At 38.3% G+C, this 71,214-nt stretch overlaps 5 protein-coding genes across 7 annotated transcripts; 2 read left to right on the top strand and 3 right to left on the bottom strand.

The window, feature by feature from the left end:
* The first annotated feature begins 20,679 nt into the window (after nt 1-20,679).
* Nucleotides 20,680-30,565, top strand: LOC128864382 (RNA-binding protein cabeza). Its single transcript, XM_054104018.1, has 2 exons — nt 20,680-20,922; nt 29,990-30,565. The coding sequence occupies exons 1-2, from the start codon at nt 20,824-20,826 to the stop codon at nt 30,143-30,145; spliced, it is 255 nt and encodes an 84-aa protein (XP_053959993.1). The 5' UTR covers nt 20,680-20,823; the 3' UTR covers nt 30,146-30,565.
* A 1,481-nt stretch (nt 30,566-32,046) lies between these two features.
* On the bottom strand, nt 32,047-36,021 carry LOC128864364 (conserved oligomeric Golgi complex subunit 1). Of its 3 annotated transcripts, none has more exons than XM_054104008.1 (6): nt 35,805-36,021; nt 35,058-35,740; nt 33,922-34,988; nt 33,212-33,859; nt 33,074-33,133; nt 32,485-32,576 (listed from the first exon to the last, which is right to left on the bottom strand). In XM_054104008.1, the coding sequence occupies exons 1-5, from the start codon at nt 35,939-35,941 to the stop codon at nt 33,113-33,115; spliced, it is 2,556 nt and encodes an 851-aa protein (XP_053959983.1). In that variant the 5' UTR covers nt 35,942-36,021; the 3' UTR covers nt 32,485-32,576; nt 33,074-33,112. The 3 variants fall into 3 exon arrangements, with proteins under 3 accessions (XP_053959965.1, XP_053959983.1, XP_053959973.1); XM_054103998.1 differs by having other exon boundaries at nt 32,498-32,576; nt 33,103-33,133; XM_054103990.1 differs by lacking the exon at nt 33,074-33,133 and having other exon boundaries at nt 32,047-32,576.
* Nucleotides 36,022-40,980: 4,959 nt separating this feature from the next.
* LOC128864353 (pinin) lies at nt 40,981-42,715 on the top strand. The gene is made up of 8 exons (XM_054103979.1): nt 40,981-41,241; nt 41,301-41,611; nt 41,680-41,778; nt 41,840-41,914; nt 41,994-42,101; nt 42,159-42,197; nt 42,259-42,312; nt 42,376-42,715. Exons 1-8 carry the CDS (start codon nt 41,058-41,060, stop codon nt 42,658-42,660), a joined length of 1,155 nt encoding a protein of 384 aa, XP_053959954.1. The 5' UTR covers nt 40,981-41,057; the 3' UTR covers nt 42,661-42,715.
* A 1,380-nt stretch (nt 42,716-44,095) lies between these two features.
* LOC128856669 (chymotrypsin-2-like) lies at nt 44,096-45,288 on the bottom strand. Its single transcript, XM_054091986.1, has 3 exons — nt 45,179-45,288; nt 44,519-45,129; nt 44,096-44,448 (listed from the first exon to the last, which is right to left on the bottom strand). The coding sequence occupies exons 1-3, from the start codon at nt 45,222-45,224 to the stop codon at nt 44,287-44,289; spliced, it is 819 nt and encodes a 272-aa protein (XP_053947961.1). The 5' UTR covers nt 45,225-45,288; the 3' UTR covers nt 44,096-44,286.
* Nucleotides 45,289-47,482: 2,194 nt separating this feature from the next.
* On the bottom strand, nt 47,483-48,584 carry LOC128856659 (chymotrypsin-2). The gene is made up of 3 exons (XM_054091975.1): nt 48,472-48,584; nt 47,810-48,411; nt 47,483-47,754 (listed from the first exon to the last, which is right to left on the bottom strand). The coding sequence occupies exons 1-3, from the start codon at nt 48,563-48,565 to the stop codon at nt 47,599-47,601; spliced, it is 852 nt and encodes a 283-aa protein (XP_053947950.1). The 5' UTR covers nt 48,566-48,584; the 3' UTR covers nt 47,483-47,598.
* Nucleotides 48,585-71,214: the final 22,630 nt, after the last annotated feature.

The raw sequence follows: 71,214 nt of genomic DNA, 5'->3' as shown, positions 1-71,214 counted from the left end.
TCACAACCAGAGCAGTATGCTTGGGGTCATTGTCCTGTTGGAAGACAAATGATCGCTCAAGCCCCAATTTTATGGCACTTTGCTTCAAATTATCCTTGAAAATGTTGAGATAAACAGTTTTGTCCATTATCCCTTCAATCACAACCAGATTTCCTACACCAGAAGCCGCCATACCACCCCACACCATTATTGAACCGCCACCATGTTTAACTGTGCCGGTCATGTTTTGAGGATCGAGCTCTGAATTTACTTTTCTCCATACTTTTTCTCGTCCGTCGGAACCAAAAATATTAAATTTACTCTCGTCAGAGAAAATAACGGTATTCCAAAAGTATTGGGCTTTGGTTTCGTGCAGTTTTACAAATTCAAGTCTTTTCTTTCTGTTAGTACTATTTACAAACGGTTTTTTACGGATGTTCCGACCATGGAAACCAGCAGTATACAAAGCACGACGAATGGTTTGGGGGTCAGAAGTCTTGCCAGTTTCTTTTCCATTTCAGCCTGTATTTTAGGGGCACTCGCTTTGGGGTTTTTCTGTACCTTTCGTACAATTATCCTGCGTTCTTGCTCCGTGAAAATTTTCGGCGACCAGTTCTTGGTTGGTTCTTGGTATTACCTTCTCTTTTAAATTTTTCAATAATTTTTTGTACCGTGGCGTTGCTTTTATTAACATCTTTTGCAATTTGGCGTTGGCTTTTATTATCTTTGTACAATTTTATTATTAAATCCTCCATATCTTGTGAAAGTTCTTTGCCTCGAGGAGCCATGACCAAAATTTTAGCTTGAATTCACTTTATAACTTTAAAAATAATTCGCGCTTACATAACGAAACAAATTTGATGGTTTTTGTCGCAAATAAATCACATAAAGACTAACGAAATACACAAATTTGCGAACTGCATACATACTTTTGTTATATGATTTTTACCGTTTCCTACGTAATGACGCCAGACAAGATAACGGAACAATATGTCGGCATTGTGTCTTTTATATTCTTGTTAGGGATTCTGCATAGCAATTACATACATACATTTGATAAAAATATGTCGAATTATTTTGGGAATAAATTCACATATTAGGCTGTTAATCATGGTGCATACTTACTTTAGTGATACACTGTAAGTTTAACGATCGATGGGAAAAGGCGAGAAGAATAAAAGATGGATTTGAAAAAAGTAACAGTGCTTGCTGGTATGGTGAATTCAAGGTAATATTTTAAGATAATATTTCTACAACTTCAAGTGAACACTTCATGGCATTTAATTTTTAATATGGTATCCGGCATATGTCCGCCGTGGCTACGCGTGAAATGATCTAGCCGATCAGTACAACTAATCGTTTCTTAGCGGGTTATATGACAAGTTGTCCGTTTTTGTTCGAACCAAATATCGGCGTTTGGTTTGTTTATTTAGGCACCAGCATTAATACCGATAACAATGCCAGTCTGGAAATCCAACGTAGAATCTCTCTCTCTCTTTCTCTCTCTCTCTTTCTCTTTCTCTCTCTCTCTCTTTCTCTCTCTCTCCCTCTCTCTCAGTTTCAACAAGTGCTACTTTGGACTAAGTAGGCTATTGAGTAGTAAAGTCCTCTTTGGACGAACAAAAGTAACACAATACAAAGATCTCGTTACGCCCGTCCCAACAACATATGGCGCAGAAGCGTGGGCGATGGCAATATCCGATGATGCGTTGCTTGTAGTGTTTGACAGAAAGATTCTGCGTAAGATTTTTGGAACTTTGCACGTTTGTGATGGCGAGTATAGTAGGCGATTGAACAATGAGCTGTATGACCTTTACGGCGGCATAGACATAGCGCAGCGAATAAAGATCCAGCGGCTACGTTGGCTGGGTCATCTCGTCCGAATGGATATAAACGCTCCGCTCAGCTGGTGGTAGCAGAGGAAGAAGAAGTCCTCCTCTGCATTGGAAAGATCAAGATCTCAATTAAGATGAAGAGAAAAAATATCGCCAATGTTTAGATGATTAATTTTTGGAAACAAAAATTCAGTAAGCACGGCTCGCCATTCAGCGTAACTGCAGGCCCTTCCTCATTTTGAAATAAGTAAAATGCCTGACGACGACCCCTGCAAACAAAATAAGGAAAACGATATGCGGGCATGCACCTGGAATATCCGGTCCGTTAATGGGGAAGGTGCCTTTGCCCGGCTGTTTGATGTCCTCATGAGAGTAAAGGCTGACATCACTGCCATTAAAGAAAAGCGATGGACGGAACAAGGCAAGAAAAACACAGGACCTTGCGACGTCTACTACAGCTGTCATGTAAAGGAGCACAAATTCGGTGTCGAATTTGTTGTGGGAGAGAGACATCGTCGCCAAGTACTGTCGTTCACTCCGGTGGACGAGCGCCTCGCAATAATCCGCTTTAAAGTCCGTTTTTTTAACATCTCGCTCATTTACGCCCACGCCCTGACGGAAGAGAAGACGATGAGACCAAAGATTGAGAATATGAGCGCTGCACCCGCCACGACATAAAAATCGTGCTTGACGACTTCAACGCCAGGGTGGGCAAGGAGGAAATTTTCGGTCCCACAGTCGGAAAATTCAGCCTGGACAACGAAACATCCGGAAACGGACAGAGGCTGATCGATTTCGCCGGGGCCCGAAACATGGTCGTCTGCAGCACCCGATTCCAACATAAGAAGATACATCAAGCCACCTGGCTGTCTCCTAATCGAAAAACGCGAAACCAAATCGATCATGTTGTGATATGTGGAAGACACGCTTCTGGTGTATAAGATGTACGTACGATCCGTGGGCCCAACATCGACTCGGATCATTACCTTGTTGCAGCCAAACTGCGCACACGCCTCTGTGGAGCAAAAAACTTACATCTAACTACGCAAAGTATATTCAACATCGAAAAGCTGCAATCACAACAGACAGCCAGAAGATTCGCCACTCAACTCTCACTCCTGCTCTCAGGTGGAAAAGGACTTGGTTTCACTTTCTGTGTCCAACTGGCGCCGGTTAGCACGAGAAAGAAACGACCGATGCATACCACAAGTCCTTAAGAATGGTTTTAAATTATTTTCTCTTCAGCGGACAACCCTCGTAGGTAAGTGAAATGGTTGAAGTGCCTGTCTAGCACCCCTCAAGTAGCACTAAAGCACCGTTTTGATATAATGGAGAAGGGATGGGATTTTAGTTGTCGCTCTGCTCCAGGCTGTCGAAAAAGGAGCATCCAGTGACCTTAAGCGTCTAGCTGTCAAACCCGGACATTTACAGAAAAAGTTCTCAACAGTTTCCTTCTCTGAAAGGCCCCCACAGCTTCTGCAATTGGGGTTATATGGTAAACCTCACTTCTCTGCGTATGTATCGGTCGTCCCATGACCGGTAATCACAGCTACGAGTCTGGAAATTGAATGGCGATGAATCCAAAGGCCGTTCTGAGTCCTCCGTGTATTGTACTGGGGCCAAAGGGTTTTCGAAATACCACGTGAAAAAATGGAGCTCCATCTTTTCTGCGCTTTCCTGAGAAATAATTTGTGCAGTTCCCCTTTAACAACTGTCAGGGGGATGCCGATGGTCGGGTAGGAGGTCTGGGAGGCAAATTCAGTGCCCTTTGGGGCAAGCTCATCAACAATTTCATTTCCCTCTATGTTCCTATGTCCTGCAACCCAGATCAGAGAAATGTTACTTGTACACCCAAGAGATCTCCACGTTCCCACGACAGTCGGTTCTACGTTGCCGGAACGACCCGGATTTATATTCGGCCAAGGACTGTCACTTCTTCAGCATTCCGCATATATGTATGGAGAGTGTTTATGCTGCTACAACAACAACAACATCTCCTCCTTACAGGAGTTTACTAGTTTCGTTCTGCACCTTGGCGTCGTTAGAGCCTTGATCGCGGATGGACTATCGGAGAAAATGTTAATATCTCCCTCGCTCCCACGTTGCCTAAACATTTTGCACGCCTGCAGGATTGCAAAGACTTCTGCCTGAAGAACATCAGCAGTATTTGGCGGTTTAAAGGGGATAGAAAAATTGGCTGATTTAGGAAAAACCCCTGCTTCGACTCCCGATTCCATCTTGGAACCGTCAGTGAAGACAGAGGTGCAAGCTTCGGTGCAGATTTTCCCCTCAATCCAATCCTGCTATTTGGAACCAACCTTCGCATAATATAGGTATTAAAGAATTTCCTTTCTTCTTACACTTTTGTCATAAACGAACACCTCCAATAAGTGGAAAAAGTCCCTTAGGTGTCTGGCATATAACCTTTGGAAGGTTTCATGCCCCGGTAGCAAAACCAGAAAAAAATTTGCCTGAAAAATTTTATATTTTTCGCATTTTCCACGATTTAAAACTATATTAAAAATACATTACATCCAATTAAGTTGCTGAGGGAGGAGCACAAAAAGAAACGATCAAAAGCGTAAAACGAAATATCAACAACTCATGGCAACACGTGTTCGGAGGCACTTACGAATGGCTTTGTCTCCACCAACGATTTATTCTATTAGCAATTTTTTTATTCACCCCTCTAAACTAAGTATGCGAATAATGCTGTAAAAGCTTGCGGAATGTGAAAATTATTCCCATGAAAAATATCCAAAGCAACAAAAACAAAAATAACCGTTGAGCAGTGTAAACAATGCAGCAAAGCGTGCTGTAGAAGCTGATGGGCTGTTGGGCTGAGTTGTACCAACTGATGCCGCCAACAGGAAGAACGCCATTCTAACAGCCTTTCGCCGGCAATTATTGAGACATTTGTAGCTAATTTGCATTTGAATAAAGCGGAGAATAAAAATGTAAATAAGTAAATAAGTAAAAAGTAAATTAAGAGCATAAAAATTATTTTTTACGCCACTTTTTATTACATTCACATTCAGCAGGAGTTGGTCTTCAGCTGCTTTCACTCTGCTGCAACACTTTTTCATTGCCACCGACTCACTGAATAAGATATTATTTATACACTCCTTTTCAGCCTCCTCATTACCCACTCGCATATTAGCAAGCGGAGCGTAAGGTGGTGACAGCGCAGCAGGCTGCAAACACTTGCCACGTTCATTGCCACCTTCTTGCAGTTTGGATGCTAAAACCGCAGCCGATTGGCCGGTTGACCGGAAAATGGTGCCGGCATTCGCATGAAACAAACGCTTTCACCCTTCCACAGATTTTGCTTTTACTGTCAGCTGCAAAGGTCATTACTTAAAAACGTATGCCGCAGAAGTGTCGTAGACGTGGCACAACGTAGGCGGAAATGTAGCAAAGCAAAACGCTAAGCTGGTGGCGAGCAGTCGGCTGGCACTGATAGCAGCGCTGGTGTCCGTGCCATGCAACACTTTATTGAATGAACGATGAATCATTTTCTTGCAAGCATTTTGCGTTCGCGATATACCAACAGGAGTACCAACCAACAGTAACAGCAACAGCATCGATGGCAACGGCAATTGCCTTCGCCTCATCGCTAAGCTGTCGCATTTTTATCGCTTTAGCAGCGCGAAACTTGCTTCCTGCTTTGTTCAACTTATTTCTTTTCCATACTTCATTTGGTTAGTTACTTTGTACTCGTACCGCTGCCATCAGGGCCGGTCCTGCATGTGGCAACTCCCGCTGCGTCTCGTTCTCTGATGGCGAATACTTTTAATAACTTCTCAGCAAAAGTTTTACGGTTTTAACACTGCAGATGAAAAAGTTCAACTTAAATACTGTATGCTATGAGTGTATCAGTGTATGAGAGTGTGTGCATGGATGTGTGTGTGTTTGTGTGTGTGTGCATGGGCATCTGCATTTGGCACTTGAAACTTGCCGCAAAGCACTCATGCACTCACACACACTCACAAGTGTTTGTTCGTTCGTGCAACGGAAGCAGAGAAAAAACACCGGTGGTAAATGGATGCGATTGCACAGCAGGCAATTGCGGGATGGCAGCAGAAAGTAGTCGTGAGAAAGTATTTAAAGTGACATTAAAAATATTAAAAAGTCGATAAATGATTGCACGCCTTGTGGCAGCTTTTAGTAGTCAGATGAGGTGGATGTGCCGAGGGAAAATGGAGGATTGCAACAACAACGCATGATCAATTCTCAATAAAGGAGCGCAGGAGCGCAGGAAGAAACTCAAAATGAAAGGTGCGTATTGAAAAGCGCGTATTTTGCACTTTATGTATGTGTGCGTGTGTATGGGTTTAACATTTGCCTGCTTAAGTTTAAGTAAAGAAATCCGAAACATTGCTGAACGCGCGACGAGTAAACAGCAAAGTTCTAAAAACAGGAAACTAAATTTTCCACGTCCTCTACGCACAACCCTGCACGAAACTTGAGCAGATTTTGTGGCATTGCTAATGAGTTGTGGTGTTAATGCTGCTTAGACTAGCGCCAAATGAATGGGAACATTTAATGTACGGGCAAAATTCTTTCTCCACTTCGTTTCGGGAGCTGGTAATTGTTAATATTCACCCAATTTTTTGAAGTGAAACTTCTTAGGCGTCGATGAACGAGCGAGAAAGGAGAGTAAAATTGCAAGGCCATGCAACGTTTTGGGCATTTTCGTTCTGCGAGAAAGAAAAAAGATATAACGTAGAGGAAAAGGAGAGAGAGAGCTATACCTTATACAATGTGAAATATACATTTTTCCGAGTCGTAAGTTAACTGATGTGATGATTCGAGCTATGTATACTTTCGAATGATAGTCACACGCCAGCCCATTTGGATACGGCAGCCGCTAAGATAAAGGGATAGGAATTCTGTTCATGCCAGTCCAGCTTTCACATCGCTATCCATTTGGCAACCGCCGCTGTCAAGTGGGATTGTGCGTAACTACCATTCGTTTGGTCTTGGGTTAGATGCTCACTAGGCCGGGTCGATTTGTGGGGAGGGAAAAAAATCGCACATTGCTCTGTGAAAATCATATTCTAGGGATCAAAATAAGAAACTTTGCCGAAGGAACCATACCTCTAAAACGAATTCTGATGTCTCCCAATTTGGGTCGAACTTTTTAGTTTCTTTTCTCATGTAAAGGCCAAAAATGGTGATATTTTGAAATAATTGTATAGGGAACCCCCCAGGGGAGTTCCAGGGGGTTTGCCACTGGCATGGGTGGATCGGCCGTCCAAAGTTAGGTCGGTCATACATTTGGACTCGATTGGAGCACTCTAAATGGGTCAAAGTGGGAGTTTTCGTTCGACCCAAATTGGGGGACATCAGAATTCGTTTTAGAGGTATGGTTCCTTCGGCAAGGTTTCTTATTTTGATCCCTAGAATACGATTTTCACAGAGCAATGAGCGATTTTTAAATCGACCCTCCCTATTAAACATATATATACACTTTAGGCTAATTTTCCTGAGTTTTTCCTTGTGGTTCCGAATTTCTAGTGAGAAATAACACTGCCTACGTTTTGGCGCTTGTTTGTTGGTGCAAACTTGTAGGAAATATATTTTTGGTGCCTACGTTTTGGCGTTATACTTCCTTGGTGCCTACTGTTTGGGGCGTTTTTTGGTCACTATTTGTATGGCGTTTTTTTTTTTGTGCCTACCTTTTGGCGCTTATTTCCGTTTCCTGGCTAGTGCTTTTGCGTACTATAAAGTCCGATCCATTTCGACGTCGGATTTATTGGTATTGCCTTGCGATAATTTGTGCCGTTGCTGCGGTCCTGGAATCGCTGCGTTTGTGGGGGTGATAAAAGCTCGGAGTAGTGCGCGTTGTTGCCAGGGTTTGTGTACGGCGTTTACCTACACCGATCGACCCTTCTCCGTTTTTTGTAAATTTTGTCTATTTGTATTCTCTGCAAATGTTGTGCATTTACTTAGATATATATTCTTTCTCTCTCGGGTCTCTCCCTCTTTCTTTGTCTGCCTTCTGTTATGTGTACTGCGCTACATGCACTCTTTTTTCTCTTATTAACACACTTTTATTAGGTAGGGTTGTATGTATGTATGTATGTAACGGAATCTTTGAGCTTAATTTTCACTGGCTTCTAAAAATCTGATCCACTTGGAATTTTGCACACCTATCAAGGACCGATGACAATGCAATAATTTGATAAAAGTTTCCATTATCCTTATTAGGATTGCCAGGATTAATATTTTTCTTTTTTTACCTGCGGGCAAAAAGTAAGATGAATTTGGTTGTAAAATGAAAAATCTTTATTTATTCTTGTAAATCAATTTCATCCCCTTCAAAACAATCCCCTCTCGATGAAATACACTTATGTCAACGATTTTTCCAATCCCCGAAACATGCCAAATAGTCCATTTCCGGTATAGCCATCAGCACCTTCTTCGATTCAGCTTTTATCTCCTCAATCGACTCAAAACGCGTTCCCCGGAGTGGTCTCTTGAGTTTTGGGAATAGCTAGAAGTCACACGGAGCCAAATCAGGCGAATACGGTGGTTGCGGAACGATATGCGTGGAATTTTTGGCGAAATGGTCACGAAGAACGAGTGCAGTGTGAGACGGTGCATTATCGTGATGCAAAAACCAAGAGTTGTTGGCCCATAATTCTGGTCTTTTTAGATGAATTGCTTCACGTAAACGACGCATAACGCTCAAATAATATTCCTTATTAACAGTTTGGCCAGGTGGAAGGAATTCATAGTGCACCACACCACGAAAATCGAAAAAAAACTGGCCAATGGAGTGGGGTAGCCGTTTCTCAGGCTCCCTCCAGGAAATAAGTTCTTCATCCCGATTACTTCTTTATCACGGCCAATAACTGCATAGCTTTAGACTCACAGTCGATAGGAAAGGAATTAAATATAACACGAATATATCGAATCATTAATTGCAATGATAACAATAATTTCCATTCATAATAAAAAATAGTTTAAAAAAAAAAAACTAAAAAACACGCTTTTTTGCTAATCGAACTAAAAAGTAGAAAATAAAAAATAGTTTAAAAAAACTAAAAAACACGCTTTTATTGCCAATCGAATTAAAAAGTATAAAATAAATTTTAATGACAAAATGACCTATAATGAAGTAATAGCACTTGAACGCTCAGTCATAGTCAGCTACCTCAGAACAGAATTATAACAAAAATAAGATACAAATAGAATATTTCAAATTAGAGTTAAAAGCGTGGGATGCATTTTGCTTCACTTTCATAACCTTCTGTACATAGGTAGTTGCCAATAGAATGATTGTAATATTTACTATATCAATCATCCCACGCTTTTAACTCTAATTTGAATTATTCTATTTGTATCTTAATTTTTGTTATAATTCTGTTCTGAGGTAGCTGACTATGACTGAGCGTTCAAGTGCTATTACTTCATTATAGGTCATTTTGTCATTAAAATTTATTTTATACTTTTTAGTTCGATTGGCAATAAAAGCGTGTTTTTTATTTTTTTTAAACTATTTTTTATTTTCTTCCCGAAAATGTGTATACATATTTGGTTTTTGAGTACCAGAAACTCATTTTTGATGCTGATTTTGTTTAAGACTCTCCGCAAGAGAACTTAGCATCAGTTACCTGTTATACTAAACTACCTTCCGGACCTGCAGGCAAGGTACATTGCATATAGACTATAGCCAATCCTGGATGGCACGTTGGGGCTTCCCGTACAGGTTGATTATACAGTCCCGCCAATACTTGCCATAACAACGTCCACGACCCTCCTACCCTCGAGGGAAGAACTGGACGAGGTAAGACAGGGCGTATCCAGATGGTTCAAAGCTCGAGGGCAGGATGGGCGGACGTGTATATTCCGAGCATCTGGGGATCTCCTTCAGTTTTCGGCTTCCCGTCTACTGTAGTGTCTTTCAGGCTGAACTGATGGTAATAATGAAAGCCGTGACACTGGTACAGTGTGATGCGATATCTGGAGATGATATCTACATTTTCACTGATAGCCAGGCAGTGATAAAATCCCTCATAAAATAATCGACAACCTCCAAGATAGCCATGAAATGCCGCGCATCTCTCAACGAGATGGCCGAGTCATTTCACCTAATGATAACATGGGTTCCTGGCCATTGTCACATTGAGAGGAACTGCAGAGTCGATGAACTAACGAAAATGGGTACCAAATTGACTGATGAGATCATAGACAATGATATAGGTATACCCTTGCAAAGATGCAGACAACGTATCCGTGAGGAAATTGTAAGAGTAGCGAATGAAAGATGGCGTAATGAAGCCACTTGAAAAAACCGCCTGACAGCTGTGGCCGACTCTCAATGCTAAACGCACGGAACTTCTACTAAGAAGAGTTAAGCACAGTCTTAACAACTAATATCAGTTATAACGGGGGGCTGTCTAATCGGTAGGCACACACAGAGAATGGGTGTGCAAACACATGACTTCTGCAGAAGTTGTGTCTAGACGAGGAAGAGGAGGAGACGATCCCGCACCCTCTGTGTCACTTTCCTACTCTATCCAGACGTAGACTCGCCATTTTGGGAAGACAATCCTTAAATGTATTGGAAGAACTCGGCTCTGTTGGAATTAAGGATTTTAAAAAATTTTTGAAAAGTACACACTGGTTTTGGCAGAGATAAGAGCAAGACCCCCCCGGGAATCACAATGAGCCATGAGCCTGAGTGTGTCCTGCAGTGGACAACCGCTTCAACTTAACCTCACCTAACCTACAACCTGACTTCGAGGTTGCAAGATACTTCATTTATCTGGGAACCAGCATTAACACCGATAACAAATTCAGCCTTGAAATCCAACAGAGAATCTCTCTCTCTTTTGCCAATAAGTGTTACTTTGGACTAAGTAGGCAACTGAGTAGTAAAGTCCTATCTCAACGAACAAAGCTAACACTCTTCAAGGCTCTCATCATACCTGTCTTATCGCATAGCACAAATGCTTGGACGATGATAATATCCGATGAGGCGTCACTTGGGGTATTTGGATGGAACGATGAGCTGTATGAGCTTCACGACGACATAGACATAGCGCAGCGAACAAAGATCCAGCGGCTACGTTGGCTGGGTCATGTCGTCCGAATGGATACAAACGCTCCGGCTTTGAAAGTATTCGATGCGGTACCAGCTGATGGTAGCAGAGGAAGAGGAAGGTCTCCTCCAAGAAGGAGAAAGATGAAATGGACACGGGCTTGACTTCACTTGATGTCTCTAACTGGCGCTTGCTAAGGCGATTAAGAAACGACTGGCGCGCTTTGTTAACTCGACCAAAATTGCATAAGCGGTTATCGCGCCAATTAAGAAAAAGAAGGTTATCACGTCAATCAAAAAGAAGAAGAAGAAGATAAAAGGAGTGCTTAGCATCAGTTACAACCTGCAGTTTTTCACATTAATCCATCTGCGGTACCAACGTGGCAGTTAATGCTTGTGGACTACTTGTTTTCGTTTTTTAAAATCACAAAATGTTAACTGCCAACACCCAATGTAAAGGGTTTTCCAATAACAGGTGTTACAGATGAATGGATTGCGCTATCGAGAGATGATTAACGATTTTTTATGGCCGAAATTGGATGGTATTAATCTGGACAACGTTTATTTTCAACAAGACGACGCTACGTGCCACACGAGCCACGAAACCATTGATCTTTTACGGGAAAAGTTTCCGGACCGTGTTATTTCTCGAAGAGGTGATCACAATTGGCCACCGAGATCTTGTGATTTAACACCTTGAGACTTTTTTCTTTGGAGCCACGTGAAAGAGAAGGTTTACGCCAACAACTCAGGGTCGATTCAACACCTCAAAGATGGAATTCGTGAGGCTATCGAGGATATAGGGCAGCACTTTGCAATTCGGTTATGGAAAATTTCATGAAAAGGATATTGTCCTGTAAGCGTGATCGTGGTGGTAATTTACCTGATGTTATTTTCCACTATTAACGGCATACTTTCCTCTAAATAATGAAATAAACATCCGATCATTTATATTAAAAAATAGCATTTTTCTTTGAATATCAACACTTGAATAACACTTTTTATTAAAACACCCTTTTCTTACACTGTACAATACAAAAAAACAAGCTTCCGACAACAGATTCTGGTAAAGGGTACCAAAAAATTCATGTATCGGCGATTTCAAAATTTACTCTATCTTGATAAGCCGGCATGTAAAATTATGTAATTTTTTTTTATTTTTTTTCTATGCTACAAGCAACTAGCAACATTTTATTGCAATATTTTAATATAACTCTCTGATTCCTCCACAGATATCCCCTTTTTATCTAACGACTTTAACACTTAAGGGAACCCGGTGATCTAGAAATTTAAAAAAATCATTTATTTGTTTTTTCGATATTTCCAAAGTATAGTATCTTAAGAATCAACTGTGAAATTTTCATGCGGAAATTCCCATTATTATAGCTTCCATGGCTCATTGACTAGGTAAAGAGCGATCTGCGCGCTCCTGCACCTCAAACTTTAAACTCATTTATCTCGAAACGACTTTTTTCGGCCTGGTGTTGTAAAAAAAAACCATTCAAACGAATCGTCTGAAATTGTAATATGTTGTTCACAATCAATGCCTATGGCCCGTACTAGAATCATATTAATATTTCAATTATTCCGTTTTTTTTTTCTTAAAGAACTGAAAAGAACCCGGTAATCAGAGTGTCAATTTCAAACCCGCGCCATTTTATCAAATTAGTTTTTTTTAAGTCAAACTTCTTTAGCGGCGGTTTGATATTTGAGCGAGAATGGAGAGTGAATTGGAAAAAATGTAACGTTTAGAGATTTCGTTACGCGAGAGAGAAAAAAAGATACAAAGCAGAGAGAAGGAGAAAGAGAGCTATACATTTTCTATACCTAAGACATAGGCTTCGTTGTAAGACAGAGTATACAGATATATAACATAGAGAGAAAGAGAAGGAGAGCTATACATCATAATGATACGCGACAGAGAAAAGATCAGAAAAAAGTTGCTGGTCATGTTGCTGCGCATAATATCAGTAAAACAGCGGTACCAATCGGACGACGCACATCAACAATCTCGCTTAACAACAACAAAACGATTAACGCTAAACGATCACATTTACCATTAGTTTGTGCTTGTGCGACGACAATTCACAAGTCTCAGGGAAGCACGTATTCTGAAGTTGTTTACGGAAGTTTAACGAACGGAAATGATTTTAGATTCTACCATGGTCGACGAGCATCAGTCAGTATGTCTCATTTACAAGATGAATTCCGGAGACCATCGTTAAATAGACTGGAAACTGTGGATAAACAAATAATCGATTTCATGACTCAGAGAAGAGGGCTATCTGTATATGCTTTTAATTGTCAAAGCCTACGAGCACATTCCGCAGATTTAATAGACTCTGTCATCCGCAAATCGAGTATAGTACTTTTGTCCGAAACAAATTTCAATTGCGTCATCAAATATAAGCGACTAAATGTTAGAGCTGGCGGTGTGGCACTCTACCACAATCAAGATGATAGCGTAAATATCGTCACACCAAACATGGAAATGACTGCAAGACAGTCTCAGTCTTATTCATCAACAGTCACACCAGTTGGCGATGTTTGCATTGCAGAATGTCAAACGCTGAATGGAAAAACTATTGTCATAGCCGCCATCTATATCTCACCGAACCAAAATCGTGATGACATAATATATTTCATTCACCGCCACTACTGATTTACAGCCACGCAAGTGCAAATGCACTTGGAAGAGGGCAAGACAAAATTCCAATGATTCTCGGGGGAGATTTCAACGTAAATTTCGGATCCAATGATTCTTTGCCGATGATTCAATTTCTTCGAGAAACATTCGGTTTGCAGATAAACAATAACCCTAAAGAATCAACAACAAAATTCGGAACTACACTAGATGCAATTTTCACACGTTATCTAGAAAATATTGGATCACGTACATTTATTTCATATTTCAGCTTTCAAAAACCAATTATATCAGTATTACCAATTGAACCACCAACAGATGATAGCATAATGCATATATAGTTAATAAAATCGAATTTTGGTTACACAAATTTTATACTGTTGTATTTCTTTTGAAATTATCCCTGTCTCCTTCTCTTCCTCTCTCGCTCTCTCTCTCTCTCTCTTATTCACACTCATTCACACACAGAAGTTTCACTTCTACCACGTGTACGATGCTGCACATGATTTTTTTTTATTCTAGTACGTCTACAGTCATACTGATAAATATTTTTTTTGGTTTTTGTGTTTCAGATAAATAGAAGACCCAAAATGGACAACACCGTCCAGGTCCAATTTTTTGGGAGTGTCATTTTCAGCGCCATTTTTTAAATTATAATATTAAAATTTAAATTTTTTTCTCATTTTTGTAGTAAAAGAAGTTAAATAAAAAAATTTAAATATCGTTTTTCATTTTTTTAATTCTAAAAAAAAAAAATTTTGAAAATACTCTACATTTTCCAGCTTTAGACCACCGGCATCCCCTAATTGCGCTTGGCAACTATTTCTTAAGCGGTTATTGCTTTATCCAAATTTTTAGGCGCAAATGCATACGCACAGCTATCGACACTGCAAAACGTTAATTCGCTTTCAAATCGGAACATGTTTCGAGGGGCTTTCAGATGAGAGCAATACACGTGACAGCTCCTCCTTCAACTTTGTGAGCAATGTGATTAATGTTTTGAAGCATTCGTGTAAAACAGGCGAACTTCCAACGGTGAAAAACTTCAGCTAAAACTCTTTAAAATACGTTAAAATACACTCGTCCAAAGGTCAAGAATCAAATCTAATCAAGTGCGAGTGAAATTCAACGACGACAAGCTCTCAAATCAATCTTTAGTGCACGATTGTGCCGCCTTTTTGCTTGCAGCCCTTGCTGCTGCACTCATAGAGTAGTCGTTCAAATTGAATTATCTATTTATTTTCTCTTTTATTCATTTATTCATTCATTTAGTTATTGAATGCGGTCCTTGGGAATTTATCGACTGTGAATTCAGAAATAAAAATGCCAATATGTAGTAATGCCGGTTCTCATCTCGCAGCAACTTGACAGTGCAATCGACTGCGAAGAATCGCATCACAGAGCGAAATCACACCAAATCGAATGTCGAAAACATTTGCTGGGCATACAAAATTAAAATTGCAACGCAAGCTCTTCAACCAGAGACACACTACGATAGTGAAATAGTTTTCTGGGCAAGAAGGGACCCGCAGCGGCAGGATGCATACACAAATTTGTGAAATCGAACAAATAATCACAACGAGCCGAATCGTTACGAGTTCCATTCAAAGCAATCGAAGTTACAATAACAGGCAAACACACAGACATATGTACGTATGTATGTATGTGCGTATACATTCAGGAGAATTTACTTTTACTAAAAGACTTTTTTAACTTTTATAGGAGCTTTCGAATTGAATAGTCGGAATCAAGTGTGGAGAAGTGAAGTCTAGTCACATAATGGCATTCTTGCATGGTTCTTTGCCAAGCATCAAATGAACAATTACCTCTGATGCGTGCCAATGCTTTTCAATATCCGAAATGCACACACACAGATATATAAAAATATATGTATGTATATATAATCGATGCACGCAAGCTTTCCCTTTTGCGCGCTTTGGCCGAACTTCGCCTCTTCCAATCTGTGGCGTGCGAATTGGTGTTGTTCCAGGAAAGTGGAAAGATCATCAATTTGCGGTCACCGCTGAATGGCAAACGGGTGGTATGAAAAGCTTTTTCACTGACTGCTGAGTGGTGGCTGCTAATTAGAAACAACTTTTTCCATCATTTTGCGTGTGCTTCGAACCCGCATCATGGCCGAACGGTAGCCAGGCGCAAAGACACTCGGTTGCGGCGGCCGCGTACAAAAAAAGAAACCCATTTAAATGCGTGTGCATGGATGTGTGGGTATCTGCGCATGAATGTGAGTACTAAATGCATTTTGGCAATCATGGGAAAAAGTCCGAATGAGTGGCTGATGTGATTTCGATGTGCTTTCAGTCTGTGGATGTACGAGCCACATAATACACTATTGTCTATAAATGTACGCTGTAGTATGATTTTTTGGCATTTTACACTATGTGCGTTTCATAAGAAATCAGTGTAGCCTGCTTGGTGATGCCTGATTTACAAATTGGCAATAATATTTTGCATCGTTCACGATGCGACTCATTTCATTTAACTTTTTACGTTTGTACTCGTATGCATAGGCAATATGTAATATAATTGTGGGTTTACCTGCAAAACAGCGGAACAAGTGAATAAGAACAAATAAGTATTTTTTTGCCATTAGAAATAATTGTAAATTAGCAAACTACGCACTTTCGTTCTACACCGCTTCTAAAAGTACTTCCGAAACCGTCAACTGTGCTTCAGAAACCCTAAAATGTATTTCGAAATAGTCAATTGTAATATAGAAACCGTAAAATGTATATCGGAATAGTCAATTGTAGTTCAGAAACCGTAAAATGTATTTCAGAATAGTCAATTGTAGTTCAGAAACCCTAAAAGGTATTTCAGAATAGTCAATTGTAGTTCAGAAACCGAAAAATGTGTTTCAAAATATTTAATTGTAGCTCAGAAACTCTAAAATGTATTTCAAAAGAGTCAATTGTAGTTCAGAAACCGTAAAATGTATTTCGGAATAGTCACTTGTAGTTCAGAAACCGTGAAATGTATTTCGGAATAGTCACTTGTAGTTCAGAAACCATAAAATGTATTTCGGAACAGTCAATTGTAGTTCAGAAGCCATAACATGTATTTCGAAATATTCAATTGTAGTTCAGAAACCATAAAATGTATTTCGGAATAGTCACTTGTAGTTCAGAAACCCTAAAATGTATTTCGAAATAGTCAATTGTAGTTCAGAAACCGTAAAATGTATTTCGGAATAGTCAATTGTAGTTCAGTCAAGGTAAAATATACTTCAAAATAGTCAATTACACTTTTACCCTTTGCTGCATGAATTTACAAAGGGTTGAAACAAAAATGTTTCACAGTGAAAATAGCTTTATTTAATTTTCAATAGGTTAGGTTAGGTTAGGTTAGTCGGTCTGCAAGACCAACTCACTTAGACCTCACAGGTCCGTTCTGATACCACTGTGCTGCACGGAACCCCATATACCTTCCTTCGTGGAACCATTTTGTGGCTCTTATGGAACGTAGAATTGATCCCAACCCCACGCCAGACAGCTCTGTGAGGGAATTGAAAAAGTATTTACCTAGACAACCCGCTCTAATTTTAGCTAGGGCTGGACAATTGCAAGGGAAGTGCTCAACTGTTTCTTCCTCATCTCTAAAACTACTGCAATATTCGTGGGAGAAGATACATAGATTAGAGGAATGCCTGCCAAATAACCAATGACCGGTTAAACAAGCCACGACCTTCGAGATATTATCTCTTGAGAGACTAAGCAATTCCTTTGCCCTTTTCTTGTTTATTTACGGCCATAGTAGCCTAGCTGTTACACGTGTATCTTCATCTCTCCATGACCTATTGGCCTCTTGGATAATGTTGTTTTTTATTATTAGTTTACTCGTGGCTAAAGGTATTCCAATGAGCAGTATTATCACTGAGCAGTTGAAGAGTAGTAAAATTTCTGGCTGGCTCATCAGCTTTGCATTTTTCCTCAATATCTCTATGCCCCGGAACCCACATAAGGTGGACCTTGAATACGTCACTAATATCATTTAGGGTTGTCCGGCATTCCTGTTCAACCTTCGATCTTAGTATAGCTGCATTCATTGATTTGATGCCCGCCTGGCCATCCGAGAATATATTTATAGTCGTTTTTGTTACGTCATGCGTATTTAGATAGTTGAAAAGCGGAATAATTACTATCCGACGAGAAAGATGAGTATATGGACGCTCCTTAAAAGACGAGCAAGCTTGTTTTAGCCCTCACCGAAGCTGTGATTACCAAACCAACACACTTCGGATTATAGTAGAACAATCAGTTGTGTGGCGCTCCCCGCTCTACATGCTGTTCGTAGACTTTAAGAAGGCGTTCGACACTATCAAACGATACGCAATATGGCTGGCACTGAGTAGAAAGGGAGTTCCCGCCAAGATAATCCGCCTCATCAAAGCTCTCTATGAGAACTCCGAACTGGCAGTGCTTCGCAAAGGCGACATCAGCGATTCATTCACTACCAACGCAGGTATAAGACAAGGTCGTCCCTTGTCGCCCCTTCTCTTCGCCATCGTCCTTGATGACGTCATGAGCCAACTGACCCTGCACAAAAACGGCATCGTATGGAGTTTCACAAAACATCTTGAGGATCTGGACTTCGCCGATGATATATGCCTCCTCTCTCACAAACTCCCTGACATGCAAGCGAAGGCAGACAAACTAGTCGCGCTGGCATGCACTGTCGGACTTGAGGTCAACATCGCTAAGACCAAGGTCATGAGAGTTAACCACAATAACGTAAGGCAGATATTGGTTGACGGATTCCCGGTTGAATTCGTTGCTACATCGACTGCATCATCACGGCAGATGGTGGAGCAGATGAAGAGTTCGCAAATCTTCAAGCGCCCGAACTGCGAATATTCTGCTCATGTGTAAAGACAGTATTACGATTGTTACAGTATTGTACGGAAGCGAAACATGGCTGGTCTCTAACACCATCACACAGAGCCTACAATCCTTCACCAACAAACACCATCAGGAATGACGCACTGTGGAAATTAACGAACGAGAAACCCGTTCTTAGGCAAATTAAACGCAGAAAGTGGCAAAGGATAGGTCACTCATTGAGAAAATCACCGATTGCATCACGAGGATGGCACTTGACTGGAACCCGCAAGGGAGCAGAGGTCGCGGTCGACCAAAAAACACTTGGAGAAGGTCGATGTTGCGCGAATTACCAGATGCCGACATCTCATGGGACGATGTGTAAACAACAGCACAGAACCGTGTACGATGGAAGAGCCTTGTCGGGGCCCTATGCTCCCGAGAGAAGTGAACAAGGGAAAAAAATGGACTCCATGAAAATATTTTTTTTTATTCAAATTCAATTAAAGCCAGATGAAGTAAAACAAAAATATTTTTTTTATGAATCCTCAAGAGAGTGTATCCCTTCCAAAAGAGTAACGACCTAGAAGAATGCCAGTTAAAGAAATGCAAACTAACAATTACGAGTTTGCATTTACATACAAATGTATGAATATGTGAATGTTAGATGGATTCCTTGGAAGTGGCTACAAAAATGCCAGTCTTTCACAATGCCATATCTGATACTAATAAGAATTAAATAGAAGATAGAAAGGCAAACTTATATTATATTAGTAAAAGTGAGTCAAAAGGTTCGGAATTGAATAGAAAAAGGAAACGGAAGTGTAAGGAGTTTAATTAACTTCTATTTCCCTCAGCTAAACTAACATCTGGAACTTTAGTTGAAAGCGATGTGGGTATTATGTTCCCCAAGCAATTGCAGCTAGAGAGGTGTGTGTGTGTGAGTGCATTCAGCGGATGACAGAACTGATAAAAGCAAATGAAACGATGAAAAGCATTGAGAAATGCAAATGATGGCAATAGTAAAACAGATTAAAAAGTAAGCTAAAGCATAAGCGCCAAGCAGCGACTCATGGCCAAAGGATGACAGGGGCAGACGTCATTCGAACGGTGCTTGTGCATTGCAATAAAAAACATGAGACTCAAATATGCGAAAAGCAACTAAATAAAAGTGATGAAGGAAAACTGCAGATGCTTTTACATAAAAGAGAAGTGAGAATAGAAATCTTATCTGGTAAATTAAAATGTAAAAAGCAGGGAGTTAGTAACAAGGTGTCAGGGCTTTTAGTGCTGGCACAGGTGTCTTCTACGCCACAATGCGAACACGACTAAATACAGACATACAAGCATAAAAATATGTATGTAAGTCATTTTGTATGCTCTCAAAAAAATCTTAACTGAGTTTTGCTTTGCCTCTAAAAGCAATCAGAACATAAATACACGCATCAGTGGGTTTGACAGTTAACTCAAACCAAGAGAATATATACACACACATGCTCACATACACAGAGTTCTTCTAGTACTATGTTTAGTTTTTTCTCTGCATTTGCAGCGATATGCACACACATATTTGATTTAATGGAAACTAATTAAAAATGCAAAATTTTCAGTGTTGTTATAGCTTTTCATATTTTTTTCTACACGTTCATACATGTTTATGCTGCAAATGTGAATGTGTGAAGAGAGCGACACATACGAAACTATGCACTCGCAGTTGTACGGTAATTATTTACATATGTAGTTACAGATGAGAGTTGTGAGAATATACGAAAATATTAGCTCACCTGAAATCATAGAAAATTTTACCAAATCTCAAGACTACCAAAAAAGCAGTATCAGCAAAATATTATATCTTTCTCCTGTTGCATGCACGAACATGTATCAGTCCGTATGCTTGAATACATTGGCCCATGCGAGGCACGCGGCCACTCTTCAATGTGTCGCAATGGCACTTGGCGCACTTCTGCAATAATCCGAAAAGTGACGTTCATCAATAGCGAGCAGCAGAGGACAGCGAAGGTGGCGGAAGCAAATGCAATTGCACTTTTGTTTTCTTACACTCATTCAGGGCTATTTAATGTCGTTGGCGCGGCATTCGGCAAATCACGACCACGGCCTTGGCTGTAGCAATGCCATGGGAAACGATTATTGTGCATTTCATCATAGACGGCAGATATTCTTGTTATTTTATTGTTTTTTTCTCATCATTTTTCGGTTTTCGGTTCTCATAGTCTGTTGCGTTGCATTATTCTTAAGTTTTCTATCGCTTAGTTCACTTTTTGCCTTTCTATTTGGTATTTTTCGCTGGGCACTTGCGCTTGAAAATATTTATGAAAATTTTACTAATTCTATTTTTACTTTAGTTACGGTTTCACAGCGGTGGCGGCAACAACATCTATTGAAGGTTTTAACGAAAATCGCGCCCTGCGATTACTGGTGAATTGTTAATAATAAAAAAGAAAACAGGAAACAGTAGTTATGGGCAAAAATAAAGGTGGCGGTGGGGGAGGGGGAGGCGGAGGCGGAGGAAGTGGTGGTGGTGGTGGTGGTAGTGGCGGTGGTGGTACCGGCGGAAATGTAAGCAAAATTTGTGTTATGCAAGCGAAGTAATTATTGTGATCGTAAGTAGATCGGCAGTGCAAAAAATATTTGATTGAATAAATTATTTGCTCTCTAACTTCCGCAATCACAGGCTGCACAGTCGAAGCTACATTTCACGCTCGCCACAAAAATACTAATTATAGCATTTGTGCAAATTAAAATATTTTTTAAACTACCTATTTTTTAATCTAATCCGGATGGTGGGCTATATGAACACTCAATTGAAACCCTGCTTCAGAGTCATACAGTTAGTAACATAAATAAGTATGCAGGAGTCTGATTTATGGAATTGTTTGACGCTAACACCTTCCTTAATATGTACTCAAAATATTTTACACATGGTAATTATGTACAGGGATAAGCTTTCATATGCGCCTTAATTTAGCTGTAAATTTTAGGTACCGTTGTCCACGCTTTGCTTTGTCTTTGGTGCCAGCGAAATTTATGTCACAAAAGTTAGTATACAGCAAACGATTGTTCAGTTAGCATAACATTTATTTTTACGCGTTGATTAAAAAAGTTAAAGCTATTAAAAGAAATAATTAAAGTGAGTATAAACATTTAGGGAAGTACGTTTTGTATTAATTTTTGCGACATTTTCAGTAATGGCACCAAGAGGAAAAGAGCTTTCTGATGATTTAAAAAAACTGATTATAAAATATCAGAAGGAACATAAATTATTGCGAGAAATCGGTCGTTTGATAGATAGGAGTTCAAAAGATTGTGAATAAATATAAAAGTGCAGGAAGCACCACTAATAAAGACCTTTGTGGACGTCCGCCGCTCTTAAGTCCCAGAGAAAAAACCTTAGTCGTACGGAAAATCAGGATAAACCCCAAAATAAGTGCCCCCAAATTGAAATCTGAAGTTGAAAATGAGCCTGGAAAACAATTTAGCACCCAAACTATTCGCCGGGTTTTGCATAGTGCTGGTTATCATGGGGGCAATGTTAGGAAAAAGCCATTCGTGAGTAGCGGCAATCGGAGGAAACGGATTTCTTTCGCAAAAGTTCATAAAAATATGACCAAACGTTTTGGAACCAAGTCATATTTTCTGATGAGTGTAAGTTTAGTATCTGTGGATCTGATGGCCGTGAAAACGTTTGGAGAAAAGTTAACGCGCAATTGGATCTAAACAATATGACCGGCACTGTGAAGCATGGAGGGGGCTGTGTGATGGTTTGGGGATGTATGGCTGCGAACGGGGTTGGAAACTTGATAAAGTCTAATGGTTATCCTACCAAATACTAGGATGTGATTTTAATTATGTTTTTGATTTTACAAATTAATAATATGAGGAACTGTATACTTACTTTTGAGACATGAATTTTTATAAAGTTTAATATAAAAAGCTATAATTTTGTTCCTTTTTAAAATTTTGTCATTATTTGGATCAAATATGGCTTTTGTATTTCATTCATGTAAATAAAACACAATAACTTAGGTTGTTTGAAGGAATCGATTGGGGGAAAATTGAAAACGTGTCCGGTGTATACTTACTTCTGTTGCTAACTGTAAATACCCTAAAATAAGAAACAAAAAAATCCAAATCATATTTTACGTCTTCCACATTTAAGTCCGAAAACAGCTCAAAATATTTATTCATTTATTTATTTATTAATCAAACATGCAACAACAAAGCAAGCATACAATTAAAACTTGATAAAGGCGAATATTTTTCCCACTTATGGAGATGCGGGATGGGTCTGATATCTGTACTTCATTTTATGGTTTCTTGCGCTGGAACTCGTGAATTTCATATTTTTCCTTCTTTTAGACACTGCGAATTTTCTTTGCTTAGAGCTCAGTCAGCCAAGACTTATACTTTACTTCGTTTTCATAGAAACTTAGTGGCTGTTACTCAGCACGTCAACATAATTTCTCCCTATTTATGTAAAATAACATAACTTAGTAATGTAAAGCCTACTGCTCTCTATGATTTCAAAGTTAAGTGTAGTTGGTTCTACACTTTTAGAAATTGGTATAAGTTCGATATAAAATTTAAAGTCCAAAATAAATAAGACTGAGGTAAAATAGAAACGAAAAGAGCTGTGTTCTGATCATTTCGAGATTATCTATCTAAAATATTCCCCTCTGGCCTCGATGCACTGTTTTGCGCGATCTAAAAGCTTTTCGAGAGAGTGTTTCAGGTCATTGGCCGGAATGTCCTTCAGGATGTCGGTACAAACCTTTTGGATGGTTTCTACGGACGCAACACGTTTTCCTTTCATGGCCAAATGCAATTTTCCGAATAGGTAGAAGTCACAGGGAAGCAGATCAGGCGAATACGGAATCAAAAAATCACTCATAAGTGGATCGAAGAGGTGGGGCGTGATCGTGCAAGCCAGCTTCCTCCTTCGCGGTATTCAGGCGAATTCGACGAATGCGATGCAATAAACGCTTCAAAACACCAAGATAGAAAATTGCATTGACGGTTTGGCTCGTTGGCACGTACTCCTTGTGGACAATTCCCTTGGAATCGTAAAAACAAATGAGCATAGATTTGGATTTTGACTTCTCCAAACGCGATTTTTTGTGTGGTGGTTCGTCTGGGGCCTTCCATTCGGTACTTTTAGTTTCAGGTTCATGTTGGAAACACCACGTTTCATCACCAGTTACAAAGTTGTAGGAGAAGTTCTCGTCTTTTCTCGCCTCATTAATTAGGTCATTCGAATGTTGAATTCTGAGCAAAAGATATCTCTTTGTCAACTTGTGCGGAATGAAACGTGCACAGACCTTATGCAAGCCCAAATGATCAGTTAAAATACGATTAATCGATGTTTTGAAGATATTCAACTCCGATTCCATGAATTTCAACGATGATTTCGGATCATTTTTGATAAATTTACGAACAATTTCGATGGAGTTTTTGGTGATTGCTGATTTTGGGCCGCCCATTATCATTTATGTCCTCGCAACCATCTCTGACACGTGAACTCTGGCACGAGATAGACAATCATCGCTTTAAAGTTGTTTCATCAATTCAAATGTTTCGGTAAACGTTTCACCTATTTTAAAACAAAATTTGATATTAGCTCTTTGTTCGAAACTCATTTTTGTACCGATGACACAAACATACTAACACTTTAGACGCATTAACTTCGCTTCCACTGAACCGAATGTCACCAAACTTTCACTAGAAGTCAGCTAGGGATGTTATTTCCAACGCACTAACTCATTAAAAAGATGGTGCCATCAAAAATATTTTTTGTCGTGTTTATTTTGAGCTTCACCTTGTATATAATTAGCGCGTACACCCTTTTTGGGTGTTTGGCTGAGCTCCTCCTCCTATTTGTGGCGTGCGTCTTGATGTTGTTCCACAAATGGAGGGACCTATAGTTTCAATCCGACTCCGAATGGTAGATATTTTTATGAGCAGCTTTTTCATGACACAAATACACTCGGAGGTTTGCCATTGCCTGCCGAGGGGCGACCGCTATTGGAAAACACTTTTTCTTCATTTGGTGTTTCACCGAGATTCGAACCTACGTTCTCTCTGAGTCCCGGATGGTAATCACACACCAACTCATTCGGCTACGGCGGCCGTTTAATGGCTATGAAGTTTATTAACAACTGTGCAAAATTTCGTTTATTTGTCTAAATTTAATTAGGGTGTGGTGACACCAAAGTTTTATCCTACGGAGATAATACTTTGGTATTATTATTATTATTTAATTTTTCTCAAGGCAGCTCTTCATTACAATGACAATACAAAACAAAACTAAAAAAATTACATACTTTACCGCTCCACCCTAATACATGTACATTAGAGCGTATCACCAAAAAAAAGTCGCCCGTACCTCTCCTCATATGAAGTGTTTTTGAAAAACATTAAAAAAAAATTTTTTTTCTGGCAACCCTAGATGTCGCCCAATTGCATTTTTCTTCATATCTTCGGCATTTATTGTCGGATTTTAAAGTGTGATACACCAATTTTTTTGTCTCAAGGAGTGGGGTTTTCCTAAGAAAGCTCATTGATCACAGGCGCTCCGTTGTGGTACCTACCCACCATATCTCAGTTGCTACCACCCTAATGTACCGATCTAAAAACAGCAAATTAAAGACCGTAAAAAATCGTAAATCTTTTGCGAAAAAGGTATTTCGATTCAATTAGTACAATATCTATAAATACAAACAATGGTTCACCTACATATCTATGTACTTTTTCTTCTTAATTGGTGCGATAAACGCACCACCGAGTCTAACAAAGCGCGCGAAGGTATTTCGTCTTGTCCTCGTTCACTACCAGACCTATTTGCTTCCCTTCTTTTATCCAGGTTAGAAAAGTCAGAACAGCGATGTTAGTTCTTATACAGAGTGGCCAATGGCAGAGTTAGTTTTTAAACTTAAAGTTTCATCCTAACCGCTGAGCGTATGAGCGGCAAAGGGACCGCGTGAGCTTCGAACGTGCGTTGAAGCGCATTTCAAGGATCGTGTGCTACTGCTCGTCATAGATTTTGTTCAGAATATTTAACGTTTACGTGATCCCCCCCAAGTGAAGATTTGATTTGTTCATGGGTGCGAATGTTCGGAGTTCAAAATTCAAGTTGAGCAAACCCTTTAGCCTAACTATTACAATTACGTAAAAATGTCTGCGAGACAGTCTAGGGGTGATTAAAACATCAACAGCCACTTTACATTCCCGAAGTGGCGATTTAGTATGCACAGTCAAGCAGTGAAATAATTGGACCATATTTTTTTTTTGGAAAATCATCGAGGGCAAGCAATTTTGTGGACGGTGTCTCTTATTATTATTTTTTTATTTCTGTCTATTTTCTGTCAATAATGACAGAACATCCTTCCTTGCGTACACAGACAGTGTTTTAGCAAGTTGGCGCCACGCCTCACACCTATTTTTGAAAATCCATATTTTGAGTTTCCAATGCAGGAATAATTTTCTACTTCGTTGTTTAAATCTGTGAATATTTTTGCCATTTTTGTTTTTTTTTGCTTTTGTGACAATTGACTTACTACGGCTTCATAATGATTTCTTCCACTTGCGCTATTTATTTGGTTGGCTTCTGATGATGCTGGCAAGCATTTGTTTGACGCCTGCATTGTGTTCATGCCTTTAGAGACTTACAGCAGTTTGTATGTGAACTTACGATTTGCAACACTGAACTCAGCTGTCAGCTGTTTTTCAGCAACATGAAACAGCTGAAACGTGGAGTGGTTATTTATTTCTAAGTTCACTGCCTCTATCCGTTTTTTTGAGTGATTTTATTTAAGGCAACCCGGTCGTCTAGAAATTTCAAAAAATCGATTTTTTGTTTTTTCGAGATTTCGAAAGTATAATATCTTAAGAATATTCTGTGAAATTTTCATGCGGAAATTTCCAATATTATAGCTTCTACTGCCCATTAACTAGGTAAAGAGCAGTCCGCGCGCTCCTGTAACCCAAACTTTAAACTCATTTATCTTGAAACTGGCTAAACTGTGCCGGTCAGCGTCGAGTCAAACTACTTCTAAGTCCTAACAAAGGAATATCTGACAAGCTTCTCTCACTAAGCAGAGTAGATCTGCGTCTTTTAACAGGATATCTTACAAGTCACTGCAGCCTGAGGTATCATCTAAATAATATTGGTCTATCTGAGACCAATGTCTGCCGCTTTTGCGAAATGGACATAGAAAGCTCAGAACATGTGCTTTGTGAATGTCCTGCGTTGGGCAGACAGAGACTTCATCACCTTGGTGGTAACGTAGTATCTCCATGCAATCTCTGGAACAACAAACCGAAAATTGTGCTAAAATTTTTAAAAAGCTTAAAACTCTAGGGTTACAAAAATAGGCCTTTCACAATAGATCAGATCTGGTCGCAGTGCATAATGGCCTTCTAATAATAAATAAATAAATCTCGAAACGAGCTTTTTCGGCCTGGTGTTGTCAAAGAACAAAAAAAAAACTATTCAACCGAATCGTCGGAAATTTTAATATGTTGTTCACAACATCAATGGCTATCGCCCGTACTAGAATCATAATATTGTTTCAATTATTTCGAATTTTTTTATTAAAAAACTGAAAAAACCCCGATTTTTAGAGTGTCAAATTCAAAAGCGCGCCATTTTGAAACATGTTTTTTTGTTTTTTTTTTTTTATTCTAGTACGGGACTAGACTATAGCTACGGTCATACTGATTAATACTTTTTTTTTGTTTTTGTGTTTCAGATAAATAGAAGAGCCAAAATAGACAACACCGTCCAGATCCAATTTTTCGGGAGTGTCAACTTCAGCAACATTTTTTAAATTATTAAAATTAAAAAAAAAAACAATTTTAAAAAAGCAAAAAAATTTTTTTTAATTTTTGTATGTAAAAGAAGCTAAATACAAAGCCTAAACATTTAAATATCGTTTTTCATTTTTGTTTTTTTTTTTGTAACAAAAAATTCCTGAAAATACCCTAAATTTTCGAGCTCTAGACCACCGGGACCTCTTAATAGCGCGAATCCTTTTTCAGTATTTTTGCCGATTAATTTTGTTTTTTTTTTTGGAAAGTTATTGCGATTGCGATGCAGATAGCCGACATTTCACGACTTGGTAGCGCTTGTGGAAGCTGCGAGGCAGTTTTGGATTTTGCGCGTTTTGTACGCCCGTGAAAGTAAGAGTCACAATCCAGCTATCCAAAGAAATTAAATATCTTGGAGTAATGCTCGATAGAAAATTCCTTTGGAAGTCACACGTTGAAGCAAAGACATCCAAAGCACTGGCAGCCTTCTGGCAGTGCAAGGGTGTTTTTGGGAAAACGTGGGATATTTTCCATAGCAAGGCCTTATGGATCTACACAGCTATGATAAGACCATGCATCAGTAGTCAGGATGAGTACACTCGCTCTCGTGGGAGTCAGCAGGACCTTATCGAGACTACAGCTCACTGTGGTCATCGGTTGCGCCGGAGTTTTTCCAACTACTTCAGGACCGCCATTAGATGCTCTGGTTAGTCTCCCACCACTTGGTGATTCCAACTTCCTTGGCCCGGAGCCCGTTCTGCCACTCTCTTCTGCAGCCATCAAAGCCACGTTTAGCAAACCGGTTACTCTAATCCACAAGCGAACTTGGCAGGCTGAGAGAGGCTGCAGATGGACAAAACTGATGTTACCTGTCATGTCCGACAGACTTTCGCAGTTCCTCCTGCCACTAAGCAGAGGGAGCAGTAGGCGGCTCGTTGGACTGATGGCGGGCCACTTTCTATGGGCAAAGCACATGGAAAAGGTGGGCATCTCAGACAGTGCACTCTGCCCTGCTTGTGGAGAGGAGGATGGGACGGCGGTCTACTTTCTCTGTGTCTGCTCAAATCAGGCTTTAAGTCTTTGGCGCTGATGTGCCAAGAAGCGACCACCTTGGCCACCACAAGATCTACTCAGACTTCTTCGGAGGTTGGGTAGATTTAAAGAAAATTAAAAAAGGAACCCGAGTGCAGAACAATGGATTTCATTGTGTCTGAGTGCTGTACTTGCTAGTCTGTCCTGCAAAAAAAAAAAAAACGCCCGTAAATTGGTTATTTTGCGATCATGATCGGAGTCTCCTCTAACCAGACGATAAGACTTATAAACAACATATTTTGTATGCATCTACAATATATTAGTATGGCATATTCGTACCGAACTTCTAAAACAAACGCAATAAAATCACAGAATTCATACTTCACTCTACCTGTCAATTTTTGTATTTTTTTTATTTATTTCAAATTTAAATATAAAAAGCGATCCTTCCAATTGTTTTATACTTCGTTTATACGCATCTATCTGCATACGTACAAGCTGGTTCACGTGAATAGAGGCAATTTTTATGGGAGAAAATGGTTATTAGTGTAGTAATGGTTGGTTGATCTAGTAATCCAATGGTTTTTGATAATTCCAGTGAAGGCCGTACTTTGAAAATAAACATGCATTAAAATATAATTCCATCTAACGGTATTTCGTGGCAGTAAAACTTCAGCAGCTGTCAGCTGTGAAAAAGGATCGCTTTTTTAAGCATTCATTGCGTTTGGTCGAAAACGTCTTAATTCTAATAAAATGGGAGAGCAGAAAGGTTCAGAACAGATCGCAAAACAGGACAAATCGGTATCTTGACCTCAGTGGGTCTTTTCGAATCACCAAATTTCCAAAAAGATTGGTCGAAGTCCAAATGCTGTAGATCTTTACGTGAAACAAAGGCCTCCTATGGTAAGAACTACAAAGTCAGAACTGCGAAGTCTTTAACACCGAATGAAACCCGCAAAACTCTTAAGATTGCATCGAATTCCGCACTTTCAACTGAAAAATTAAAGAAAGGAGTTCGGTTACAAATAACAATCCCGGTGAATGCAATTAGTATTTAGTGAAGAAAAGAAGTTCAATCTGGATGGGCCGGATAGATATAATTACAATACTATTTCCATGACTTAAGAAAGGAGGAACTGTACGCAAGTCGGCATTACATCCGTGTAGGTGGTGTTATGGTATGTGGAGCAATATCGTATTTTGGCGCGTTCGAATTGAAAATTGTAGACGAGTAATGACGGGTAATAGCTATCTGTTGGAATGTTTTTGTTCCGTGATTCGTGAAACATTTGGGCCTTTTAATTGGATCTTTCGACAAGATAATGCACCTGTACACAGGAAGGGGAGTGGAATTTGAGAGTCTAATTCGAATCATTAAATCAGCCTGGTTTGAAATTTCATTAGGCTATCTGGAGAATTTGTAAAAATACATTCATTAACGTTCTTACGAAGTAATTTATTAAGCTTTATATACCTAATTATTTTTTCTTATTTGTTCAAGTGAACCTATAAATCAAGCACAATATTACAACTGCTGAAGTTGTACTGCCGTGAAATACCGTTAGATGGAATAATATGTTGATGAATGTTTGTTTTCGAACAAAGTAAATTATTTACTGGAATTATTAGACACGCTTGTGTCACGGTTGCTTTAAAAACCATTTTATTCCATAAAAATGATTGCCTCTAATCTAGTGTGTGTCTAAAGTGAACCGGACTGTACATATGTATCTGTGTATGTATGCATATATGTATGAAATTTACGCAATGGTGCATCTTTCTTTTTCAGAAAAAAGGTGGTGGTGGCGGTGGAGCTGACAAAAGTGGAAACAAAAATAAAGGTGGTGGTGCTGGAGGTGATAAGGGCGGTGGGAAAAAGCCGCAAGAGCAGAAAGCAGCAGCAAGTGGCGGTGGAGGAGGTGGCAAAAAAGGTGGCAAGAAGTAGCAGCGAGTGAAATTAACGCATCGAATCCCATTAAACATCTTCAAAAGGTTCATGAAAATATGTATAAAAAATTCATTCATCATCCATCCTATTTTATAAGCGAATAACAAAATGCTTAGTTCGTAAGTGTGTAAACTTAGTGGAATGATGATTTGTGTTAATTTGACATTTCAATAAACTCAAAAATATCGAAGTGACACGAAATGAAAGCATAAAAGTATGGGAAGAAAGCGACTGACATTTTTAATTTCATAACAAAATAACTAAAATCAAGAATTTATATTTTTTTATTTATTTAAAAGAGCAGCAATTATTAATAACTATTACACTTGCGAAAGACATGTACAGCTGTGGACGAATTAATGGTAGTATGCCCAGAGGAAAAATTAATAAAGTAAAAATTACAATATGAGTATAGAATTTTGCTTTATTATTTTCAGCAAGTAATTCAAATTGAGAATCAAAATATGAAATAAATTTTTAAGTTTAATTTTTTTTTTTTTCATATAAAGAAAAATCAATATACCTAAAAGCCAAAAGAATTCATCTTCAAAAAATAGTGATATGGATTACGCACACACTTGGAAGAACACACGCCAAGTTTCAGCCAGCTCGGTTTATTTCTTATATGTATTTTGTATCCGGTTGAATCGAGGAAGCGGAGGGGTTTTCCTTTGCCACCAGGACAACGCACCGCACCAGCTCACATCTCAGCAATTGTGGTTGCAAAATTAATGGAAAAAGGGTTCCAACTCGTTTCACATCGCCCCCATTCTGCAGACTTGGCTTCCTCGGACTACTATTTGTTACCCAATTTGAAGAAATGGCTGGCGGGAAGAATTTTTTTTTTTCAATCGGGAATCGCAGAAACGAATGGCTATTTTTCAGACCTGGACAAATTTTATTATTTGAAAGGATACAACAAACTAGAACAGCGTTGGACTAGGCATATAAGCATAAAAGGAGAATATATATGTAAGCCAAAAAATAAAAAAACTATTAAGTAGTTTTTATTTTTGCCCGAACTTCTCAAACAACTCTCGTATTTAATATAAATTTAAAAAATCCCTGACCATTCGATGCTATCTTCTTAGTTATAAGGCTTTACCAATACACTGTTGAAAGATCTAGAGTAAAAGTATTACTCTATGACCATGTGGGAGCATAATTTCCCTCAGAATTTGAATGTCTCCTTTCCAAATATTATATGTACTCGTATGAACAAGTTAATAGCTGCTGGTCATCTACCTAACGAACGTGCTCTCCACTGTCCAACTAGCGAACATCATACACATATGACTCTGCAGCATCCCATGCAATTACAATGTGAGTGTGAGTCGACTGCTGTGAGAGCGAGTGTAGTTAACAGCGAGCATCATACGCATCGCTTGCAGTTGCTATGCAAATGTGTGTCGACTGCTGTGAGAGCGAGTGCAGTTAACAGCGAGCATCATACGCATCGCCTGCAGTTCCTATGCAAGTGTGAGTCGACTGCGGTGAGAGCGACCAGAGCAGTTAAAAGCAAAGAGGAATTAAGTTTCATCCAATTAGACTTGGTTAATGGGGGTTCTGTTGCAAATGGACCAATTTGGAGATGACTACGGTTGCTAGCTTTACTAAGCATACAATATTTTTGTAAATTCTTATTGTTAATAAATATTTTATAATTTACATGACAAGCCGTGTTTCATAGTTACCTATAGCTGCATATTTTAGGCTGAGTTCCGTGTGTAGAATCCCTTTTTGCGACTAGACCTGACTATCTTACAATAGAACTCAGAAAAAACGAAATAGAAACGCTGGCTTGTAATTGTTGTTGTAATAGCAACATACGCTCTGTTGCTCCGCAGATTATTTATGTACTCTTAGTCGCAGACTAATAATTCAAATTTACCTGTGTGTGTGTGTGTATGTAAGCGCATTTATATTTGTGGTCATTATTTTCAGTTTTAGGCTTTCATTACAATCTTCAGCGGGGTGTGCAACACTTACGAAATATTACATATTAGCTTAATAACATAATTAACGTCAAAATAGGCGACTGGCTTATAAGTAATTAATTATTTATATACAACTGTACGCTGGGGTGATGGGTGAGATGCTGGCGTTTGGCCCTTCACATTTTTATTTACCGACTAACGACGATTCTTCTGCAAATGCGTACTTTTGGACTAAACTTATGTGTGTATGTACACCTCCGTACGCTATAATACATATTTGCGTGTTCAATTATGAATACAAGTGCCAAATGAAAGCAAACGGCGTCTGATGCCGCAGCCGGAGTGGCTGCTTACTATCGAAACCAATCCTGTGACATAGCGCCAAAGAAAGAAGCAGCACCGGACTTCGTTTTGGAATCACTTTTGCCTTTACCTCCTGTGTTCGCCGCTGTTGTTGTTGTGGTTGCAGTAACTTTACGTGTTGGCGTAGGCTGAGAGCGCATTATGCCGAGATTAAGAAGAGAGGAAGTTAGAACTTTTTATTTAGCATAAATGTTTGTGGTTATACAAAAACATTACTGGTAATACAGAAACTAAGCGTCAGTAATTAACTCAAAGTGAATCAAACTGGACAAAATCAATAAAAAACGTATTAGTTGCAGCGCTAAAAAAAAGGTAATTTATGAGTCCAATTCGGCACACAAATAAACGCAAACATTAAAGTTGTAAGTTTTTGGTTGCAAGTTTTTTAGTACACATACATATACATAGGTACACACGCATATGGAGTGGATTATATAATACTACATTCTGTATAGCGAAGCGAGCTTTCGTTACTGTAGTAAATAATCCACTCCACAATACGACATTTTATGTAGGGGTACTCTATGCTAGTTAGCGGTAATTTGGATCGAAATTAACATTTTATGAAACTGTTAGAAAAGTAACCAACAAGACAACTAATATCGCCCTAAGCGAAACGACATACTTATCAATCCCAAAATAGGTTTAGCTTACGCGTGTGTAGCTACAAATCAAAGAAAACATTCTTGAAGAAGAATTGAAAGTTCACTTTTTGGTTTATATTGGAACTGCATTGATGATTAGGCTGTAATTTGAGATTTACCTTTTCATTATCGGGAGCAATAGTGTTTTTCTGCTCTGCACCAGCAGCGGGAACTGGCGTTACAATTGGCAACAATGGGAACCACAGCGACGTTGATCCGCTCGAACTTAAACTCAACACATTCGGATCCTTGTCGTGTCCTAGCAACGCAGAGCCAACAGGAGCCATGTGCGCCGGCAGCCAAGGTGCCAACACACCAAACTGGCAATTGAATCGCGACACAGCCTTTTTGATGTTTGCCGAGATATGCTCGGTGAATAGCTCGAAATCGAAGGGATCAATGAAGTCCTTGCAAGTGTTTTGTAAACTGCTGAATTGCTCGTTCAATGCACGGTCGTCACGCGTAATGCCAAATAAGCTTTGCAGAAATTTTAAATCGAAATACAGTTGCAGAGCGATATTTTGGCTGATCGCCGACTTGTCGTGCGTGATTTTTTCGTAGTGCTGTAGGATTTGTGCCAACAGTTGCTGGTTGTAGTAGTGCAGCACTTTTGTGGGCAGAGTTTGTGGCACGATTGAGTTTAGCGCGCGCACCAATGCAAAAAGATACGACTGCAGTGATATGCGCGGTTGGTTGGGAATGCGAAAAGTGGAGTGTATGGTGGCATCTTGCTCGTCTTTTTGTTCAAGCTTAACAGTTTCCCAATTCTGCAAACAAAAACAAAATTATTTATTTAAGCATAAAAGTTTGAAGCCATCGCTGCACCTACCGCAAATTCTTCCAAAACGTTGTCGTTTGTAATAACACTAGGAAACACATTTTCGCAGTTGTTTTCTTCCAGTACTCCCACTACAATTTGTTGCCAAAATTTGAACGTTTCTTCCTCAAGCAACAGGCATACTCGATTCCAGTGCTCTACACTATTTGCGGCCACATTCCCTACCCACTGGCGCCAACCGCTGCGCTGGCAGAAACAAACCTTCAAGTTGGGGCACAACTCAACCAGTGCCACACAGCAACGTGCCACGAATATGAGTTCACCACGCTGAGTCGGCAGGAGGTGCAGGCTCTTTACACGACTAAGAAAGTGTGTCAACTGCGCCTCGGCGGTCTCACGCAAAAACACTATCAACGCAAGCTTATCTTCTGCACGTGTCGCCTGCTCCTCCAGCAGCACATTCATCTCAGAAACAATGCCTTCCAATTGCCGGTCAAATTCGGCACAAAGCGCGATGGTGGCTGCATCGTAACCCTTTGTTTTCATCAACAATTTCTTAACTTTGAGATCCTCGGATAAGGCGACCTCCAAACTAGGCGGCAAATCACTTACATTTTCAGACCAAATGTCCAAAGTGCTCAAACTAACATCTGGTAGTGCGCGTTCCAATGCTTCGAAGGTAGTTTGCATTGCTTTCGCCCAACTATCGTGGATAATGTCATGGATGCGCTGGTTAATGAGAGGTATGTATTTTAGCTCGAAGAAGTCGAGTGTTTGCGAGAGCTGCAGTTTCGTAACAATTTGATCGAAATTCAGATGTTTTTTGCCGGCATTTGCTTCTGTTTTTAGTTCTTTGATGGTACTCATTGTCGAGACGAAATCAAAAAGTTGCTTGAGTTGCGTGCTGGCAATGCGTCTGGTATCCACCAGCCATTGTTCAAGCGTAGCACGCACCTGTGTCTCGTCCAATGTTTGTGCTTCGATCTTCGGGCGAAAATTCGAAATTATTTCCGGCAGCAAATAGGAAAACTGCGCATCAGTTTGGTGCATTAACGTTATTGTAGGCGATGCATTTAGGTCTCTGAGCTCAGCCAACTTTTGCAGCAGCAAGCCATTTTCTGCAAGTTAACAAATTGAACAAATGAATATATATTTTGTAATGTTTTCCAAAAACATGCAAAAAAAACCTAAGAAGCATTTGGCCATCAGATCAACGGTGCTGTTTAGTATACGCAAGCTTGCTAATATCCGGTCTTTCACACGTCTTCGCTCTTCATTCCCACTTTGCTTGGATTCGCTCAAGCAACTGAGGAACGCCGTGCAGCGCAAATTTAGAAAATAATTAAAAACTCCGTTCAAAGTATTCTTTTCTAGCAGCAACAAGCTGAGTAAACAATCGACGGCCACATCGATGCTCAGATCTTCGCGTTCCAAAGCGGCCAAAACGTGATGTTTTATTGTCACATTGAAAGGTTTTAATATTTCCCACTGCTTTTTGGCTACGGGCAGATGTTGCATCAATGAGTTGTTCGCATCCAGCTGTAAGCCCGTGCTTATATGTCTGCTAAAAATGAACAGTTCACTGGCCGTGTAGAAACGTTTCTCATCAATGTGCGTCCATATTAATTCGGGCAACGCAGTCAACAGCTTAATCTGCACCATAGTATTGAAGTAATTACTCAGCTGCTTATTTGCATTGCGATTTCGCATCAAGTCTTCGGGCGCACTTGTCTTGAAGCCCAACAGTTGCTGCTCGTTAAGTTTGCGACAATTCTTAGTAATGGATTCCACCTGTTCAATAAGTTTCGCACTGGAGTCTTTCATCGCCACAATAGTATCGGCTGCCTGCAGCAAATCGCGATAACGTTCGCTGCCCACAAAAAGCAAAATATATATTAAGAAATGTTATTTTTGCGCATCCGGCGAAATCATACCCAACCATCAAGCGCAGCTCCTCCCGCTTGTTTTCGACAACCGACTGGATTTTCTTGTGAACGATGTCAATCTCCGGCACACTGTGCTGCTCGAACAGCGTGTTCACGTCCAGATTCAATAAATTGGCCGCATCCATTACGACTGTGCAATTACTTCCAAATATTTGTTTCAACAAAACACTAAACGGTGGCTTAAATCTATTGTGAAAAGAAAACAAGTGCTTGACACGTCGCTGACAGCTGACAGCTGATTGCTTGCCCTGCCATCTGGCGGCTACTAGCCAAGCGTGGATTGAGGAATTTCTGCAGCACAGTCGACGCGCGTAAATAAGAATCACTAGCATTGCCCTTTGGAGTCGACTGTTTGTGAATGAAAATTATATTCGCTTTAAATTGTTTACATTTCCATTCGATGGAACTTTAAAAATTGAAACGAGCACAAAATGTGAGGTAAGAAATTATTTTTGAGGCCAACGTCTTTTATTTTTATTGCTAATTCGAAAACGAATCACTGCAGATATTGAAAAACTCACTGATCATGTATTTTATTCACTTATGTAGGTAAGTTAGTCAACACCCCCAATAAACTACCAACACCCATAAATAATTTCGCTCACGCGAAAGCTACAACAAAACCTGAAAAACTGGTTGGGGAAAAACACTTACCAATGAATGTTTGCAAATAAATTAGGAAAAAACATTTAGAAAAATCCAGAAACATTTATTTAGAAAAATTCAGTAAAATTAGTTTACATAAATTAAGAAATAAATTTAAAAAAAATCCAGAAAAATTAAGTTAGAAAAATTCAGAATAATAAATTTACAAAAATTTATAAAAATAAATTTAGAAAACTAAATTTAGATAAATGCAGAAAAATTATTAAAAAAAAAAATTCAGAAAAATTAATTTAGAAAAGTCCTAAAAAATAAATTAAGAAAAATGCGGCAAGAATAATTTCAAAAAAATCAGAAAAATAAATTTAGAAAAATTCAGAAATATTTATTTATAATAGAAAAATTAAGAAAAATAAATTTAGAAAAATTCTAAAAAATAAATTAAGGAAAATTCGGAAAGAATAATTTAAAAAAAAAATTCAGTAATATTTATTTATAATAGAAAAATTCAGAAAAATTAATTTCGAAAAATTCTAAAAAATAAATTTAGAAAAATTGGGGAAAAATAATTAAAAAAAAATCAGAAAAATAAATTTAGAAAAATTCAGAAAAATTAATTTAGATAAATTCAGAAAAATTAATTTAGAAAAATTTAGAAAGAATAATTTAAAAAAAATTTAGAAAAATTCAGAAAATTTAGGAAACTAAATTTAGATAAATGCAGAAAAATAATTTAAAAAAAATCAGAAAAATTAATTTAGAAAAATTCTAAAAAATAAATTAAGAAAAATTCGGAAAGAATAATTAAAAAAAAATCAGAAAAATAAATTTAGAAAAATTCAGAAATATTTATTTATAATAGAAAAATTAAGAAAAATAAATTTAGAAAAATTCTAAAAACTTAATTTAGAAAATTCAGAAAGAATAATTTTAAAAAAATTTAGAAAAATAAAGTTAGAAAAATTCAGAAAAATAAATTAAGAAAATTTCGGAAAGAATAATTTAAAAAAACATCAGAAAAATAAATTTAGATAAATTCAGAAATATTTATTTATAATAGAAAAATTAAGAAAAATAAATTCAGGAAAATTAATTTAGAAAAATTCTAAAAAATAAATTAAGAAAAATTCGGAAATAATAATTAAAAAAAAAATCAGAAAAATAAATTTAGAAAAATTCAGAAATATTTATTTATAATAGAAAAATTGAGAAAAATTAATATAGAAAAATTCTAAAAAAATAAATTAAGAAAAATTCGGAAAGAATAATTTAAAAATCATCAGAAAAATAAATTTAGATAAATTCAGAAACCTTTATTTATAATAATCTAAATAAATTTAGAGAAATAAAATTTAGAAAAATTCAGAAAAATTAATTTAAATAAATTCAGAAAAATTAATTTAGAAAAATTCAGAAAAATAATTTAGAAAAATTCAGAAAAAAAAATTTAGGAAAAATTTATTTGCAAAAAATGCAGAACAATAAATTTAGAAGAGTTCAGACAAATAAATCAGAAAAAATCAGGAAACTTTATTTAGAAAAATTCAGAAAAATTAATTTAGGTAAATTCAGAAAAATAAATTTCGAAATATAATATTAGAACATTCAGAAAAATAAATTAGAAAAATAAATTTAGAAAAACAGAAAATTAAATTAGAAAAATCCAAAAAAATATTTAGGAAAAATTGTGAAAAATTAATTAAGAAGAATTCAGAAAAATAAATTAAGAAAAATTCAGAAAATTTTATTTAGAAAAAGTCAAAAAATAAAGTTTTACTAGTGTAGAAAAAGCTTGAATAAAATGTGAAGTCAAAATTAAAAAAAAGTATTTTAATTGAATAACTTAAAAATCAAGTCACCAGAACAAGTAGATCGAGGATTTGATTTAATATTGGCTTGATAATGACTTGTAAAATAATTTAATAAGCTGGTATATTTTTGTCATTTAATAATTGGAAGGATAAAAAAACAGTTACAAATCAAAGAGCCAAATTAACTAAATATTTAGTTCAAATAATTTTCCAATACGACTTTCGAAATTAAAATTTTGATAGTTCCAAGGCGAATCTATTAAAGTTGGTAACGGTAAATCAGCTGATTTGTTTTTTTTCTTTCGCCGTGTCCATGTGGCTGTCAACCCAGAATTGAGCAAGGCGAATTCATTCTTTGTTTTCTACAATACTTCCCAAATACTTTGCTTTGACAATCAAACGTACAAAACATTGTTGTTGGTCTACTGCCACCACCTTTAATGAATGCGCCTTGTATAGTTCTGTAGATTTCTTATATTTGAAGTAAAAATCTTTCAATGTGTTTTTTGTTTTTACGACTTTGATATTACATAGTTATGTAGATGTTTTCAAACAGTTTTCTGACTAGTCGCAATTCCTGTGCAATTTTCAAATCACGGAGGAGCAGAAAGGAAAGCCTGGAATCATCAATTTGTTGTTGCATTCGATTATATGTATAAGTGGAATCCAAAGGCAGCACAAATTTTTCATTTTTTTTCTACCGCCTTCTTTGTCGTTTCACCTTGGCCGTAGTGGTACTGAAGAATATATCGAAATTTCTGTTATTTTAACCTCTCTTTTAGAACGCTGCAAAAACACAAAACCTTCGAAAGACGTCACTTTCTGTCCTATGTATACTAGGTGTGTTCAAAAGGTAAGGTGGCAAGCTTGACAGCGTCTGTGTGCATACTGTTGTTTGCTCTGTGGGCTGGAAGTTTGTGGAGAATTTCACCGTCTTGCGTTTCCACTCATTTGGTCCAGTTGAATAGCTGGTATGCACCGTGTTACCATCATTGTCTGTGTGCGTGTTGGTGAAGGTGCTTGTTTGTCCCGCAGGTGTTTCAGGTTCGTCAAAGTCAAATTCAAAATTATCATTATAACCGCCCATGGCAGGTAACTCGGCCGAATTGAACGGATCCTCTTTGTTCCACGAGTCGCTACCCATGTACTTGGTACCTTTGGATATTAACTTAACGTTGGCTCATCCTCAAACAAATCATATGTTACAGGTTTGGGACGTTTTGCAAAGATGGCGTCTGCCAAATTGGCCTATCTTGCGGCACCGTTGGTGACAAATTTCTCAAATGAATACTCAATTCAGCTGTAATACATTTGTGGCAACGCCTTTCCAAATATTGAGTGAAATTGAGTTAAAGACACTGTCATTAACCTTTCGTTAGACACCCGGGTCTGACCAGACTTTTTCGATTTCGGACATGAATTCAACAAATTTCTGTTATAGCTAACGACTTGAGCTTCCAGATAGTTTTCTTTGAATTTCTATCTACCTTTTAAAAAGGATCCTCGAACAGGATGAAAAAGGACCAGATCCGGGTGCCGAACCGAAGTTTTTAAAAAAGTTGTCCAACGGCGGGTTAAGCTAAAATTAAAATTGTTGTCAATTATAACGGTTCATTGTTTTTGCCCTCGGAATTTTGCGTTTTAATTATGTTTTCATATTTTACTCGAAGCATTCAAATCCCTTCTTCGTAATCTTACAATTTTTCATGTTGGATTTAGTTTTGTTTCCGTTTCTGTTTCTTCGCAGTCATTTCTGACTTCTAAGTTGGGTATGAAATCTAATGAATTTGTGCGTAATTTTGAAGTTTTGATATTATTTAACTATTAAATATTTCAATACGAATTCTTACGAAGTCATCACGCGAAAAGTAAAATCACCAACACTTGAAGAAATCACTCAGATTCATGCCAACTGGCAGGCTACTGACATGGCCAACAGACAAATTTCTATTCAATTGAATCAGTTAGCCACAGCAATTGATAATCTGGCTAAACTTAAGGAAGCGCATAACACAGAGCTCTTAAAAAAGAATAACCAAAACCTATTTTCGTGACAAGCGTCCGCTATTATTCGGACTGGTCGTATGATTCGTATGGTTTGAGAGTGGATGGTTCTTCGATTTCAAAAAAAAAAAATAGTTTTTATTCAAAAGTTCTCAAAAGAAAACAAGGAACCTTTAACTGCATTTCACTTAGCGTGTACCCTTCTTGGCATGACCTTGGAGTTGCCTAGCGATGCGGCTTTTAACTCAGTAATTATGGCAAATCTGTGACCTTTCATGGGGTTTTTTTTGTTTTGGGAACAGGAAAGAGTCATAGTGGCTCTAGGCCGGTGAATGCGGTGGCTGAGGCATTATTTGGTTTGATTTTTTATTTGCTCAAAATATACCCAGCCTTTGAGTAATTTTTTCGATATCAGCAACAACACACTAATCTTCTTTTGGTAAGATTTGCTATTTTCAACAGAAAGTAAAAATAGTCGAAAATGATTCATATCTTATTGTTGTTGTTGTAACAGCACTAATATTCTCCATAAGTGTTTGCGCAGTGCTGCTGTAGTGGCAGGCTTTGACCGGCTACACATCCGGGTCGTTCCAGTAACGCAGAGTCGACTGCGTCGCGCACGATCTTGCCGCTGTTCTTCAAATGAGGTCAGATACACCTGATTTTTTTTTACAAAACGAAAAGTAGCGCACCCTAATCAAGCACTTTCAAATAAAAAAAAACACATTTTAGAACGATTTCTCGCAGAGACTAATCAAAAACTTTTTCCTAAAAAATTGTTCTATATTTTTATCGGAATTTTTAAGACGTTAGCCGCAGCAACATGAATTTTCTCATACAGCGCGGAAAAGTTCGCAATCAAATGATAAATGTGCCGCCAGGCCTACCGGAATTGCTGTCGGACATTACACGCGAAGTCTTACGCTGTCAGCCAACCACCGAGTGCCTCTGCCAATTCATCATCGACTATCTACATTCGGTGATCGTGACACGTGAGAAAGCCAGAGGTAAGTGATGAATCTTCTTGTCATGGCAAATGTAAAGGGCAAGTCTCTTTGGCATCCAGTGGCTAAAAGCATCATTGATCGCGCTTTATCGGTGGTGGACGAAATCATCGCGGATATGTGCATCTGTGATATCAGCAAGGCTAAGGCCCAGGAGATGGCAATACATATGGAGGAATGCTTCCGGCGCTTCCTTAGTCGAATGCGTTGTGAGCAACGCACAGATATCGAAGTTGTGCGCTTCGAGGAGCAGGATATGCTAAATGCCATGATTGAGCGCTGCAAATTCACCGATGAAGAATTGAAAATTTCCCAACCCATGATCGAGGCTGCGTATCGTCGCTTTGCCGATGCCTATATGAAAGCGCACGAGGTATGCATAATAATATAAATAAATAAACAAAGACATTTTGAGAATAATTTCATATTTGGATCAACGAGGACTTTGAAGGCACCGAAGAGCTCTATCAATATTTCAAACAGCGCGAGCTTAAACGCCAAGAAGAGGACAATAAAAGAATTGCAGCGACTAGAATCCAGGTTTGCACAGGAAAATTGTTTACAACGATTGTCATTACGAGCCTCTGATTGTGTATTTCAGGCTAGCTTCCGTGGCTATATTGTGCGCAGAGCCTTGGGTAGATCTCTGCCGCCTGTCAAAAAGACTGAGGAAGAGGTGAGAAGGCTAGAATTGAAGCGGTTCTTACAAGATTTGAGATTAACATTCCTGCTGTAATTCTCTAATCTACTCTTAGTTCGGTTTGGACTTCACAGAAATAGAAAATCGAGCCGCAGTTACGATTCAGAAAGCTTTTCGCCGCCACTTGTCAATGATGTCTTCAAAAGATCTCGACTTGGACAAGGTTAACAAGACTAGCAATGCACTTAATTTTTTTATTTAATGTTTTCTTTGTGTGTAGATTGATGAGGTTTGCGAGCCTGGTTCTCAAATCATAGTTGTAAGTAAATTTTCTTTGCATTCTCTATTGAAGATATTTGTTTAACGACTCACCATTATAGTCTGCCCCAGGTATAGCCGAGGAGCATCCAACAGAAATGGTTGAACAGACAGCGGTAAGTAAATTTTGAAAACTCAATTTTAATCATTTTACCTCGCATTTTATGATTTATTAACAGGAAGAAGTGCCTCTTGAAGCAACTCAATCATCTCAAGAAGCCGAAGTGGCGTTGGAAGCGCCGATAGAACCTGAACCAAAACTCGAACATGAAGCTGAACACATTACGGAGCCGGAGCCGGAGCCTCAACCTGAACATGAGCCTGCCTTGGAACCGGAGCCTCAAACTGAAACTAAACCTGAACAATCTGAACCGCCACCTGACGTTAGCGGCGAAGTAATTGAAGAACATCCAGGTGAAGAAGCTGCGAGCCCCAATGAAGCCGGAGCTCCGAAAGAAGGCTGAATTGTTGATAGTTTATAAAAGAGAAAATATTCAAATACCATTCAACAAGGGAAAACATGTGTCTTCTACCATTCTGTATTTTCTTCCTCTTCATTCCTGTCTTCCCTGGCAGGACATTTCTTTATATCCTTGTTCACTCCGCATCTTGTTCCTCCGCTCCTTTCTTCGATAGCCTGGGGCAGTGCGCCAACCTAAGTCCCACCAATCTTCTCCATTATATCAACAGCTCTGGCTGGCTATATTTGCCTGTTGGTGGTCTCATAATGGTATCAAAACGGCGCTTCAGTGCTACTTGAGGAGTGTCAGACTGACACTTCAACCATTTCAACCTACCTACTCCGCTCGGGAGCGATAGCATCTCGATAAGACTCTTCCGTCGGTATCTGTTAGTTCGCGCAGCATCGACTTTCGCCAAGTGATTTTTGGCCGACAGCGAACTCTGCTCCATTGCGGGTTTCAGTACTGTATCATTCTCGTGCTGCTATCTGGTGATTAACCCGGACGGGACAGAGCGCTTCAGATTTCAATTGTAGTACCGATTCCATTTCCGTTTGAACATGAATTTTACAACTCTATCCACCCATCATGGCGAATCAAGTGGATTTTCCATAACATGTGGGTACCACTTGGAATCTGGTTTCCATTCGGGTTAACACTCATGTTTTTTTTTCTAAAAATTCAATTAGCTTGAGATAGATGGAGTACTTCGATAAGTTACATGCCTAGGGAAGGTCTAATCTAAAACAAGAGGCCGCCTCTAATCTGAGGAATAGACGTCTTTTGCAGCCGTCCACTCGGAGACAAACACTACAAAACTTCGAGGGGCTTTTAAATTATATAGCCCCGCAGAAGCTCCCTCTCCCGTTACCCTGACCGTACCGTCCATGTGGATTGGTTACCTCATCTTCAGTATGGTTGCGAGGGTGTGAGAGTAGGAATTGAGAAATTAGATTGCTGATAGCAGCTACCTCAGCTTCTCTCAAACCCCCTACACCCCTTACATTTTACGTATTATAAAATATCTACTCGTACGTACATACACATGTATATACATACATACATACTTATGTTCATTTAGCCCTGTATCTTTTTCGTATTAACTTTAAATTTTCCGCCAACTTTTTCCATTCCTTTTGGTTTTTAAAGAAATTTACTGGTTTTCTTCGTCCGTAGCCGGTAGCAAACCATATTCATATGCGATGTCATAAAAATCCGGTCGACTTATTTTATGAACCGTATTATTAAATTGTCCGCAAGCACATTACAACAACCCCAAACCGCTGTCTGGTCACGCTTGTTGGAAAGACGGCAATATGAGCATTTTAAATCGCATGTCCTTGAGAATTGTGTAGATATGTACGAGTGTGTTTGTGGCATGAATGTTCGCAGCGCTTAGTTGGGGGGTGGAAAAATGAATATTTTCAATGGATTCATAATTTAAGTTTATTGCAAGGATAACATCCCAATTGGGGGCCATAGCAATCCATACATGAAACATCATAATTTTTTTTTCATAGCTAAAAAAATCTACCTCCAACCTAAAATATGTAGTAGATTGGGTATGTCGTTGTGTGGATTATGTGCTTTTACTTAATACTTTTGTTAGCAGCAGAGTTAAGTGCGTTTTTACTGCATACGCGCTCGCATCCAGTCATCGAACACAGACACTCGAGTGTACACGTCCGGAATGACGCTGAAGACGCCACAAACGAAGAGTCCGTAAGAGACAATGCCAACTTGACGCAATCCGTTATCCGTTTTCATCACCAGCGGACCGCCAGAGTCGCCCTGCAAAAATAAAATTAAGTTTCATTTGGAGAAAAGTTCAAGCAAAGGTGCCTCTTTACTAAATACTTACTGAGCAGGCGCCCTTGAGTAGGGCGCCACGCGCGCATATCTCCGTCTCTGTGAGGTCTTCCATTCCACTATTTTTGCACTCCTGGTTCGTAATGGTGTGATAGTTCATGGTTTGCAGCGTAGTTGGATAGTTGACATTATCCAACTCTGGTGGCAAAAACGGAAAAGGTACTGGCAAGCGCAAGCCCCAACCAGTCAAAGTGACTGGCACTCCACCACCTACTTGCTCGGTGCCCTGCACGTTAATGGCTGCCATACGCGTTCCATCTAAACTCAAGGGTTCTTCAAGTGTCAGAATAGCTATATCACTGGTCACAAGCTCCTCGTAATTTTCATGTATCTCATAGGAAGCAACCTGCACCCGCACACCTTCTGAGTCATTGAGATCGCGCACACCGGCCAACACTGACATCCGTGTCACATCGAAGTCTTTGCAACAATGGGCCGCAGTCAAAATATGGCTCGGCGCTATTATGGAGCCGCCACAGAAATGCTGGTACTTATTTTTTCTGGTAAAATATTGCAGCGAGACTTGGTAGGGAACAAACTCGCCTGGAGGCACATCGTTGCCACCAACAATGCGCGTTGAGTCAGTGTCGCTCGCTGAAACAGCTGAAGAAGAGCTAACGAATTAATGCACGAGAAAACGAGTTAGACTTACCGTAAATCAAGTGCGCTAAAATTAAAATTGATTTAATATTTGGCATTTCTATTGGAATTAGTGCCAGGCTGAGTGAGTTCCAGTGAATTTAATAGTATGAGGTTTTGTAGTTGTTTGTATAGGTGTAGCATTGACGATTGACTATTTATACCCGTAGTTGCACAACATTTCGCTTCGATATTCAGTGCAATCAGTTATGAGTAATTAGTGCGCCCAGCAGTTCGACCTCACAACCACCGGCGGCTACATTTGCATAGCTATCTGATAGGTCAGGGAATGAGAACTGCACTTGAAATGCATGGAAACCTTCGATGGGTTCTCTTAGCAAATTATGCTGGTTAGAATTTGCTGGAAATTAGTGAAATATTGATAAGCATGCATGTGTGCACCCTGTAGGAAAAACCTAGTTTTGACGTCCATTTCTATTGAATAATAAAAGGCTGATACTATCGAGTGGTTGGTGCGCGACTACTATGGGGTCAAGTATAAGTATAAGTATAAGTATAAGTATAAGTATAAGTATAAGTATAAGTATAAGTATAAGTATAAGTATAAGTATAAGTATAAGTATAAGTATAAGTATAAGTATAAGTATAAGTATAAGTATAAGTATAAGTATAAGTATAAGTATAAGTATAAGGATAAGTATAAGTATAAGTATAAGTGTAAGTATAAGTATAAGTATAAGTATAAGTATAAGTATAAGTATAAGTATAAGTATAAATATAAGTATAAGTATAAGTATAAGTATAAGTATAAGTATAAGTATAAGTATAAGTATAAGTATAAGTATAAGTATAAGTATAAGTATAAGTATAAGTATAAGTATAAGTATAAGTATAAGTATAAGTATAAGTATAAGTATAAGTATAAGTATAAGTATAAGTATAAGTATAAGTATAAGTATAAGTATAAGTATAAGTATAAGTATAAGTATAAGTATAAGTATAAGTATAAGTATAAGTATAAGTATAAGTATAAGTATAAGTATAAGTATAAGTATAAGTATAAGTATAAGTATAAGTATAAGTATAAGTATAAGTATAAGTATAAGTATAAATATAAGTATAAGTATAAGTATAAGTATAAGTATAAGTATAAGTATAAGTATAAGTATAAGTATAAGTATAAGTATAAGTATAAGTATAAGTATAAGTATAAGTATAAGTATAAGTATAAGTATAAGTATAAGTATAAGTATAAGTATAAGTATAAGTATAAGTATAAGTATAAGTATAAGTATAAGTATAAGTATAAGTATAAGTATAAGTATAAGTATAAGTATAAGTATAAGTATAAGTATAAGTATAAGTATAAGTATAAGTATAAGTATAAGTATAAGTATAAGTATAAGTATAAGTATAAGTATAAGTATAAGTATAAGTATAAGTATAAGTATAAGTATAAGTATAAGTATAAGTATAAGTATAAGTATAAGTATAAGTATAAGTATAAGTATAAGTATAAGTATAAGTATAAGTATAAGTATAAGTATAAGTATAAGTATAAGTATAAGTATAAGTATAAGTATAAGTATAAGTATAAGTATAAGTATAAGTATAAGTATAAGTATAAGTATAAGTATAAGTATAAGTATAAGTATAAGTATAAGTATAAGTATAAGTATAAGTATAAGTATAAGTATAAGTGTAAGTATTTAAAATTTGGCACAAATTAAAATAATGTGATTCACTAACGGCCTCTAAGCCCACTAAAAACATCTTAGATACTTGGGAATTGAGAAGACCATTTTCCTGCAGCACGAGTTGAATGGCTTATCTAGGGATTTGAAGCTTAACAGTGTACACTTCTTTATTCTTTCTTCCGGCGTCCTTATTGCTTATCGGAATTCTCTCTTAAAATAAATAAATAATTGGCGCGTACAACCTTTTTTGGTGTTTGGCCGGGCTCCTCCGCCTATTTGTGGTGTACGTCTTTATGTTGTTCCACAAATGGAGGGACCTACAGTTTCAAGCCGTCTCCAAACGGCAAATATTTTTATGAGGAGCTTTTCCATGGCAGAAATACACGCGGAGGCTTGCCATTGCCTGCCGAGGTGCGATCGCTATTAAAAAAAACGAATTCTTTCATTTTGCTGTTTTAATTATGGAGATTTGAACCTACGCACTCTTGAATGGTAGTCACGCACCAAACCATTCGGCAATGACGGCCGGAATTCTCTCTTAAATAGCGGAACTAGGGCATCCTTTAATAAAATACTTTTAAAGCCATGGTTTATAATTTCTTCGCAATGCTCAATAATTCTTGCCGAGATTCTTAATATGTGAAAAAAATTGCCTCATCTTGAAATAATCGATTTAACAAGTTTTATAACTCTTCATTTTTTCAGTTAACTAAGTAAACTTTAGAGTAAAGCTTTCATCAATACATTATTTAAAATTTATATGCTCAATTTCCCTTCAGGCCAAGCGTGCCTTGATCCAGTCATCAAACATGGATACGCGGGTGTAAACATCTGGGCTGTTGGATGCACAAAGCGCCGTTCCATAAGAAACCACGCCAACCTGCTTTAAGCTGTCACCATTCTCCATCACTAGTGGCCCACCTGAGTCGCCCTGAAAAAATTATAACATACAAATAGTTTCCATGTTGCCTATACTTCTTTCATACATTGCACGCCCCTTTACCGAAACGCTCCAGTGCACAAATCTCCGTATCGGTTAAGTGCGTCATCACCTTTTTACACTGGTCATTTGTGATTGTTTTGTAGGACATACGTTGTAGCAAAGTCGGATAGATTGCCAGCGGCCCTTGGCCTACATGCCACATAGCGCCCCAACCCGAAAGAGTGACGGTCTGACCTCCATCCACTTTATCAGTGCCACTTACATCGATTTTATCCACCTTGGTACCGTCCAACTCGAAAGCCGGTTCGATCTTCAAGATGGCAATATCACTGGTCACTAACTCTTCATAGTCCTCGTGAATTTCATAGGACAACACTTGTGATCGAACACCGGCACTGTCGTTAAGATCGCGTATACCCGCCACTACTGAGATGCGCTTCGCATCCTGGCCATTGACGCAATGAGCTGCTGTAAGTATACGATTGGGTGCAATTAAGGAGCCACCACAGAAGTGCCGGTCCTTGCCGCTACGCGTGCGATACTGCATGGAAACCTGGTAGGGTATATATTCGCCGTCAGGCACGGCGGCACCGCCAACTACACGCTCCTGGGAGTCAAAGTCGTGCGACTCGAAGTAGGCATCCACTTGGTGTGGAATGATTATTGTTAAGGAAAATTATCTAATCCATTAATAAATGCACTTACGGTCTATAACGGTGCCCTTGAATCGATTTGGATTGGTGTAGCCTGTTCCAAGCAAGCAGAGTGAAAACAATATTGGCGTAATTCTCGGTCCCATTTTCTTGTGGCGATTAGAATGCGATTTGCTGAGTTGTTCCACTTGCCATAACCGCAAGACGCTTTTATACCAAAAGTCACATGCCACCTATGTGGGGTGGCCTCTTGTGACTTTTTAATCGCGAGCAGTGGGCGGTAACAAATTTGCATACGTTAAACTTAGTAGTAAATGGAAATTAACATTCAACCTGTATAATTTTCTGCTTCTTTATTGTTTTGCGCAGTTTTTTAGAACATTCATTGAAGGAAGCGATTTATTAAGTCGTTTGCCTGAAGGTTCGGTGCATTTTTAGTTCTATTGGAGACAGTCACCGATATGTTTTTTTTAGTTGCACATTTTTTCAACGATATGCAGCTCCGGAATCATTTATATTTTCTTTTATATTTTCAAAAGGCGATTGAAATCCCGCCTTAGCACACTTACGCATAAAAGTGTTGATCTTTTCATCTAAGCAGCGTCGAAAGAAGATCATCTGATAAGCAAGTAAACGTTGGAGACCACACACCGTTCTTTGGCGGCATTTTGTGCGACAACTTGAAATTGTCTGGCAATAAAATGTTTTATGACTTTTGCACAGACACATAAACATATCCTTCTGCCTGTTCACCTGCGCGTGAAGTATGAGTTGTATGTATGTATATTTGTGATATTTTATTATATATTTGTTGGGACTCCTATTTGTGTGAATCGTTAGAGTTTACCAGACTATGACATCCATCCACCAAAAAAACTTACCGTAGAGCCATATGACCCAATTTTTATACATGAAAACATTAATTTTATTAGTGCAATGTACTGAATTTGGGAAATATTAAAGTCATAATTCGTATGCTTTTTTGTTTTCGTAAATCTGCTCTTCAGAACCGCAATAGCCCAAAAAAAAAAATATTATATCGAGCTTGCCACCTTCTCTTTAGTATTCGTGCAACTGAATCTTATTTCTTTAGAAAAATTGCACAACAATTTTTTTAAGATTTTATGATTTTATTTGGACAGGAAAGAAACGCAGTACGGGCTTACAGCCTTGAACCCTTTTGTGTTCGCACAATCGAGGGAAAAGGAATACGAAATGTTGGCTATGTCGATGCGTAGTTTGCTAAATTGCTAACAAACATAGTAGAACGAGTAAAAACATTTATTGAAGTGAAAAGAGTTGCGCATCCATGATTAGGTGAGAGCTGTTGAGGAATGTAGACAAATAACTTAAAAAAATTCTTCACACTGAACGCTCGCTCTAACAAAAATCATTTAAACCTACTCTCTACAGTAATTTATGTTTTTTGTTTCCTGTTTCGGTAACAATTTAGAATTTTAATTAATTTAATACGAGGTGTGTTCAAAAAGTATCGCGAATTTTGAATTTTCGCAGATTACGTATATTCGAGTTTCGATATTTTTGTGGCGATATGTTGATACTCATGTCTCTCACTCATGCCGACGAGTTCGGCCATTTTGAATGTTCAGTTAATTGTTGACAGCTGCCTTGCTTGCACGTGTTTCGGTTCGTCTTCCATTTTTAACTATTCAAAAAGATGGATCAAAGAAACTGTATCAAATTGTGTGTGAAAAACGAAATTAAGTGCGCAGATGCATTCCGAATGTTGACTCAGTGCGGTGTCATACGAAGAAGCTACTTTGGGCCAAAGCAACGTTTATCGGTGCTACAAAATGTTCTCAGAAGGCCGAGAAGATGTATTCCACGAAAAGCGTGCCGGACGCCCGAGCACTTCAACAACAGACGAAAACATTGATGAAGTGAAGCAAATGGTATTGGCCAATCGTGTATTCACCGTTAGAGAAGTTGCTGAAGACCTAGACACATCGATTGGCACGTGTACTTCGATTTTTTTCAATGATTTGGGCATGAGACGGGTCGCCGCGAAATTCGTACGAAAACTGCTCAATTTCGACTAAAAGCAGCATCGCATGAACATTGCTAATGAGATGTTGGACTCTGTCCGCGACGACCCAAATTTGCTCCAGAGGGCCATAACTGGTGAGGAATCGTGAGTTTATGGTTATGACGTGGCAACCAAAGCTCAATCATCTCAATGGAAGCGACCGCATGAACCAAGACCGAAAACAGCGTGCCAAGTTCGGTCGAATGTAAAAGTTTTGCATACCGTTTTCTTCGATTGCAGGGGCGTTGTGCATCATGAGGTCTTGCCACAGGGTAAAACGGTCAATAGGGAATATTACCTGCAAGTTATGCGCAATTTGCGGAAAGCAGTCCGCCAGAAATGCCCGGATTTTTGGAAGAACAAAAATTGGCTCTTGCATCAGGATAACGCCCCTGCATTTTCGTTATATGGATAGTTTCGTACAACGTACCTATATCAAACTGGCACTTGGTTTGTTGGTTGGTTGGTTGGTTTAAGGGTGACCCCGCATCGGAGTGCCACATAGACCGCAAGTTGGGTCCGTTGTGTTGCCCAAGAGCTCATTATGTTATATGATTTCCCCACCTAACCGAGATTTTTATTGTAGATTTTGGTCAAAGATGTTAATTCGTTTCGAGAATTTGATGAGAGATTCGATTTTCAGGTTCGAGAGTACTGAAAGATTGTCAATTGTTGGAGAGCCAAGAAGAGCGAGTCGACTTCTGGCTAGACCGGGACAACTGCACAGCAAGTGTCTGCTCGCTACTTCCTCATCTTCGTCCTCGCAGTATCTGCACAGGTCGTTTTGAGGAACCCCGAGCCGACGTGCGTGAGTGCCCAAAAGGCAGTGACCGGTGATGAGAGATATTATATGCCTTAGTTCGTGTTTCGAAAGACTTATAAGGGTTTTTGTCTGTTTCAGATTGTAGGGTGGCCAGATTTGTCTGGTCGTAACGCAAGTAGTTTCCACTCGCCACCTCCGATCAGCAATGCTGTGAAATTCTCGATCAATGAGCAATTTGCATGTTGAGAGCGGAATGTGGATTGTGGGTAAGTTACTAACATTTGATTGCGCAACTCCAGCTCTTGCGAGCTCATCAGCTTTGCAGTTACCTTCGAATCCACTGTGACCCGGTATCCAGATAACTTGGATTCTGAACACTTATCTCGTTAAGAGATAAGAGACAGGATCGAACCACATCTGAGTGGGTATAAGAGGAGCTGAGTGCTCGAACGGCCGCTTGACTGTCGGTGAAAAAGGCGATATCCTCTAGTGATATTCTATTTTCTAAGAGAGTTTTCGCAGCATACCAGATAGCGCATACTTTCGCTTGGAATACGCTACAGTAGTCGGGTAATCTAAATGATAGATTGATGTAAGGGGAATTGGAAAAGATTCCAAATCCCACTTTGCCGTCTTGTTTTGAACCATCTGTATATATAATCAGAGGGCCATCGATTTCGGTTAGATTTGTCTTCCATTCTTCCCTAGTTGGGAGTGAACAGGAGAATAGCAAGGGTGGTGATGGAAGACTTACATGATAGTCTATGTCGGAAGAGATAACAGTGTTCCTGTTCAGAATGGCCGAATGGCCCAGATACTTATTCCATTTCGATATAGCATTCATGCGTGTCGCTGCTTTCGCTGCAATCGCTTTGCCAGCCATATCGATAGGGAACAAGTGAAGCAACGTATTTAGAGCCTTAGTAGGTGTTGTACTTAAGCATCCTGTTATCAGGAGGCAGGCTGTTCTTTGGACTCGATCAATTGTGGCTACTCTGCACCGTTTTTCGAGTGCTGTCCACCATAGAACCACACCGTAGAAGAGTATCGGTTTGATGATCGAGGTATATATCCAATAAATGATCCGAGGTGAAAAACCCCAGGTTTTGCCTATAGCTTTCTTACAAGTATAAAGAGCTATGAAAGCTTTTCTACATCTGTTTTCGATGTTCAATTTCCAACTCAACTTCCTATCTAGAATAACTCCTAGATATTTAGCTGAATCAGATAGGAGTAATGATTCCCCTTTTAAAGTTATTGTTTGCAGTGGAGGAGATTGTTGTTTCCTATTGAAGAGAACAAGATCTGTCTTTGCTGGATTCGCATTTAGTCCGCATTCGGTGCACCATTTTGACAGAATATTGATTGAGCGTTGCATGAGCTCAGTGAGGGTATTCAGGTGTTTGCCTGACACGCAGAGAGCAATATCATCTGCATAGGCTACAACCTTGCAGCCTGCAAACTGTTTACAGCGAGATTCCAGAGAAGGGGTGAAAGTACTCCGCCTTGAGGAGTGCCTTTGACGGCGTACATTCTCATGCGGCTTAACCCAAGCTCTGAAGTGATTATTCTATTTTGGAGCATTTGTTCGATCATCTTTCGGATGGAGTAATTAATACCCAATTTGGCAATTTCAGACAAAATAGCGTTGGGTTCAATATTATTAAAAGCACCTTCTATGTCCATAAATGCGACAAGAGAGCACTCCTTATTGTGAAGGGAAGTTTCCACTGTTTGCACCAGTGAATGAAGTGCCGTTTCAGTCGATTTCCCTTTAGTGTAGGCATGTTGTGCCTCAGAGATCAACTTAGTATCAAGTTGGGTTTTGATTTGCTCATCTAAGACTTTTTCAAAAGCCTTTAAGCAAAAAGAGGTTAGGCTAATGGGCCTGAAGTCGTTTGGTTTGCAGTGTGAAGGCTTCCCCGTTTTCGGAATGAATACTACCTTCGATTTCTTCCAAATTGTCGGAAGGTAAGAGAGAGATTTAAACACTTGTTAAAGATCCTTGTTAACCAAGGCAGTAGAATTTCCAGTCCTTCTTGAAGTTCTGCTGGAATGATGTTGTCAGGACCTGGTGATTTAAATTTTTTAAAGCTTAGTATTGCTGTAGAGATGCTATTAGAGCTGTTTAGATCTGATCTATTCCCATAATTACTCTGAAGAGTGCTGGGAAGTGCAGGTAAGTTGGCAACACAGCCTGGAAAGTGAGATTCTAGAAGTATTCTAAGAGTGTGGTCAGTTGAAGTAGTCCAAGTTCCATCTTGAGTCATGATAAAACTGGGAGAGACTGGGTTTGATGCAAGAATCTTGCGTAGTCTGCTTACTTCTGAAGTGTTCTCTAATTCTTGAGTGTATGATCGCCAAGATGTGCGTTTTGCACTTCTGACAGCTTTCTTAAAGTCTTTGAGACATTGTCGATATTCTTCCCATTCGTCTGTTATTTTAGATTGGTTAAAGAGTTTCCGAGTTCGATTGCGAAGTTCTGAGATTTCTGGAGTTCACCAAAAAGGTTTATGCTTACCTCCTGTTTTTGTCAGGGGACAAGATTGTCGTGCTGCGCTTTGACACGTCTTCGTTATCATGTTGACAGCGTTTTCGAAACTGACACTTAAATAAATTGAAATTCAATGGGCTATAAAACTGCATTGTATTTGTAGTAGAATTAAATCTTTCTTCTTACTTTCTTTGTCTTTTGTTATAGGCCTCAGGCCTGCACGAGTAAATATAAAATTTATTTTATATCACAGTTCCAGTATCAACAAAATAAAAATAAAATATAATAAAATAATTTTTTGTGCCTTGAAGTGCCGTAGATATCCAGCTGTCCTTCCATCGCTTTAGAGCTCTTCGCGTTGCACGTCTTCCGCTTGGTTTACAATCTCTAGGAATTCTCATTATCCGATTCTATGTGCCCTTCTTATATGGTCATTCCAAGCTCGTCTTCTACTCCTTACAAGTTTAAGAATGTCAGTAACTTTCGTTTCCTTCCTTATTGCTTCATTCCACACGTAATCTAGACGAGATTCTTTTCTGCAATGGATTGTAAAATTTGCATTTCTGTGGTGCGTAGTATTCGTTTTGTTTTAAATTTTCAGCTCACGCCTCTGCACCATACGCCAGAATGGGTCTTATCATAGATTTGTATATTTGGGGTTTACCTTTCGTTCTTAAGTGGTTATTCCTCCATATTATGTCTCTAAGACCTCCTGGTACTTTTCCGCCTTGATCACATCTTTCTCGCACTTCCTTGATAATGTTGGGGTCGCTCTAGATCTCCACACCGAGGTATTTAAACTTCATCACAGTTGCACCTTAATGGATTTTTTTATATGACTAAGCTATTTGGCTTTTCAGCCGACACCTCCACAATAAATATTTTTGCAGTGACTCAAAATTTGTGTAATAGACGTTGTAGGCCATCTGAGTTGGCTATTAAAACAGCGACGTCCGCTTAAGACATTATAGCGATGCTTGAGTGTTGCATTCGGTAATCTTCTATTTGGTTGACCTTATTTATTATCTGTTTATCTTATTACTAACTAACACTCTAGAAGACTCTCATCATGCCCGTCCTAACGTATGGCACAGAAGCGTGGACGATGGCAATATCCAATGAAACGAGTATTTGAGAGAAAGATTCTGCGTAAGATTTTTGGACCTTTACACATTGGCAACGGCGAATATCGCAGGCGATGAACGATGAGCTGTATGAGCTTTACGACGGCGTAGACATAGCGCAGCGAATAAAGATCCAGCGGCTACGTTGGCTGAGTCATGTCGTCCGAATGGATACAAACGACTTTCGATGCGGTACCAGCTGGTGGTAGCAGAGAAAAAGGAAGGCCTCCTTTGCGTTGAAAAGATCAGGAGGAAAAGGACTGGCACACTTGGTGTGCCCAATTAGCGCCGGTTAGCACGAGAAAGAAACGACTGGCGCGCTTTGTTAAGCTCGGACAAAATCGCGTAAATGGTTATAGCGCCAATTAAGAAGAAGAAAAGTTAAAATAGAAGCGGCAGGAACTTTGTTCTAATAACTTCGAGTTTAATTATTCAAAATAGTCCCCTCTGGCTTCAATACACTGTTTTACGCGATCTCAAAGCTTTTCGAAAGAGTGTTTCAGGTCATTGACCGGAATGTCCGTCAGGATGACTTTTGAATGGCCTCTACGGACGAAAAATGTTTTCCTTTCATAGCCAAATGCAATTTTGCCAATAGGTAGAAGTCACAGGGAACCATATCAGGCGCATACGGTGAGTGATTGATGGTTAAAATGCGATTTCTAGTCAAAAAATCAGTCACAAGAGTGGATCGATCCAGGGCGAATTCAACGAATGCGATGCAACAAACGCTTCAAAACGCCAAGATAGAAAAAGCAAATGAGTATCAACTTGATTTTTGACTTCACTGACCCGACTTTTTGGGCGGTGGCTCGTCTGGGGCCTTCCATTCGGCACTTTGACGCTTAGTTTCAGGTTCATGTTGGAATTACCACGTTTCATCACCATTTCGAAAGTTGAGTTCTGAGCAATTTTTGGTACTCAGTTAACTTTGTGTGGAATGAAAGGTGCACAGACCTTTCGTAAGCCCAAATTATCTGTCGAAATGCGATAAATCGATATTTTGGAGATATTCAACTCCGATTACATGAATTTCAGCAATTATTTCGGTTAATTTTTGATAAATATACGAAGAATTTTGATGGAGTTTTCGGTGATTGCTGATTTTGTTCATTGTCATTTATGTCCTCACAACCATCTCTGAAACGTGTAAATCACTCATGAACTCTGGCACGTGATAGACAATTATCGTCATAAACTTTTTTCATCACGATTTTAAAACAAAATTTGATATTAGCTCTTTGTTCGAAACTCATTTTTGTACCGATAACACAACATACTGACACTTTAGACGCAATAACTTCGCTTCCACGGAACCGATTCTCGCCAAGCTTTCACTGGATGTAACTTCCAACGCACTAACTCATTAAAAAGATGGCGCCATCGAAAACAGTTTTATGACGCCAGTCTTGATTATTTTGGACTTCACCTTGTATTCTCTGACTTTTTGAGTTTTTTGATCTGCCACATAAAAAAAATTAAACTCAAAAACTAATTATTATTTATGCAAGGAAAAGTTTTGTTTTCGATAAATACATTATGTAATTTTGATGAAAAATGTAACACAAATGTAATTAATAAAACAATAAACTTGGAGGCATTAATATTATGCATAATTATATTTTTTGAACAACTTAACTTCAAAATTTTAGAATCCCAAAATAAAGATTAAATATACGTTGTTTTGATCAAACTCATACTGATTATGGCCTCTCATTTTAACAGTCTGGTTGGTAATGGAACAAAATATAAAATATAAGTATATATTTATGTACATATGTATGTATATATTTAAGTATGTGCGACGATAAAGGAAACTAGCGGGGCATTAAAGCCCCCTGAGCAACGCCGCTACATTACTTTAGTGTGTGTATGTGTGTATGTGATGCAAATAAATAAACCGAATAAAGTGCAGGTAACCAGGTATGGCAATTTTATGTCGAGAAGCCCGAATGTAGCGAAAAAAATCAATAGTTTTAGCGGGCGTCACTGATTGTGACTTTGTTTGAACTGATAAAAGGCTGCCAAAAGCAAAAGCAAAAACAAAAACCGTTTTGAGATGACACTCCGTCGCGGCAGCTCCAGTGCAGATGGCCATTGCGATTGGGCGTGCGGATTCGTTTGGATTCGTGTTCGCCAACTGCAATTGCCGCAATGCCGGCAGTGTCGGGGCAGAGTTATTGTTAAGTGTTGTAACCTTTAAACTGCAAGTGTGCCACATGCTGAGTGCAGTATCAAGCTGAGTCCTGGCCAACAACAACAGTACTGAATAAAATTTATAAAACAAAACGCAATTCGCAATTCTTAATTCGCTTTTCGGTTGGCTGCCCCTTTTTCGACTCACATACCGACATGTTTATTTGTTTATCTGTATGTATTTTTGTAGTAGCTGCGACATTGGCGTTGACAGTCGTACATTGCCAAAATTATGGAGGCTTTCTTGAAAAGAATTCGCGCGCCACATTTTACGCTGTTAGAACAAAAAAAACCTGTTTCTCTCATATAAATATCTGCCTGTATATAGAAATTATGCTTCTTCTATGATGAGACTACGACTAGCCAATTTCTGAATTAACCAGAAGAGAATTAAGTAATTAAGAAAACACGTCGATTTAATCCGTTGCAGTCGTTGTTCATTCCAGCAATGTCACTCATTCAGAGAGAAGCCAACGAGGCAGCAACAACAAGCATAGGTTACGGTCTACACCGGCAAATTGTTTAATTTCGGGTGGCATTTCAATTGCGATTTCCTGGGAATGACACCTACTCACACTGCCTCCAGCATCCACGAAGGGACCACCTTCAGTGTTCCTACAACTAAAGCTGTGACCAACGCCAACTTCAACGTTTTTCTACAAATCCAGTCACATGGCAGACTATGGAAAGCAGCCGATCAGCCGCCGCAACAGCGAGGGTAATGGTTGATGGTGTGGTGTCGATCGATTCAGCGCTGACCAATTCAACAACACAGCAATTTTAATCAGTGAAATAATTTAAATATTCTGATTTCTGATCTGAAGGGCGCACAGCGACGAGTCAGCAGCTGAGCAAAGGCAAGTCCAGCCAAAGGTGTCGAATCAATAGACCGCCATCGAGTACGTTTCGCATCCGGATTCAGAGCATTTGCGCGGTAGGCCGAATTAATTCATTCATTCATGATTTGCCTCAGTTGAAATACTAAACCTGTGGCAGTGCACCGCAGCAACATTCGCCAGAGCCAGCGAGCTGTCGTTGTGTGCTGTTGTGGCTGGTTGGCGATGCAAATCATCAGCCAATAAGCAACACATAGCTTCTGCTACCAGCACCTTACCGGCGCGTACAACGACACTTGAGCGGAACGAGTGTGTGGGTTGATGTGTGTGCTCGTGTTGCATGCAACATTAGCTGCCCGTTGTTAATGAATCATTTTATTGTGTTGTTGCTGATGGCTTACGACTACTGCCACAGTAGACTGCTCCGATTATTGCTACTGTTTTAGAGTGCGCTTGGGATGACTGGTAGCGATCGAGCAAATAAAACGACGATAGACGTCGACGAGTTAGCGCGTATTTTTGCGAATTAATTATGCACACCTTTGTTTGCTTCTGAAAAAGTTTTTGCACTTCCCTTCCTTGCCTTACTTGGCACATGCGCTGCGTCGCGGGTCTTGATCTCTGCACTAGTGTGTTAATTGTTGGCTCGGCCTGCCCACCCGTCCAGTTGATCGTGCGATTATCATTGGGACGGGTCGGCTGTCGCACTCCCGCTGTCGCCAAATGCCACGCAACCATGGCGCAGATAAGCAACATTTGAATGGCTTTATTTAGTGTGAATTTGTTAACGTTTTGGTGGTTTGTGGTGCCTGGTTTGCGCACTCGTTCATCCACTAGGAATTGACGCAAATGATGCTGTAGTATCAGTGTCAGGATTCTTAATCCTTCCGAACTTAATTGGGCCACACAGCGCTGCGTTTGCTGTAGCGATTTAATGAAATCCGACTAATTTGCATATTCAATAAAAAAAAGTAGCTAAAGTCATTAAGCGCCGCATTAAATTGGGGTACAAGTAATGCGATATGTTCGAAAGGCCCAATCACATAAATACCAATGCGAAGCTGCAATGATAACACAAAAGATATGTTCCTCTAATTAGTTGTGTTTGCGTTTATCAATTTTTCAAAATGAAGCTTCGTAAATTAACTTTAAAACACATATTTCATGCATACACTTGAGATCTGCACTGTCAACAGCAAACACCCGACGCCGCTCTGCCGTCAAGGCAAAATGTATGCGCAAGAGGAGTGAGCAGCACAACAACAAGGCAGAGCGCATGCAGTTCCTTTCGTTTTTATTCAAACATTTATATAAATATGATAATTGTAGTAGAAAATAATTGATAAATTTGATTAATGGAGAGTGATAGTGGATAGCGATAGAACTCCAACCGCTGGAACTACTTCTTATTTGTTGTAGCTTGTAAATTAGTTCTATGATTTTTAATGCATTTTGGTTAGGAGTGTCTTCCTTTTTAACTTATTACAAAAAAAGACCATTGTAGGGAGATTAGCTTCAAAATACAAAAAACCATGAGCATAGTTATTAGCGTACATACATATTTTGGAAATTTATAGGATGTTGCTTAAGTGACTTCCACTTTTTTTCACTCCCGCCTTGCCCATTCATTTATCATTTCATTTACCGGGCAGATCACTGAAACCCTCAAAGTGTTAAATGGTCCGGCACTCGAAGTGTAAACACCTTAAGACCGCTCGCGAGTCTGATGCACGGGCATCGGCTGTCTGTTAGTTGGCTAAATGACAGACCAGATAATTGTTTACAAGCTCGTGGAAGCATTTGGCCGAGAGTAAATGCGGAAAAAGGTAATCAGTAATGGATTTCAAACGTAATAGTGGGATAGATAGATACTGGTAGCATCGCGAAACGTCATGGAGATGGCCATCAAAAGACTGCAACGTCACGTGAAATGGTTGAAAAAGTGAAGAAGCGACTTGAGCGAAATCCCCGACGAAGTGCCTATCAAATGGCGAAAGAACTGAAAATATCTGACCATAGCATCCGCCACGTACTGAAAAATGATCTCAAAGTCTAGCCTTATAAGATCCAAAAGGCGCATGGTCTTACACCAAAGCAGCAACAAGTCAGACTTGAGAGAGCGAAGGAGTTGCTTCGCTTGGTCGAACGCGGTCAATTTCCGAAATTTCGTAAACCCTCAAAACGATAGGGTTTATTTGACCGACCGTTCATATGAGAATTTGAGTCATCGATTGGCTACCAGGATGCAGCACCCGCCGTCAGCACAGGTAATGATTTGGGCCGCTGTAACCGCGGATAGGCGCTCTCCAATCATTTTCATCCAGCCTGGCGGCAAGGTAAATGAGAAATATTATCGGAAAAGTATTCTGGAAGTTGGTTTGAAGCCGTGGGCAGACAAACATTGCGATGGCAGACCATGGACGTTTCAACAGGACTCGGCACCGTCTCACAAAGCTGGAGTGAGTCAAGAATGGCTAAAAAACAACGTTCCGAACTTCATAACGTCCACATAAATGGCTCTCAAATTCACCAGACGTGAGTCCGATGGATTATTTTCTTTGGGCCATTTTCGAAAGCAAGGTCCGAACTAAAGGACTCACTAGTCTCGAGGCTATGAAAAATGCCATAGTCCGCGAGTGGGCCAAAATACCTGCAAGTCATATGCGGGCAGGTTGCGATTCATTGATTCGTTTCTGGACCGTCTCAAGGCCATAGCCAAGAGAAAAGGTAGTCATATCGAGCAAGAGGAAATTGATTGTTAATTTTGTATTATTTTCACCCATTTTTTACTTTGAATTGAATAAAAGTAATTTTCCAAACTAAACTTATGGGCTTTTTAAGGCCGGCGGGCCAATTAGATGTTCTAAATTCAGTAGTTTTCGCGAAGCGTTGTAGGATGAGAAAAAAAAACAATTAGCCAAATGAAGTTTTGGGGATAGTTTAATATATATTTGAGCTAAAAAAAAAAAATTTTTACAATCTCCAACAATATATTGTAAGCCGAGTTATCAATAGATTCCCAGAGCGCCTTGCCACTGAAGTATTCAACTTCTGTACAAGACACAACTTGCAATTTTCATCTGAAAACAAAAAAAAAAGATTATTAATTTTGATGTAATTATCTTCGATGTGAACTAAGAAAATTGGGAGAAACACGTAAAATTCGAATTTTTGGGGAAGGTAGAAAAAAAAGTGGTTTTTCAAGGGGAAAAAAACTCTTCAACTGGGTAAAAAAGTCGCTTAAAAAAAGTTGTTGGATGTTTTTTTTAGTTCACATAGAAGAGAAAACAATACTGAAGATAACGCATTTTGAATGAAATGGATAGCTCGTTTAGTTTTTTTGCAATCGTGTACATAAATTAGGTAAAATCGTGAAAATGAAAAGCCGAGAAAACGCGCTTCAAAGTTACAACAATAAGCGCACGGTTGCTCGATGCCGCACTACGCTCGGCTCTGTAGCTCTGCAAATACTTGGAATTTAACTCTGAAAATTTGTGTCTCATATTCTTCAATATCTAAGCTATTGATTTCAGGAAAAAAAAAATCGATTTTTTTGACCTTTTAATTGGCCCGCCGACCTTAATTGGTTACACTTCGAGTGCCGAACCCTGTATTAAAAGATAAATTTAATGCGAACACTGCGTGCATTTTACAGTCAAGTTGCTTACAAAAAAGAGTACCATCAAAAACCTCTCCTGAGTAAGGGCGACTCTATGAGTCCCTGAGTCACAAAGCTCAATAAATATATTTGAAGGTGTTTAACCGCACTACACTCACTCAATGTTCGGTTCCCCCCGGGCCTAAGCTATAAATAGAGCTACATATACGAATACGAAGAGATATAAGTTTGAAAAATGTGCTAATGAACTACATGCGTGATATCTTTTACACTTTATCTATCAACAAACTAACTAATATCAACGATTCGGATATATTCAGCTTTTCAGAAGGCTCACAAACTATTATATGGGTGTAGTGGAAAAATATTCCAATCTATTTTCGCCTCATCTACCAACCAAAACTAGCAGTAGCCACAGTGATTATTTAAGTAAAATAAAATATCCAGATTCAGGTGAAATCCTTTTGTATTTATACTGCGCAAGCTTCCGCACCATCACTGTTATCCACCATTTAATTCTTAACCAGGTAAAATTCTACTCATTGGAGCTTTCACTTTCTGAGTTTTGAAACATCTTAAGGAAAAATATTGATTTCAGTAATACCAAGTCATTTAGCCGCCTCGCTTAGATATTCCAGGCCATATGATTCAAATAAGCTTCAAGTGCCAGATTTAGAACGACAATGCCATTCTTCAATTGGTCATTTCTGCTTTTGAGTCACAATTTCTCACTGAATGTCTAGTTTGGAAAACGCGTGAGCGGGTGTGTCTTTGGTTACCGCTGCTTAGTTCACCAGTTGCTTAAATCATAGCTTTCAAGTGTAGATGAAAATATTTTATGAAGTTTAACTTAAATGAAAACATACTAATTAGCAAATTTAATCGTTCAATGCACATTTTTATGTTGACTGCATGTTTAGTTTTCATTTCTCACAGCGAGTTTCTTCATAACTTGCTTCTTTTATATTAAAATAATTCAGTGCGGCCAAATAGATAATAGTCAGATACTGCACTCACCCCCTACCTTCTGCTTATTACTCTTTCATTACTTGTCTTAAGGGGACCCGGTGGTCTAGAAATTAAAAAAAAAAATCGATTTTTTGTTTTTTCGATATTTCGAAAGTATGGTATCTTAAGAATCAACTGTGAAATTTTCATGCGGAAATTCTCAATATTATACAATAGCTTCCACATTCCATTGACTGGGTAGAGAGTGCGCTCCTGTACCTTAAACTTTAAACTCATTTATCTCGAAACTACTTTTTTCGGCCTGGTGTTGTCAAAAAAAAAAAAAACTATTCAACAGAATCGTCTGAAATTTTAATATGTTGTTCACAACATCAATGGCTATCGCCCATACTTGAGTCATATTATTTCAATTATTTCGTTTTTTTTATTAAAAAACTGAAAAAACCCCGATTTTACAGTGTCAAATTCAAAACCGCGTCATTTAGTCAAACATTTTTTTTTCTTGTATGGGACATAGCTAATTTTTTGATTTTTGTGTTGCAGATAAATATCTAGAAGAGCCAAAATGGACAACACCGTCCAGGTGCAATCTTTCGTGAGGGTCAACTTCAGCGCCATTTTTAAAATTATTAAAGTAAAAATTTTTTTTTTCATTTTGTACGTAAAAGAAATGAAATAAAATGCCTAAAAAATTTAAATAACATTTTTCATTTTTTTATTGTAAAAAAAATTCCGGAAAGTACTCTAAATTTTCGAGCTCTAGACCACCGGGACCCCATAATCATCTTTATAGTTAACACACACACTTGCTAACATCTGTAACACAACACTTCACGCATTCTCTTAACATCTTTCTGTTATTGTTTAATGTAAGTCTGAACTGTAAGCTTGGATTCTTTTAATGTTAGAAATAAGTTTGAGTTTGTAATAAAGAAAAAATTAATACTTTCGATGATGATAAACTATTTAATTTCGTTAGCATGCATTCAAATTTTTTTTTTGTATAAAATTTCTATAAACTTACGAGTATGTAAGGTACCGTACAAATTTTCTGTTTTGATTTATTTCCCGCATTTGGGATGTATTGGAAGCTTTCATGTATTAAGGGGTTACATGGGTTTCGTCGGGTAAAAAAAGGCCTCTTTTCAATATTTTTTCTTCTATGTAAAAAATTATTTATTTAATTCAACCTTTTTTCTGTCTTATAGATACATATTTAAAGAATAATTTCTGAAATATTGAAAAAAAAAAAATAAAAATCCTCTATTGTCATTTCCGGCGACCTCTCGAAAAAAGGTGCGTCCGCATTGTCAGGATCATCAAAAATGAAAAAACAAAAATAAGTGTTTTAGTTAAGACTATAAACTCGTGCTTGAACGAAGGAAATAAAAAAAGTAAAAATTGAAACTTTGGCAGACATTTTTCCAAATAAATTAAAATTTCGGTCAAATTTGCTTGACATTTTGTTTTTCTTAAAATAGTTGTAATTGAAAATAAAAAATCCTTCGTCCAAGCACGAGTAAATTGTATCTCGAACACCTGTGTAAAATTTCATCAAGATCGGTTTAGTAGTTTTCGAGAACATTTGACAACCGACTTTGAAAACACGGTTCCGAGAAAAACGCGTTTAAAGTTTTGAGTAACAATAAACCTGACTTGGAGCGCACACCTTCCAAAGGCTGTATCTCCGAAATTATAATTCGCATCGACTTGAACATTTAGGATAATATTTTTGAGATGTTGTAGAAATTAATAAGCCAAAAAAAATCGATTTTTTGGACCCACGAAACCTTAAGAGACTTATAATAGAATTGATAATATTATATAATAGAATTATGCCAAATATTCTTGTGATATATTTTAACCCGTTATATGCCTCTATTAGGATTCTTTTCTGTCCTTTCCCACAAAAGAGAAAAAAACCTGTCTATTGGGGAGCTAGAAGTTTGAAATTAATCCACATATAAAATTAAATTCGACTTACCAATTCCAAGGCAGCTCTGAGATTAAGAGAAATCGGTCTACTTATAACAAACCAGAGAGGACACTCTTCAATTTTAGAAAAATTCCCCAGCATTCCTGTTACAACGGGTTTCTGTAAGGCCAACGATATCAACTTAAGGGGGGGGGTAACGTTTTTACATTTTTTTTTTGCATTTTTTTTAATTTGTTTTTTAAATGAAGAACCTTTCAAGAATATTCTGTGAAAATTTTAGATGAATCGGAGCAAAACTTACAAAGATACAGCCATGTAAGTGTTGCTACCTACTCTGATTTTTTTTGTAATATATTTAAAACTTTAAAGCGTTTTTCCCACAACTTACGTTTTCAAAGTCGGTGCCCCTCATAACTTTGAAACTACTACACCGATCCTTTTGAAATTTTGAACACTTTGTTTTACAAGGTAACGCCGAAGAGTTTTTTTCGAATTTGTTGTACTTTTGTTTTTACGGTAACTAATTCACCGATTTTTTTACGAGAAAATCGTGTTTTTGACTTTAACGTGTTCCCAAAAATCGAAAAATTTTTAATTTCAGAAAACCCTCGGATTTGCCCGGAGAAAACAATTATCTAACGAAATAACTTTGGTTTTTTGATTTCAGATGATTTAACACCGAGTTATGAGGGGCACCGCAAAACTATAAAAACAGGTTGAGCAACATGCGGCCGAGCGTTGTCATGTTGCAAAATAACCTTGTCGTGCCTTTTTACCGTTTCCGGCCGTTTTTCTTTCAATGCCCGGCTTAAACGCATCAATTGCAGTCGGTAACGATCCCCCGTGATTGTTTCGCCCGGTTGGAGCAGCTCAAAATATACGACGCCGACCTGATCCCACCAAATTCAGAGCATGATTTTCTTGCCGTGAATATTCTGCTTGGCCGTCGACGTTGATGCGTGGCCGGGCAAACCCCATGATTTTTTGCGTTTTGGGTTATCGTAGTGGATCCATTTTTCGTCGCCAGTCACCACCCGATGCAAAAAACCCTTCCGATTTTGTCGCTCGATCAGCAATTCGCACGTAAAAAGTCGCCGTTCGACGTCGCGCAGCTTCAACTCGTACGGGACCCAATGTCCTTGCTTTTGGATCATTCCCATCGCTTTTAGACGCTTGCAAACGGTTGATTTATCAACGCCCAATGATTCAGCAAGCTCTTCTTGGGTTTGGCACGAGTCCTCGTTTACCAATTCCCCCGATTCCGCGTCCTCGAACTTTTTGGGCTGGCCAAGACGCTCCTTGTCTTCGGTGTGAAAATCACCACTTTTGAATCGTCGAAACCAGTACTCACATATTGAAATCGACGGAGTATGGTCTGGATAGGCCTTCTGCAGCAATTCACGGGCTTGGGCTGTATTTTTTTTTCAAATTGAAGCAGAAAAGCAAAGCTTCCCGCAAATTGCGTTTCGACGGCACGAAAGTTGACATACTCGGAGCACGAAAACACTGCGTTGTTTATACTTCAGCGAAATGACAGATACTGATAAACAAAGCCTAGGGATGAGGCTTTGTCATGAATATATATTCAGTATTGCCAACGCGATAAAGTGATAAATAGCGCCATCTGTGTGTCACCTTTAAAACTAATTCAACCTCCCAATACTTTTTTTTGAGATGCGTCCGAATAATTTCTGCCATTGCCGTATTTTTAAATATTTTTGGAAGAAAATTCACAAAATATACTTCAAATGCTATAGTTTTATGTAGTAAAAGATTTGACGAATAAATTTTAACTGTGTCATCAAAAAAAATCATAAAAATTTGCCTTTTTTTCCATGAATTAACGATACCCCCCCCCTTAAATAAATCGTTTGTCACATTATTTACTTCCAAAGAGGAATGGTGTAATGGCTTATTATTAAGGAAAATGATATAAAAATCTATACAGATGGCTCAAAACTAGACAACAGAGTAGGTGGAGGGGTTTACTCCGATAAACTCGGAGTTAGCCAATCTTTTCGCCTACCTGATCATTGCAGGTGGAGAACGTCTTGTCTTCACTTGGTGAAACGACTGACGCGCTTTGTTAAACTCGGCCAAAATCTGCTAGAACCGGTTCAACGCTCGATCTCCAACCGGATAAGAGGCTGATACCTACGCCTTAGCAACTTGTAAATTACTAACCATCAACAAGGTAAATACAAGTTGGCAAAACCTCACAACATACGAACTAAGCAGACAGACATGGCCGAAATGGAGCAGCGGCCGATAAAAAAGCTTGCTAAGATTTAACAGAGAAGCTATAGGAAAAATCATAGGGGTATTATCTGGTCATTGTCTGATAGGCAGCCAAGCTAGAAGGTTAGGACTCCCGTACTTCGATTTCTGTAGAAGCTGTTTTAATACAGAAGAAGAGGAAACAGTCAGACACCTTTAAGGTGAGTGTGAAAGCTTAGGTATGAGGAGGCTGCACACTATTGACACGACATTTTTAACTGATGTAGCAGACATAGAGCATCTAAAACTAATTAAGCTTTGCTCGTTTATTAAAGCTACAGAATGGTTTGAAAAGGAACTCGTAGGGTAAGGATAAGTTCCAGTGAAAAGTCTAAGTGTGTCATTGCGACAGCCACGCCATCTACCTCCCTACCTACCAATTTCAAATCGCAAACAATCCATGCAGAATATTTCTTCAACAAAATCTTCGTCATTTAAAATTTCTGCCGAAAACTACCAGCTCCAAAGAGTGTTAAATAAACAGGCTTTGAAGCCCTTTGTACAGCCTATCAGCTTTCTTGGATGAAATAAGAGATGCACCTTATTTAGAATTGTTTAGTTCCATGGCACGATACCCTCGAAAAATGTCATCGTAGGCGATTTTGCGTGGGTGAGTAAGAAAAAGAGGCAGAGGGAGGTGAAGGTAATGAAGGTAATCTAACTTTAAAGCAAATAGTGAGTAGCATGCTCATGCAACACTCAGAAATAAATACACAAATGTTTGCGTTTTCAGATAACATTGAGCCATTTTCGCACCTACTTGCACCTCATGCGCATAAAAAAACAGATGTCCGAATGTATGTGGAGTAACCAAAATATTTACATATTGTGTGCCTTCCTCTTATTAAATCTATGTATATGCATTTTACCCTTTAACTCCAAACCTTTAAGCCATTTACCGCTCGTTGCAGTGGTGCTGCCTTTGAGGTATTTAATCATATGTTGACATATCCGCTAATCCCTTGCGCATGCATATGTGCGTATGTCCTAGCTTCCCTTTGTAGTTTCTTTCATATTTACTGGCTTTGTGGTTAACTTTCGCAAACAAATTAATGCAAGATTTGTCCATGTATGTGTGTGGGTGTGCACTTTATAGTCCTGGCGTGAACTGTTGGTCCGCTTTGAGCGACTCGTTTGTTTGCTTGCCTCTTTATGTTGACAACTAGCAGCTTATGTTGCCAACATGTTGCTCGACGTTGCATGGCGCTTTGTGGTGATGCGGCGCTTAATAATACAAAGTAGCAAAAGTTAATGAATGTCAAGGCTGATTTGTTAATCCTCAATATTAGCATTTTTTTTTTCAAAGACGTAGGTTCAATGCTTGCAAGCAGTTACCTTGGATATGCCATAGGGTTATTAGAGAATTACTTAAGGATTGTGATTGGCATTAAAAGAAGAGGGATACAGAGATGTGTGTGGAGGAACTCGATGCATTTGCGTACTCTGTGTTTGTTTAGTGGTATGGAACTTTTTATCAAATAGAAATAAAAAGTAAAAAAATTATGAGTTAGTAAGTATTTTGTATTTACGAGGGTTGCTGCGTTACTGGCCTAACAAGGGAAAAATGAACATTGGTGGTTGAACGTTTTACGGTTTTCTTGTTTTTTTAAATATTCTCCATGACGATCAATGCATTTTTAAATTCATTTAAACAAACTTGCGTTTTTTTAGTTGTGTGGGATTCAAAGCAAATACAGGGCCGTCGAGGTAAATCCGGAATGTTGAACTTAAAAACAAAACTATCGGATATTTACTCAAAAATAATTTTATTTGCACTTAACTTTGTATAATGTGAGTACACATATCATAGTTGAAAATTATTCAATGTAACCTCCAACTCGTGCAATTACCTGCTCCAGCTATTTGTGGTCATCACTTCCTCGATGGTTGTCTTCAGAGCGTCCTTAGTGTTATGAGGCTTCGCGTTAACTTTTGCTTCAACTGTGCCCCACTCGTAATAATCAAGAGGATTGCAGTCTGGGCTTGAAGGTGGCCAAAAATCTGGTGACCAGTGGTAGGGTAGGTTATTCTGGAGCCAAGCCTGAGTCTTCTTTGCCTTGTGAGCATCAGAAAAGACATCATCCTTGCAGTCGGCTTCATGAAAAACTTTTGCAATTTCGTAAACTTGCGTTTTTTTTGTGGCCAAACCACTGAATTATCACTTTAGGGCTTTTTCCGGCGCGAAGTGACTCTAGTATCGCAGCTCTTCTGCCCTGCTCTCGACGGGTCGCCACGCTATACTAAGGTATAATAAATAAATAAATAATTGGCGCGTACACTTCTGTTAGGTGTTTGGCCGAGCTCCTCCTCCTATTTGTGGTGTGCGTCTTGATGTTGTTCCACAAATGGAGGGTCCTACAGCTTCAAGCCGACTCCGAACGGCAGATATTTTTATGAGGAGCTTTTTCATGGCAGAAATATACTTGGAGGTTTGCCATTGCCTGCCGAGGGGCGACCGCTATTAATATAGAAAAATGTTTTTATTAATTTTGCTTTCACCGAGATTCGAACCAACGACCTCTCAGTGAATTCCGAATGGTAATCACGCACCAACCCATTCGGCTACGGCGGCCGCCGTACATATATATATTTTATGTTTAGTAGTATGAGAAGTGCTAAGCCAATTTCAAAGGAACAACTCACAAATCATGTGGATTAAAGTGTGTTAGTATGTGTGCCATGTTAGAGAGACAAATGTAGAGTTACCAAAGAGCGGCAAGTTTGATGCTCGTGAGTGCTTAGTAAAAGTTGGTGCGTTATGTGTTTTTGAATGTGTTCGGTAATTTGCTGTGTAGATAATAGGAATTCGATTACAGAGAATTCATGGGAAACTGGAAGGCTGGCTAGAGTGGGCACCTTTGAGGCGCGCTCTCTGTGCGAAGAAATGACGAAGGTCAGTGTTTGAGTTGAAAAATATCAAAAGGTCACAGAAAGCAAAGCCACAGCAGAAAGAAGTTTCATTACTCAATTATTTAAACCAAGTGGAACTATTTTGCAATGCCAAATTTATTGCTTTATTAATTCGAAATGAAAAGTGCAAACTTATTTAATAGCAAATTCGAGATATGCCAGCTCGTAATGAGCAAAAGTTGAAATTGAATAAAAAGTTTAAGCCTATGGAGGAAGGCATATTTTAAAGACAAATTTTGATTATCATACAAAGAGACACAAAATTAATCATGCTATCGGATTATTTATATTTTTTTATATTTTTTACAGTGCAGTACGTCTATCATAATTTAAATTTGTGAAGTGTAGAGCTGCTGTATAAAAACAGACAAGCAATGGCGGGCGTAAAGGTCAAAAGTCATCACTCAATATAATTTCTTTATTTACTATTTTTTTAATTTTATTTAATAATTTTCAAATACAAATCTGGCTGATTAATTTTGCGCCACCTGAAAATTCAAAAATTCCATCACTCAAAAACTTTTTTTATTTACAATAATATTTTTTTAATTTTATTTAATAATTTTCAAATACAAAACTGGATAATTAATTCTGCGCCACCAGAAACGTCAAAAAATTTCATCACTCAAAGTTATTTTTTTATTAAATTTTTTTTAAATTTTATTTAATAATTTTCAAATACAAAACTGGATAATTAATTTTGCGCCACCAGAAACGTCAAAAAATTTCATCACTCAAAGACATTTTTTTATTAAATTTTTTTTTAATTTTATTTTATAATTTTCCCAATACAAAACTGGATGATTAATTTTGCGCCACCTGAAAATTCAAAAAATTTCATCACTCAAAGTCATTTTTTATTTAATTTTTTCTTAATTTTATTTAATAATTTTCAAATACAAAACTGGATGATTAATTTTGCACCACCTGAAAATTCAAAAAATTTCAGCACTCAAAGTCATTTTTTTATTAAATTTTTTTTTAAATTTTATTTTATAATTTTCCAATACAAAACTGGATAATTAATTTTGCGCCACCTCAAAATTCAAACAATTTCAGCACTCAAAGTCATTTTTTTATTTAATTTTTTTTTTAATTTTATTTAATAATTTTCAAATACAAAACTGGATGATTAATTTTGCGCCACCTGAAAATTCAAAAAATTTCAGCACTCAAAGTCATTTTTTTATTTAATGTTTTTTTAATTTTATTTAATAATTTTCAAATACAAAACTGGATGATTATTTTTGCGCCACCTGAAAATTCAAAAAATTTCATCACTCAAAGTCATTTTTTTATTTAATTTTTTCTTAATTTTATTTAATAATTTTCAAATACAAAACTGGATGATTATTTTTGCGCCACCTGAAAATTCAAAAAATTTCAGCACTCAAAGTAATTTTTTTATTTAATTTTTTTTTTTAATTTTATTTAATAATTTTCAAATACAAAACTGGATGATTAATTTTGCGCCACCTGAAAATTCAAAAAATTTCATCACTCAAAGTCATTTTTTTATTTAATTTTTTTTAAATTTTATTTAATAATTTTCAAATACAAAACTGGATGATTATTTTTGCGCCACCTGAAAATTCAAAAAATTTCATCACTCAAAGCCATTTTT

Source organism: Anastrepha ludens, chromosome 2, assembly GCF_028408465.1.
Source record: "Anastrepha ludens isolate Willacy chromosome 2, idAnaLude1.1, whole genome shotgun sequence".
In the NCBI taxonomy this organism is placed as follows: Eukaryota; Metazoa; Arthropoda; class Insecta; order Diptera; family Tephritidae; genus Anastrepha; species Anastrepha ludens.
This window is presented reverse-complemented; position numbering and strand designations above follow the sequence as displayed.

Coding starts and splice junctions, on each gene's coding strand:
- LOC128864353 (XM_054103979.1), top strand. CDS start 41,058: ATGAATTTTCTCATACAGCGCGGAAAAGTTCGCAATCAAATGATAAAT. Junction 41,242..41,300: donor GACACGTGAGAAAGCCAGAG/GTAAGTGATGAA, acceptor TTTGGCATCCAG/TGGCTAAAAGCATCATTGAT. Junction 42,198..42,258: donor CTGGTTCTCAAATCATAGTT/GTAAGTAAATTT, acceptor TCACCATTATAG/TCTGCCCCAGGTATAGCCGA.
- LOC128856659 (XM_054091975.1), bottom strand. CDS start 48,565: ATGGGACCGAGAATTACGCCAATATTGTTTTCACTCTGCTTGCTTGGA. Junction 48,412..48,471: donor CAAGGGCACCGTTATAGACC/GTAAGTGCATTT, acceptor TTCCACACCAAG/TGGATGCCTACTTCGAGTCG. Junction 47,755..47,809: donor TCGGTAAAGGGGCGTGCAAT/GTATGAAAGAAG, acceptor TAATTTTTTCAG/GGCGACTCAGGTGGGCCACT.
- LOC128856669 (XM_054091986.1), bottom strand. CDS start 45,224: ATGCCAAATATTAAATCAATTTTAATTTTAGCGCACTTGATTTACG. Junction 45,130..45,178: donor TTTAGCGCACTTGATTTACG/GTAAGTCTAACT, acceptor GCTCTTCTTCAG/CTGTTTCAGCGAGCGACACT. Junction 44,449..44,518: donor TACTCAAGGGCGCCTGCTCA/GTAAGTATTTAG, acceptor TTATTTTTGCAG/GGCGACTCTGGCGGTCCGCT.
- LOC128864364 (XM_054103990.1), bottom strand. CDS start 35,941: ATGGATGCGGCCAATTTATTGAATCTGGACGTGAACACGCTGTTCGAG. Junction 34,989..35,057: donor GATGGCCAAATGCTTCTTAG/GTTTTTTTTGCA, acceptor GTTAACTTGCAG/AAAATGGCTTGCTGCTGCAA. Junction 32,577..33,211: donor TTGCTCCCGATAATGAAAAG/GTAAATCTCAAA, acceptor ATGCGCTCTCAG/CCTACGCCAACACGTAAAGT.
- LOC128864382 (XM_054104018.1), top strand. CDS start 20,824: ATGGGCAAAAATAAAGGTGGCGGTGGGGGAGGGGGAGGCGGAGGCGGA. Junction 20,923..29,989: donor GTGGTGGTACCGGCGGAAAT/GTAAGCAAAATT, acceptor TTTCTTTTTCAG/AAAAAAGGTGGTGGTGGCGG.